We start from the raw sequence: 68,178 nt of genomic DNA, 5'->3' as shown, positions 1-68,178 counted from the left end.
TTTAAGCTCCCCGCCCGGCACTCGTCTGCTGAGTCATCCTCAATTACAGAACGCGATTTAGAAGCCGATAGAGCCCTAATTGATCTTTAAATTAATGAATTAAGAAAACAAAAGCAATTAGTTCAACCAAGATACGGAAAAGCCCCTACTGCCCCTCCTGAGCCAATTCAACCAGAGTCACCTACTCGCACAGATTTTAAAGGTTCCACCTTTGATGTTTGTGATGCCCAGTTAAGAGTAATTAGTAAACCATTTAAAATTCATTGGTCTAAATTAGATGTCCATTTCCAAGCCCCTGAAAATGCCGAAAGAAAAGCCAAGTATCATGATTCCTTCCCCAGAACTCAAAGAAAAGAAATTTTCAATGAGTGGAAAGAATATCTAAAGGCAACTAGGTCTGAGTCACCTTATCTTGATTACGTAGAAAGTAAGTACATGAGTCAAAAGTTAGTTACTTTAACCCAGGAAAAGTGGGAAAAAGCCGACAGCACCAAAGTCATTAGCAGTCACCTCCCGGTTGAAACAATAGTAATTAGTCACAAAAATGCCAAAGTTGTAGCCAGTCCTTACAAAGTTGCTGAGTCAAAAGATGAACAGGTTAAGAAAGTCATAGAACAGAATAATTATGCCAACACAAGCCTAATAGTTATAGGTAAACAGTTAGATAAAATAGAAACAAAGGTTGATAAGTTAACCTCTGGTGAAGTTACTATTAAGCCTAAGAAAGAAAAACCTTTAGTTAAATTTCAAGAGTTAAAACCAGAGTCTTCCCTCAAGGTCAGTCCAACAATGAAAAAGATAGAAGAAATGTTTAGGGACTTAACTCCAGTTAAACCCAAGCCAAATAAAGATAAAGACAAAGGAAAAGAAGAAGAAATCTCAGTCAAAGTTTTACAATTTGAAGTTAATTCTGATAGTGAGTCAATCATGTCTTTAGTTCAGTCTCTAGTCCAGAGTCAGAAACTAGTAATATTTCTCAGATTGAGGAAGCCTTTAATAATCTCCAAGTTAACCGAGATGCCCAGAGTCTTAAAGTTAGTCGTTTAACAGGAAAAGTTAACCCCACAAGCCTTACCAAAAATTGGTATCCTAAACCTACGCCCCCAGATGTCCAGTTTGAGGAAAGAACCCAGAGTCAGTTCTCTGTATCTTCTGACAAGTTATACGAATGGAATATCGATGGCCTGTCCGAACAGGAGATACTTAACAAGTTACAGCACATGTCTATGGTCGCCAATAGTTATGCCACTAATCACCAGTTAAGACAATCAGAAATAGTTTCTCTTTTAGAAACAGGCTTCACAGGAACACTTCGCTTCTGGTGGGATAAACATCTCACAGAAGATGCAAAGTTAAGAATAATCCATGCCTTTAAGACAAATGAGGAAGGTTACCCTATTTTAGATGAAAGAGTAGGAACAAGTATAGAAGATGGAGTCAATGTTCTTTTATATACTATAATTGAGCATTTTATAGGTACGCCCAGTAGTACAACAGCTAGAATTCATGACCAGTTAAGTAATTTACGATGCCCTAAGCTAAGTGATTTTAGATGGTATAAAGATGTTTTCATTTCTAGAGTCATGTTAAGAGATGATAGTAATCAAGCCTTTTGGAAAGAAAAGTTCATAAATGGTCTCCCTAATTTATTTGCCCATAAGATTAGAACAGTCTTAAGCAATGAGTCAGGTCAAATTAATTACGATGAGTTAACTTATGGTAATATAATCAGTACGATTAATCAAGTTGGTATGAAAATGTGTGTAGATTTAAAAATAGGAAAATCAATTCAAGCCGATAGTAAAAATGCCAAATATGAGTTAGGCAATTTCTGCGAACAGTATGGTCTAGTCCCGGCCCCACTGTCTAGACAAATCAAAAGAAGCCATGATAGACGCTTTAGTAAAAGACGCCATTATTCCCATAGGAGAGATTCCTTCAAAGATGATAATGAATTTTATAGAAAAAGAAAGTTTACCCCTAGGAAAAACAAATGGTCAAAAGGTTATTCAAAAGGTTTTAAGAAAAGCCCCCGACAAGGTAAAAAGAGTTACTTTAAGAAAAGCACAGATAAGAGCAAAGTCAGGTGTTACAAATGCAAAAAGCAAGGTCATTATGCTAATGAGTGCAAAGTTAAAGACACAGTTAAACAATTAAAGTTAGCATCCGAGGATGAAGCCAAATTAATTAAAGTTCTTGAGTTAGCCAATACTGAGTCAGAACCTATGCCCTCAGATAGTTCAGTCAACTATAGTTCAGACAGTTCCCAGTCCAGTTCACCAAAAATCCAGTTTGGTTGTAAAGATAAATGTTACAAAGTTTTGAGTAAAGTAATCTGTGTCCTTACTAAGCAAGAAGAACAAGAAGAGTTACTAATAGATTTAATAAGTAGAGTCCAGGATCCCGAGTTAAAAGCTGAGTATTTAAGAAAACTTAGAAAAGTCATAAGCCAGGAAGAATCTAGTTCTCCCACGCCTCCTAAGATAAGTTTTAATGCCACCTTAGAAAGGTTTAATAAAAAGAAAGAAGTTACCCTTCAGGATCTCCAGTTAGAAGTTAAATTAGTTAAAAAGGAAATTTTAGAATTAAAACAAATAAGCCAAAAGTTACAAACTGAGAATTATGGAATTAGGCAAGATATAATTAAACTTCTAGAGTCTAGAGCAGAGTCTAGTAATCCCTTCGGTAAGTCCAGCTCTGAGTCTGTTTGTGCCTGATAAATCACGGCCATAAGCTGGTCGAAGGAGCCCCTTCTCTCGGCCCTGGCACTTGTTCGTAAAATCTGAAACGCAACGTTTCGCCAGGGTACTTCGCCTTCCTAAAGATAAAAGAAGAAATGCTAAGGCATTATCATCTCGGCCTCAAGCGCAGGCCGAGGCCGAGGCCGAACAAAATCACGGTCAAGGCATTAAAGGCAAATCATCACGTGACAGCAGGGTCCCAGGCTTCATTTAATGAAGTAGTGCCTGTTTAATGCAGCAAACCCATTGGTCACAAAGAAGCATTTAATGCATGAGGGAAGGTGGGAAGTGACTGAAGTCAGGATTTGGTGATGGAGATCAGAGTGATTAGACGTGGACATTCTCACAAGAATTCTGACAGCCTGAGATATTGGTTCACCAGCTATCTAGGCCATAAATGCGTTGTTGTGTAGATACAGCTGCACCAAAATGGATTCAGTTGCATCCTCAACTTGTGATACTCGCAAGTGCACGAACCGTTGGTAGTATAGCATATGTAAGTGCGAGGTCGATTCCACAGGGATTGGTGATTGAATGATCCAATTTAGTTTCCCTACACAAAATAGAAACAAAAACAAAGAACATAAAACAAGGAAGAAAGAAATAAGTAACTCAAGCAAATAAGTTCCCAAGTTCAATTTAGATTAATGGATTGATTCTAGCTAAAGTATGATTAAGCCATGGTGTGTGGTCATAACCTTGTGTTCCTAATTCCCTAATTTGATCATTTGTTGTCTAACCTAAAATTAAGCATTAGGAACCCATTAAGCATAGAAGAACATTTTAAACAACCAAGCATGTATCTAATCCCTGTTGTCGAATGTCCATACATACTCTTCCTATTCATAGTTCAATTCGAATTAAAGCATGGTGTCTACTCTTAATTCAAACCAAGATAGCTAACATGCAAGCCTAAATGGTGATCAATCATTCAAACTAGCATATTAACTTATAAGCATAATGAATAAGAACAAAAACCATAATTGAAACTTGGAAACTAATTAAACTTGAATACTTAAGAAAGAATGTACATTACAAGAAAAATAAATTACAACTAAGAAAACATTAAAGAAAGCTAGAATTGAGAACTAGAAAGGAAAACTAAGAGAATTTGAGGGAGAGAAGGGAAGGGAGCTCTAGAGAAGTGTTTGAGAGCTCCCCCCCTTGGGGTGTGTTTACAAGCTTAGAGAACCTCCCTATTTATAGGCCTAGGGGAAGTGAAAATCTGAATTCAATATGGCTAATGCATACAACACTTGTTTTATAAAATCTGAAATGGTTGATGCACTTGTATTAGAAAATCTAAATTGGGTGATGCACTTGTATTAGAAAATCTTGAATTGGTTGATGCACTTCACCAATAGATCCCACCAGCAGCCCTAGCTCATCTTCATGTCACCATGACCAAGCTTCCAACCAGAAATGATAGCTCATACCTAGCTCACCATGACCAAGCATCCAACCAGCACATGCTGAGGTCAGCATGACCAGCAACTTCAAGGGCTTACAACTTGGGCTTCTCTTAATAAAATTAGGACTTTAAGCACTCGAAATTGAAGTTCAGAATGTCTTCTTTCCAGCCATATTTTATTTGGGCCAATCCAAGGTCGGAGGAAGAAGTTAAGGCCGAAACAAATTGCTAACTCATTTTCCGCGCTGATAAGATCCATCCTGAGCATGGTTCTGTGTTTGCTAGGTAACGGACTCCAGATTTATCCAATGGGGCTGCATTTTGGATATGTTATAGTACACACCCATTGGAACAACTTTCATGAAGAATGCTGCCTCATCCGAGCTGTTTAGGTTGCTGAAACAAAGCTTGTAATATGACCTACGGAACTGGACTGGCAGGGGGCTGTAGCCAAAATGAGTTTGTCTTTTAAGCTCTTCATCTATTCATCCAAATTAGGCCTTAACATGCTTGAATTGCATGAATTATGCTCTCTTGCTCTATTTGCCTACAAAACACACAAAGGAAGGCAAATAACTTAGAAGTCTAGGAAACTAAGCAAAAGAAGTAAGTAAATAGGGCATGTATATGTATGAAATTATGAGCTTAACATGCGTCTCCACGGCCAGAGGCTTAGAACCCACGATCAAGAGCGGCGGTCGAGATTCACCGGGATTTCTGGGGTCTCACCACCATACTTCACGATCCCAAATGTCGATTGGACTGCCCACTTGCGCTAATCAGACTCCACTATGCGTAAATTCAGCCTCGATTACTCATCCAGGGACTCTTCCTATAAATACAAGACTCGAGCTACATTCAAAGGGTTCAACACCAAAACAAAGCCTCCCACGGAGCAACTTATTTTTTCCTGTAATGCACTTTCAATATCTTTACTTGCTTTCCTAGGAGTAGTGGTAGATTGTAAGGAAAATCCATTCATCAATATATCATACGACCCTTGATTTTCAAGGCGCCGGAGCACCATCCTTGTTGTTCGTTCACTCACCCCATATATCACACGACCGTCGCTCCCTGAGCAGCGCGCCGGAGCACCGCCCAAAACCCACCACCAACACCATCACTCAATGGCCTTGTAGTTCAGGCCGTGAACCTAACAGCCGAGACCAGTTCCTCTCTCGGCTACAATCGTTTGATTAGGAAGACATATCAAACAGGCGCACCACTTATCCATCCAACACTCATCAACACATCGACGCACTGTAGACCGTGCTGGCACGCCCGCACACAACCGCACCGCACCCAAAAGCAGGAAACCACGTGTTAACGCACATCCCCTCGGCCCGGAACTCCAGGTCGTGAGATTTGCGCGGCAGACAGAGTCAGAACCCGAGTCATCTGATAAAGAAGATAAAGTAATCAAATTAATTAAGCAAATTAATTTTAGAAAATGGTACTCTAAAGTTAGTAATTTTATTGGTGAATTTGAGTTAAACACAGTAGCCTTATTTGATTCAGGAGCAGATTTAAATTGTATTCAAGAAGGTCTAGTTCCAACCCAGTTTTACAAAAAGTCAAAAGAAGTCTTGGGTACAGCGTCAGGTAAAGCCCTGAAGTTAAAATACGAGTTACCTAACGCCCATGTATGCTAAAATAAAATATGCTTTAAAACGTCTTTTGTGTTGATCCAGGATATTACTGATGAAGTAATTTTAGGTTTACCATTTATCTCATTACTTTACCCCTTTCAGGTAGAATACGACGGAGTTACCTCAAGCCAATTAGGAGAAACGGTTAAATTTGAGTTTTTAACTAAGCCGGAGTTACACAGTCTTAAGTTACTACAAAAGTCAGCAGTTTCTAAGTCAGTCAAGTTAATCTAGAGTAAAACAAAACAAGTTAATTTTCTTTAAAAAGAAATTAAGTTTAAAAGAGTAGAACAACAGTTAGCTGACAAGTCATTACAGTCACAAATTAGTAAATTTGAAGAAAAGTTAAAAAATGAAGTTTGTTCTGATTTACCCAATGCCTTTTGGCACCGAAAGCAACATGTAGTTACTTTACCTTATGTCAAGTCATTTAGTGAAAAGAATATTCCAACCAAAGCTCGTCCAATTCAAATGAGCCAAGAATTAATGGAATTATGCAAAGCCGAAGTCACGGATCTAGTCAACAAAGGAATAGTTAGAAAAAGTAAGTCACCCTGGTCTTGTCCAGCTTTTTATGTCCAGAAAAATGCTGAGTTAGAAAGAGGAGCCCCGCGCCTAGTTATCAATTATAAACCCCTTAATTCAGTTTTAGAATGGATTAGATACCCAATTCCTAACAAAAGAGATTTAGTTAATAGGTTAGAAAAGGCAGTAATCTTTAGTAAATTTGATATGAAAAGTGGTTTTTGGCAAATCCAAGTTAAGGAGTCAGATAGATACAAGACTACATTTGTAACCCCTTTCGGTCATTACGAATGGAATGTTATGCCTTTTGGTTTAAAAAATGCGCCTAGTGAATTCCAGAACATAATGAACGAAATTTTTAATGATTACAGTCATTTTTCCATAGTTTATATAGATGATGTGCTAATCTTCTCTGAGTCAATTGAGCAACACTGGAAGCATTTACATAAGCTTTTACAGATAGTCAAAACTAATGGTTTAGTTATTTCAGCTAAGAAGATCAAGTTATTCCAGGTCAATGTCAGGTTTTTAGGTTTCAATATAAGTCAAAGTCAAATAAGCCCAATCAATCGAGTTATCCAATTTGCAGATAAGTTTCCTGATCAAATTCTAGAAAAAAGCCAGCTTCAGAGATTTTTAGGATCTTTGAATTATGTTTCTGATTTCTATCAAAATCTGAGAAAATTATGTAAGCCCCTGTTTGATCGTCTCCAGAGCAATCCTCCTACCTGGACTCCGAGTCATACAGAAATAGTTAAACAAATCAAAGTTCATGTCAAGTCACTTCCATGCCTAGGTATTCCTTCAGCTAATGCTTTTAAAATTGTTGAAACAGATGCCTCTGAAATAGGTTATGGTGGTATTCTAAAGCAGAAAATTAAGCCCGATTCCCCTGAGCAAATTGTTCGTTTTCATTCCGGAGTTTGGAGCCAATCTCAAATTAATTATAGTACTATTAAAAATGAAATTTTATCTATTGTATTATGCATAAGCAAATTTCAAGATGATTTATTAAATCAAAAATTTTTAGTCAGAGTTGATTGCAAGTCAGCAAAATATGTTTTAGAAAAAGATGTTAAAAATATAGATAGTAAGCAGATTTTTGCACGTTGGCAGGCCATTCTGAGTGTTTTTGATTTTGAGATAGAATTTTTGAGAGGTAGTGAAAACAGTATTCCTGATTTTCTTACAAGAGAGTTCCTGCAGGACAAACAAGCATAGCCATGTCAAGCAAAGAAAAAGAAAAAGAAAAGCAAAAAATGCAGTATACTCGTCCAAGCCAACCAAGTCCAAGTCAAGCCAGAGTCCTCCCAGCTACCTTGATGCCTATGCCAATTAAGCAAGAGTCATCTTCCCAACTTGTGCCCTTCCCCGGTTATTCTCCAATTCCAGTTAATAATAGGTTTAATCCCTTGAGCCAGTCTTCTTTACACCCTAATTATCAGTCAGTTTTAGTTTCCCAGTATGATCCTTTCACAGTTAACCCCTCTGTTTCAACTCCTTCTCAGAATCCAAGCCCAATTAAAAGGATAAATTATGCCGCCAGAAGCCATAGTCATCTTTTTGTTGTAGAGTCTTACCTTGAAGAATTAGTTGACACAGTTAGAATTGCCAGAAAGTTCTTTCCTCCAAATCTTCATTATTTTCCAAGCCATCCTTCAAAGTCAATTAAGTTTTACCGAGATATCCTCTATGAAACCCAGTCAATAGAAATTAGGCCAATCAAGGATAAGGAAACAGATGCCACTATTTATCATTCTCTTTACATACGCAATATTCTTACGCCTGAACAGTGGAGCAAAAACCCTTATGATCAGTTACCCCTCCAGACAGATCCCCAATTAGGCCTTACTTACAATTATGGTGATTATATTGATGCCTGGTATACTATTTTTTATCATCAGCACCCAGACTTCAGTCATTCATGGTTCCTCAATTTTGATGCCAAATTTAAGCCTCAATTCCCTTACTGGTTTCTCCAATGGTGGAATATTCATGGCCCTATTTGGGAAATCTTCCCAGTTGAGCTCCAACAGTCATTCAATTATTTTAGTCAGAAGTACAAGTTAACAAAGTCAGAAAAGTTCTTCCCTATGCTCCTTCATTTTGTTGCCAAGTACAAAGTTCCTTGGATCATGAGGTGGAATTACCAAGTTAATTGGGAAACAAGAGTTCTAAGCCGCCATTTTGCAGTTAAATGGTGGGGAAAAGTCAGGACTGATAACATAATATGCCAAGTTAATGCACAGTTCCCTCCTCTCCATGTACCAGCTAAGCCAGTCAATGATGCCTCCCCAAGCAGTTCTAATGCCTCTCTCAAAGGAAAGTCTAAAAAAGAGTTAACAGAATTAGCAGAACAGCTCCTTGCCCAAGTTTCTCAAATGCAGGATGAAGATGATAAAGATGCCAGTCCAAAGTCGGAGTCTTCTTCGAGCCAGATTCCTAGTCAACCCTTCAGTCAAAAGCCGAAGCCTAGATGGTCAAACTATGTGCCCGACAGTCAAGACCCTTATGATCTGAACGAAGACTAAGCCTTTCAGTTAAAGTAGCCGAAAGCAAGATTTAAAGCCAGTTAAAGCAAAAGTTGCCTCAAGAGTAAAAAGTTGCCCCGACATCTGAAAGTTAAAGTCTCTTCACCCAAAGACAAAACAAGTTTCACCTAAGTTAAAGTAGAAGTTAATCCAAAAGTTATGTTGTCCTCTTTTGTATGCCAAGTCTTTAAATAGAAGCCCCGAGTCATTTGTATCTTCAAGCTTTGTTTAGTAAACATTGTATTTTCTTTCAGTTTTCAAAGTTCTCTCAGAGTTATAGACCTGAGGCAACTACAATAGTTGTGAGTGAGAGTGGAGTGTGAGTGTCTGTTCGGTTCATTTTTACACATGATTTTTCATGTTATTCACCCACTATTTTGAGTTAGTTCTTGACATTTTATAGCTTTTTACTTCTTTTTTGTGTTTTAATAGGTTTTACCTTGGTTTGTATGAAAATGAGCTAAAAGTGCATTATTTGATATAAATTCTGTTTTTGTTCATTTTCGTAGGTCAACTTCGTGGCCTTGGATCAGCATGTTCCGGTCCTTGGATGAGGTGATGATCTTCATAAGACTTGTTCCAATGGATGTTAACTACAACATATCCAAATTTGAGCTCCATTGGACAAGTATTGCCTATCCAACCAATCCAGCATGTTACCACAGCTCTGGAAATCCGGATTTGGCCAGCTTTTACCTCCTTTGTGTCATCTTAATTTCTTGTTACCATAACTCTTGGTAACAAGGAATTACCTTTGCAAATGAGATATTTTCTGAAGCTTTTGGCATCTTTGTGAAGTCAAGGCTTCATCATGGCAAAGGGGACAAGGGCAAAGGCTTTAACTAAAGTATGAGTTTTATATTATATTTGTGAGCTGGAAATTGATGGGCAATGGAAAGTTAATTGCAATCTGAAGTGGGAGAGGTTTTGAACGTGGGTAGCCAATTCATTCCACATGCTACACAACTTGAGAGCAGCTTTTGGGGAGCTAAGAGCAAGGAAGGAGAAGGAGGTGCAGCCAAGGAAGAAAGGAGAAGACTTCCACCATTGAAGACTTCAAGCTTTCATCATTTCCAAATCTGTAAACTCTTTCTAATTTCATTTTGAATTTGTGTTTGAAATGATTATGAGCAACTAAACTCCATAGCTAGGGCTTAGGTTGAAGCCCTAAACATGATTACCTTTTTGTTTTGATGCTTGAGTGTATGAATTTCTAGATATTGTTGATGAATTCCAATTCACCAAATTAATCTATCCTTGATGTATGTTCTTCTTTGATTGATCACCTTTGAAAGCATGCTTCTTGAGATTGTTGGGATTATGTGTATCCTCATGTTATCCTAAGCAATAAATGGATGAAGTAAGAATCATCCATGTGAATTGGTTTCTTGAATACCTAATGTAAACACCATGCTATTAGGATTCTTGTGATGTTCATATTCTCTTTGAACTTAATGGGTTCTCCTTGTAATTGAATCGAAGTACGAACCATACCTAGGTTCGGTTATGAGGAGGGCACAAGTATTGTAGCACGAACCATGCACTTTACGTATATTAGAGAGAATCAATGCGTCTTGAGCCACGACCCATGGTCTTGATTGCGAACATCTTCATCAACACGTTTAGAGTTCATTACTTGAGTATTCATGAACTTGGGTAGAATTGTTTAGGGTGGATTCCGAAACCCTAGTGTTTGTTACATTTTAATTTCACAATTCGATAATTCATCTCTGCCTTTCTCATTTAAATTCAAAGTCCATTTACTTTCATGCAATAGAAATAGATCACTTGAAACAAATCAAAACCCCCCCCCCCAATGTGTGTGTGAGTTGTGAGTTCGACACGTGGTGTGTATTTGATACTGAATTTTATTTGTTTCCGTAATTGTTTTGGACTTTTGGTCCGCGTTGTGTTCTTGAATTTTCTGTTCTGAATCCAACCGTATAAAGAACGTGAATTTTCGACGTACGGTTGGAAAGTTATAGGCAAAACACTGGACAGAGGTCGAAACTGAAAAACAGAGAAACGAATCTGCCCAAAAACGACCGGTCGTTACTGTTCACGACCGGTCGCTCATCACACGTTTATTGAAATTTCGACTCTGCCGAAAAACGACCGGTCGTCACTGTTCACGAGACCGGTCGTCACTGTTCACTGTTCACGGCACTGTTCATGTCACTGTTCACTGTTCACGGCACTGTTCACAGGTGATAAACAGGTGATAAAATGGCGATAGAAAATGCTGTTTGTGTTTTTCTTTAGTTTTCTTGTGTTGTTTCAATTCTTTTGCACTTCTTTACTTATTTTTAGTTTCCATTTTGCATTTGCGTATTTGTGGTGTGTCAATTAAGTGTTCTTTACGTACTCAAATTAGAACTTATAGGGAGCCGACAAGTTCTTCGTGGGATCGACCCTGTACTTGTATAATCTATACTTCAATAGACTCGTGCACTTGCGGGTATTTTTAATTGGTTGTTTGCACATTAATTTGTGTCCTCTTAGGAATGCAACAATTTTTGGCGCCGTTGCCGGGGAACTGGCACGGTTGCTTATATGTTTTGTTTGAGTATATTTAGAGTACTTAATTTTATTTTCATTTTTTTTCTTTGTTTGTCATTTCATTTTATTTGAGTTTGTTTTTGTTTTCTTCTTATTGCAGGAACATTTTGCTTATGTCCCTTCTGAATTTGGATATTTCATTAGATTGCACTGTAGAAGATATCCAAGCTCAAGCTTTGAGAGAAAGGAACATCCAACTAGCTGTGTCTACTCCATTGCCTTTTTCACTCTCGCCATTTTCATCATCACCAAGCTCACCAAAAGTCGAGTCACCTCCACCTTCACCAATGGCGGCAGCAGCTGCAAATGCGGAACTTACTATGCAAGAATACTCTTCACCGCCAACAACTGGACAACCATCTTGCATAGTATATCCCGCAAGCACTTTGGAAAACTTTGAGTTGAGATCGGGCATGATACACATATTGCCTAAGTTCTTGGGAAATCCTGGAGAAAATCCTAATGCACATATCCTAGACTTCGAGGAAGTGTGTTCCACAATAAAGATCGAAGGCATGAGTAGTGATGAGATAAGAATGAGACTTTTCTCATTTAGTTTAAAGGATACAGCAAAGGAATGGCTTCACTATCTACCTCCAAATTCCATCACAACATGGACGGATCTTGCTTCAAAGTTCTTGCAACATTTTTTCCCAGCACAAAGGACAAATGAACTCCGAAGTCAGATTACAGGAATTCTGCAAAGGCCGGGAGAAAGCTTCCAGGATTATTGGGACCGTTTCAAGAAGCTTCTAATCACTTGTCCGCATCATAACATACAAGCTTGGCTTCTAATGCAACACTTCTATGAAGGACTTTTTGAAGCGGACCAAAATAATGTGAATGCAGCTGCAGGAGGGACTATAATGACCAAGACTCCAACAGAAGTGCGAGCAATATTTGATCTTGTTGCTGCAAATGCTCGCCAATATAATTCAAGGCAAAGACCAGTCAGAAAAGGGGAATCCCATGATGTAAGTACCCTTTCTAGTATGGAAGCTCAGATTGCAAACCTAACCAACATGGTGAAGAAATTGGCACCGGGATCATCCAAGGTTTGTGCATTTTGCTCCACAATTGGTCATGACACTGAGGATTGTCCCTTGGCACATGAGGAAGCAAATGCAGTGGGCTCATTTCAAAGAAATCAGTGGCCTAAGAATGATCCTTTCTCACAAACATACAATCCGGGGTGGAGAAATCATCCAAATTTCAGGTGGAGTGACAATTCTAATGTTCAACAAGGGCCAACTCAACCACCTCAAGGGCCAACTCACCCACCTCAAGGTCAACAACATACTCGCCCACCTCATGGTCAAATGCACTACTACAATCCACCACAACCACCACCTCAACCACAATCTACAGGAAAATCTTTGGAAGAACTTGTTGCTTCCATGGCTAGAAACACAGATAGTTTCATCACTGAGACAAAAAGCTACATGCAGAGGAATGACACCCACATGCAGAAAACGGATAAGGCCATTTCCAATCTAGAAAATCAAGTGGGGCAAATTGCTCAAGCTTTGAGTCAAAGGGAACCTGGTATGATGCCTAGCCAACCAGAGATTAATCCAACTGGGCGTGAGCATGTTCAAGCAGTTACCTTGAGAACTGGTAAGGTAATTGGTGAAATTGATGGTTCTAAAGATTTAATTCACAATGTTGATGACATGCAGGTTGAACAAGTGGCTGAGCCTAAAGAAAAGGATGAAAGCAACAAAGAGAGAGATAAGCAAGCAGCTTCTTCATCCGAGTGGATCCCAAAGCATGAACTTGCAAGAAGGGCAAGAAAGGAGAAGGTAAGTCGTGAACCTACTGACGAAGAAATCTTACGTGCTCCTTTTCCTCACAGGCTTATGAGTTCCAAAAAAATTCAACAAGCCAAGGAAATATTGGAAACCTTCAGAAAAGTGCAAGTCAATATTCCTCTCTTGGATGCAATCAAGCAAATTCCGAGTTATGCAAAGTTTTTGAAGGACCTTTGTACCACCAAGAGGAGATTCCAAGATCATGAAACGGTTGCACTAACGGAAAAAGCTTCTGCTGTTTTGCAAAGGAAGCTCCCTCCCAAATTGAAAGATCCAGGAAGTTTTACAATTCCTTGCATAATTGGAGATAAATTGTTTGACAAAGCTTTACTTGATTTAGGTGCTTCAATTAATCTGATGCCTTATTCTGTTTTTGAAGCCCTTAACTTAGGTGATCTTAAACCAACTTCTGTTAGCATTCAATTGGCGGACCGATCAGTGAGATATCCAAGAGGAATTTTGGAAGATGTACTTGTGAAAGTAAATGATCTCATCTTACCAGCTGACTTTTTGGTGCTAGAGATGGAAGAAGCTCCTATTCCGGGTGCGGATCTTCCATTGATTCTTGGCCGCCCTTTCATGGCCACTGCAGATACTGTGATCAATGTTCGACAAGGAACATTGACAATGACAGTTCAAGGGGAAACAATAAAGTTCAAAGTTTATGATGCCTTCAAACTCCCCAATGATGAACATGAATGTTTTCGTATTGATACATTGTGTCATATTGTGCAAAATACATTTAATAGTACTCATGGTACAGATTCATTAGAAAAGGTGTTGACACAAAATCCTCAAGTTGCTGAAATTGTTGATAATGAGTTACTTGAGGCTGTGAAATTCCTTGATGCATGTCCAGCCATACCACGTAAGTACACTCCAAATGTTATACCTTTGCCAGTCAATACTGAAAAGCTTGTTCCTTCTCTTGACAGGGCACCCGAGTTAGAGCTCAAACCATTGCCATCCCACTTGAAGTATGTTTATTTAGGTAAAACAGAGACATTGCCCGTGATTATTGCTAGCAATCTCAATGTGGAAAATGAACAGAAGTTGATGCAAGTGTTAAGAGAACACAAGGGAGCAATTGGTTGGAGTATTGCGGACATCAAGGGAATAAGCCCAACAAGATGCATGCATAGAATTTTACTGGAAATTGATTCCAAACCCACAAAGGATGCTCAACGCAGGTTAAACCCAATCATGACAGAGGTAGTCCGAAAAGAAATTCTGAAGCTATTGGATGTGGGTATAATTTATCCTATTTCCGATAGCAAGTGGGTAAGCCCGGTCCAAGTGGTTCCTAAAAAGTCAGGAATAACTGTTGTAAGAAATGAGGGAAATGAACTTATTCCTTCTCGTGTCAAAACGGGATGGCGTGTTTGTATTGATTATAGAAAATTAAATACCGCCACCCGAAAAGATCATTTTCCATTACCATTTATTGACCAAATGCTTGAACGTCTTGCAGGTCACAGTTACTACTGCTTCTTGGATGGCTATTCAGGATACAATCAAATTGCCATCGCTCCTGAAGACCAACACAAGACGACATTCACATGTCCTTATGGTACCTTCGCCTACCGGCGTATGCCATTTGGATTGTGTAATGCCCCGGCCACCTTCCAACGATGCATGATGAGTATTTTCTCCGATATGGTAGAAAAATTTATTGAAGTATTCATGGATGATTTTAGTGTGTTTGGTCATTCATTTGATTCATGCCTTAACAACTTGTCTTTAGTTTTGCAAAGATGCCGGGAATGCAACTTAATTCTCAATTGGGAAAAGTGTCATTTCATGGTACAACAGGGAATCGTTTTAGGTCATGTGATTTCCAGTCAAGGCATTGAGGTTGACAGAGCCAAAGTAGATGTGATAAGCGGGTTGTCACCTCCCACATCAGTGAAAGAGATCCGATCCTTCTTAGGACATGCCGGGTTCTATAGAAGATTCATAAAAGATTTTTCTAAGATCTCTCGACCATTGTGTAGCTTGCTTGCCAAAGATGCAAATTTTGATCTTAATGATGAATGTTTGGCAGCTTTTCAAAGGCTCAAAACTCTTCTCACAACTGCACCTATCATTATGCCTCCAAATTGGAATTTACCTTTTGAATTAATGTGTGATGCATCTGATTTTGCAGTTGGAGCTGTATTAGGACAAAGAGTTGAGAAGAGATTGCATGCAATATATTATGCAAGCCGTACCCTTAATGATGCTCAGTTGAACTATTCAACTACTGAGAAAGAGCTGTTAGCTGTAATTTTTGCTTTAGAGAAATTTCGTTCGTACTTGATAGGCTCTAAAGTAATTGTTTTCACTGATCATGCAGCTTTGAAATATCTCTTGGCAAAGAAGGAAGCAAAACCAAGATTGATACGATGGGTTTTGTTGCTCCAAGAGTTTGATATTGAAATCAGAGATAAGAAGGGATCGGAGAATGTGGTAGCTGACCACCTTAGCCGATTGATCACTAACTCCAATACCGAAGAAGACACTCTTCCTCTTCGTGAATCCTTTCCTGATGAGCAACTTTTTGCATTACAAATTTCTGACCCATGGTATGCTGACATTATCAACTTTCTCGCTACAGGAAATATACCAAGGGATTTGTCAAGAGGTCAAAAGGACAAATTGCTGAAAACCACCAAGTCCTATGTGTGGGATGACCCATATTTGTGGAAGTATTGTTCGGACTCCGTGATTAGGCGATGTGTTCCCGAGACCGAATCTCAGTCCATACTCACATTCTGTCATTCGAACGCATGTGGTGGCCACTTTGGAGCCAAGAAGACAGCTTTAAAAGTTTTGCAAAGTGGATTCTATTGGCCAAGCTTGTTCAAAGATGCATCACAATTCTGTCTATCTTGTGATAGGTGTCAACGAATGGGTAACATTTCATCTCGAAATCAAATGCCTTTAAACCCAATTCTAATTGTCGAAATATTTGATGTTTGGGGAATAGATTTCATGGGTCCATTTCCTTCATCTTTTGGAAATCTATTTATTCTACTTGCGGTTGATTATGTTTCAAAATGGGTGGAAGCAATTCCAACCAAGACTAATGATGCGAAAGTTGTTCTTAGCTTTCTTCGAGCCAATATCTTTTGTAGGTTTGGAACACCGAGGGCCATCATTAGTGATGGGGGATCCCATTTTTGCAACCGATCATTTGAGACCCTACTCAAGAAGTATGGCATAACTCACAAGGTGTCCACCCCCTATCACCCTCAGACTAGTGGACAAGTGGAGATTTCTAACAGAGAGGTGAAGCATATATTAGAGAAGACTGTTGGTCCTACTCGAAAGGATTGGTCTTTGCGCCTTAACGATGCTCTCTGGGCCTACCGAACTGCTTACAAAACTCCAATCGGTATGTCTCCATTTCGCTTAATCTTTGGTAAACCTTGTCATCTACCTGTTGAGCTTGAACACAGGGCCCTTTGGGCAATTAAGAAGTACAACTTCGACATGAAGGAAGCAGGAGATATCAGAAGGTTACAACTGAGCGAACTGGATGAGCTTCGCAATGATGCTTATGAGAACGCAAAAATTTACAAAGAAAAAACAAAGGCGTTTCATGATAAGCATATCATTAGAAGGTCGTTTGAAGTAGGGCAAAGAGTATTACTCTTTAACTCTAGGTTCAAACTCTTTCCAGGTAAGCTTCGTTCCCACTGGACTGGCCCATTTGTTGTTACTAATGTCTTTTCCTATGGTGCAGTTGAAATCCGACCAATAGGCATAGGAAAGGAATTCAAAGTTAATGGGCATAGGTTGAAAATCTACCACGAAAATACTTTGCATCAAGAAGATGAAGTGCTTCACTTCATTGATATACATTCGGGGATGCAAAACTGAGTTGGGAAGGTAAGTCCTTAATAAAGTTTTCAACCCAAAAAAAAAAAAAAAAAAAAAAAAAAAAAAAAAAAGAAGAGAGAGAGAGAACGACCGGTCGTACATGCCTCGCGACCGGTCGCTCGTTTGAAGTTTCAGAAAAAAATTGAATCTGCTTCGAAACGACCGGTCGCTTTTCACTCGCGACCGGTCGCTCGTTGTTTTTCTTAAAATTGACTCTGCTTCGAAACGACCGGTCGCTTTTCACTCGCGACCGGTCGCTCGTTGTTTTTCTTAAAATTGACTCTGCTTCGAAACGACCGGTCGCTTTTCACTGGCGACCGGTCGCTCGTTTTTTTTTTCTTAAAATTGAATCTGCTTCAAAGCGACCGGTCGCTCTTCACTCGCGACCGGTCGCTCGTCGCAATTTTTTTTAAAAACCGTCTTTTTCTTTCCTTTCTCTCTTCTCTCTCCTCACTTCCTCTTCTTCCCAGCGACAGACCCACCCCCCCCCTTCGACTTCTCTCTTCTCCCTCCCTCTACCTCCCTCACAACCCACCCTAATCCTAACCCAAATCACACTTTTCTCACTTAATTTTTCGAGTAGAATCCGTTTTTGGCATCTATTCCTTGAAATTTCAAGTGTTTTCTTCAATTTGAGGTGATTTTCAGTTAGGGTTACTGTAGCACCAAGGTAATTTTCGAATTTTTCTTGGTGTTTTCTCTTTGATTTTCTTACTCTAATGCATTCCTATAGTTGTTTTGTTTCTAATTTGTTGTTTCTCTTGTTTTTGTTTTGGGTTTGGCTTGTGTTTATCATTTGGTGTGATTTTCCTCAATTGGGTATGTTTTTCTCACTCTCAATCTCTTATTTGATTATTGTTGTTGTTATTTGTGTTTATTATTGGAATTTTGTCATTTTGGTTGAATGTTGGGAATGTTGTTTACATTTTGGAATTTTGGCTTAATTGTGCATTATGATTAATATTGTGGCATTGTGGTATTTTTACATTGTGATTAAATTGTTGACTCGTTCGAATTGGTGTATATTTGTATTGTGGCAAATTTTGGCTTTGTGCATGCATTTTGGTTTTGATATTGGTATAATTGTGGCGTATTGCATGTTTGGGAATTGTGGCATGAATTTTGTTGTTGATTTGTTTTGTGCATATTTTTTTTTTTTTTTTTTTTTTTTTTTTTTTTTTTTTTTTTTTTTTTTTTTTTTTCTCCTTAGATGTCTAGAGCTAGACAGGGTACCAGAGGGGGTGCATCTTCTTCACGAAGTGCACCTCAACCGGAAGAGGCAATGCTCACTGCCACTGTGGTTACTGAGCGTAACTTAGATCTTAGTCCCTCCATCCAAACCGCTGGACTTATTCAAGTTCGGCACCTTATTAGGGACCGAAACCTCCTACCCTTAGCTCACATCTATGCAAAATATAATGAATCAATTGTGCGTGAGTTTTATGCCGCTTTCCCTAGGGAAGAACTTAGACGTAATGCAGAGGTACCCCTTAAGGTTCGGGGCAAAAATATTGTACTATCCACCTCCATTATCTCTGAGGTTCTTCAAATAAGTGACAGAGAGAATACTGTTAATTGGAGACAATTTTTGGGTGAGGATTTTGACATGCAAAGGGCAGCTGAAACACTTTTTTATGCTGACCCTGCTGCCTTTGCATCTCAAACTAAAAAGACTGTCCTCATTCAGGGTAAGTTGACACCCTACTTTGCCATCCTGTGGAGCTTTGTGCGCCACAACATTTATCCATCCGGCCAACGGTCGGAAATTCCATCAGTAGGGGTCAAGCTCCTGCAAATTTTGCATGAGGGAACTTTTATCCTACCAGTTGTTGACATCATTTTTGAACGCCTGAAGGCTTGTGCACGTAAGAAAAGCATAATTTATTATCCTTGCCTTGTTAGCATGATTTGTGACCGCTCAGGTGTTCGGGCTCGCCCCACTGATATATATGTTGAGCCCATGGGTCCCATTTCGGACACTTCTGTGTCCAAGAGTATCTCTCAGAGGCGCCATGCACATGCACCTGCACCCGCACCTGCTCCAGTGCCGCCTCATATGCCACCACCACCACACGGGCCGGCCTCATTCCAGCCATTCCCGCCTGCTCCCACTGTCGACACTTCTGCTTGGGAGCCCTCTCTCCAAGCCATTTGGGACTTGCAGATGCTCCAGTATCAGCAGATGCAACATATGAGCACTTCCATTGACGCCATTTGGACGCACCTCCAGATGCCAGGTCATCCCGGGACCTCTGCACATGTTGATGGTGATGATGTTGATGGTGATGATGATGATGAGACTGATGATGATCAGTAGTACTTTGAGCTTTGTACCCTTTTGAACTTTTAATTTATTTTGTTTTTGGGTTTTATTTTGAGACGGTTATTAGTTTGTTTGTTTCAACTTTTACTGTTAGTTCAACTTTTAATTGTTTACTATTTCTTTTATTTTGTGATTATCCATCCCAATTTTTCTATATGGCATTGTTTAGTATTAAATCTCCATCATTTATAAACATTGTTTCATATAAGTTTGGGAAGTAGGTTGTTTATGTTTATGCACTCAGAATTTTGGCTCAAATGCTTATTTCATTCCAAAACATGTGATTCTACACACAAATTTCTAAAAAAAAAAAAAAAAAAAAAAAAAAAAAAAAACAATAAATTTTTGAATCACTTGTTTCTCTTGCATTTTGAGCTAGCTGAGGCTTCTGCTAATTGCCTCTGTCTGTTCTTGCTTGTAGAATCTGCAGCAGCTCTACATGATCTTCGTTCCTTTTCTGCAGCATCTCTACATGCTGGTTGGCGCTGTAGAGCCGCTTCTGCAGGTCCGCCACCAGAGCTTTCAGGACCGCCACCTCCTCACTCAGTGCCCCGCACTCTCGTGTTCTCGCCAGTAGGCGCATGCCCAAATTTGTGGCCGAGACCGCGTTGAGCACGGTTAGATTGTGGGACTCGTCCACTGCCATCTGGTCAGACCTCTGCGCCACATGCAGGTGATCTGCAACTGTCAGTCTGCTGACAGTCATGCCCTCCGGCATTACTGCCCTTCGCGGCACCACCTCAGAGAAGTTTGAGGCCGAGCCATGGTGGTATGAGGAGTTTGGGAAGATAGGGTTTGGAGGAGCCCTTATCTGGGAATTTGGTGGTGCTAGTGACAGCTCAAGGTTGAGATCATCAAGGTGAGTACATGTGGATGCCATTGTTTTGTCTTTGGATGTTTTTGATGTTTTTCCTTGAGTTTGCAGAAAGAATTGCAGGGTACTCTTCCGCTTGCAGAGGCGTGGCTTAAATAGACATATGCAGATGAGAGGGAGAGCCAACGCCATTTCGGATTTCCCGGGCATGCTCGACCTAATCGCTTCAAGGGGGAGCACATTAACTTTCACTTTACTTTTCTTTTTTCCGTGTTTTTCTAGTGTTTTGTGTTTTTGCCTTTCCCTTTCGGCTATCACCTTTGTCTTATTTTAGTTAGGGAAGTGTGTTTTCCCTTTCGGCTGTCGTCTTTGTTTTGTTTGGGAAGTGTGCTTCTTTTTCTTTTCCAACTTCATTTCTTTTATTTCTGACAATAAAAAAAAAAAACAACAAACAAATACACGGAAAGGGCAAAGACAACCAGGCACACCACTAATACATTAGAAATTATTCTTTCACAGTGCTCGGTGTCTCGGCCATTGGACCTTTGAGTTTAGCCCTATGGCTATCCTCTTCCGGGGCTTCACGCACAGCCTCTTGGGGCTCATCACTCGAGCTCCCAAAGATCGCACTCTTAGCTTGAGCATACCTACTCTCGCGATCGGTTTTCTTGCGTTTTCCCGGTTGGTCCAGGTCCTCCAGCTGCTTTCTCATGTCATGGGCGTAAACACTTACCATCTTTGAGAGATTTTGGTTCTCTTCCCGCAACGCCTCTAGCTGGTGTCGATTCACCTCCACTATCCTTGCCCTTTCCCTTTTTAAACTTTTAATAATACTCTGGCACTCTTCCACCATACTTCGCTCCGCCGCCAACTGACCTCTTAGCACCTCCACTTCATGGGACTTCGCAAGTAGGCGATGACCCACACTTGCGACTGTTGCGGTGCTTTGCACGCTTAGTGCCAGAGCATCGCTCACGACCCGGTTGTCATCCCTTGATCCCAGCACCCGTATATCCTTGGGAGTTACTAGATTTCTAGCAACTCCAAGGGCAACATCGTTGTCCAGCAGTATCGAGTCATTCACTGTCACGTGCCCCCGTGCAGAGGCAAAGTAGGGCATCCACACTGGTGCCACTGCTTGGCCCCGAGTCTGAGTCGGTGGAGCTAGGTTGAGATCCAACGAGAATGGGTAGGAAGACGCCATTTCAACTCTTACTTTCTTTTGTCTTTCTTTTCTCTTTTGTGTGTTTCTGAGTTTGTGTGTTCTTCCCCAACTCTTTCTCTTCTTCTTTTATAGAGTTAGTTTTTACGTAACCCTAACCACTGCGCTTCTGCGTTTTGCACGGCCCTTACGGCCTATCCCCTTAGGTCACCTCACTTGGTCCCCAACCCCTTTAATTACAGTTCCGCCTTTCAGCGCTTTTGAGAAACAAAAGTCGTCACACCTTCCTATGAAGCCAATAATTCTGGCTTGGGACCGAGAGAGAGACCGCTGCTTGTCGACACGTCTCTCACTTTGTTTCCCGTGACTCACAGGTGCCGAGACTTCAGGGCCCACTTTTTTCTATTTTACTGAGTCCTCGCTCTTTGTGCTTCTGACTTGGTTTCTCTGTTTTTTATTTTTTTATTTTTTTTTTTATTTACTTTCTTCGCTTTTGGGCTTTCGTTTGGGTTGGGCTTTCATTTGGTTTGTGCATTTCATTGGGCTGGATTTCTGCATGTGTAAGATTGTTGTTAGGGCTTACTGTTTGGTTTTGTTTGGTGTTGTTTTGTTTTGTTTTGTTTTGCAACCGTGTTGTAGTTGTTTTTCTTTTTTTTGTTTTTGTATTTACTTGCTCTTTCCCTTTATTTCTTGTTATAACGTTGTTAATGCCTGAATTCTTTAACATTGAGGACAATGTTTATTTCTAAGTTTGGGAAGGGATAGCAAGTCTTTTTCGTTTCGCTTAAATTCTTGCTTTAATTTGTTCTGTTTTCTTTTCAGTTTTGAGTTTTTTTTTTGTTTTCAAGTCACTTTCCGGACATATATGATGAGATTGTGATGAATGTTTAAATGACTTGATTGAAAATGCTAAAAAAAAAAAAATAATAATAATTTGTTATTCACTAAATGGCATCGTTCTAGCATGATATGTTTGAAACCCTATACGCACTTGCCATTTGTTTCATAATTCTCTAGTTGAGGGACTTGCATGATCCAAAGAATTGTATCAAGCATGAATTAGACTTGTATAACCATATAATGTGAGCTTTGAGCCTTGTGCTTCAATTCATGAGTGTTATACACATATTCTTACTTTTCTTGTCATCTGAGTTGTTGTCTGATCTCATTATTCATTGATTTGGTTGAGCACTTAAAAGTTACTCATTCTTGTGCAATTTGATTACATGACATTTGAGAAATGATATTAAGGCCCTCTTTGGACCGTTTGTGCCTTTCAAGCTAACCTTATGCATGCTTAAGCATGATTTTCCATTGTAACCACTTTGAGCCTAGATGTATGCCTTTTCTTTCAAGTAACCAATTATTACTTCTAGCCTTAGCCTGAAAAACAAGAATTTACCTTTCTAAGGAACTCGTGAGCTTTAATTTAGATGTGTTTTTCATGCTAAGTTTGGGAAGGGTTATTACACCTAATCTAAAAAAATAAAAAATAAAAATAAAAAGAGTACTTCACTCAAAGGGTGAAAGAAGAGAGAAAAGTTGTGGTTATTTGGCAATGGATTCAAATTTAAATTCCATGTCTCTTGGTTGGCCTCAAAATAAATAAATTGATGGTTGTTCAAATGGAAGGAAGGAGTGTGAATCGTAATTAGTGGAGGTATAAGGCTTTGTGGTCTATTTGATCACCAAAAAAAAAAAAAATGAGTGAAAATCTCAAGCGTGATGTTTCAAAGTCTTTTAGTCAACGATTATATGCTCTTACATTGTGAGTTCCTTGGACTTTGTTGTATCCATATCCTTCATTTCTTACTCACCTTACACCCTTAGCCCCATTACAACCTATAATAAAGACCTAAATTGATCCTAAATGTCATGTGGTTGATTTGCACACATTTTTCAGCTTTTAAGTGTTTAGCATCCTTCTTGAGATCATACTCATGCATGTTTTTCATCTTGCTAATTTTGAGTTAAGTCCCGTATGGTTTAACTCTATTCTCATATTTATTATTGAGTGATGCATTGTAACCCTCTTCCGAGTGATTCATTTGTGAGAGGACAACTTTGGTGAGATTTGAAGTTACATTTGTGCTTGGTATGATTTTTGAAGTTGTGTGAAAACTGAAATTGGAGAATGAGTTCCATTTGGCCATCACACTACTACACTTGAGCATGTTGTGTTATGAATTTTGCCGCCTTGTGAATAATGTGTAAACTGAGTTTTTCTTGTGAAAACTTTTGAGTCGTTTGCATGAGTTGCTCTCTCCTTAGAAAGTGTTCGGAAAGTTTTGTTTCGAGTCTTGTTTTAATTTCTGTTTTGCTCGAGGACTAGCAAAAGATAAGTTTGGGAAGTTTGTTCGGTTCATTTTTACACATGATTTTTCATGTTATTCACCCACTATTTTGAGTTAGTTCTTGACATTTTATAGCTTTTTACTTCTTTTTTGTGTTTTAATAGGTTTTACCTTGGTTTGTATGAAAATGAGCTAAAAGTGCATTATTTGATATAAATTCTGTTTTTGTTCATTTTCGTAGGTCAACTTCGTGGCCTTGGATCAGCATGTTCCGGTCCTTGGATGAGGTGATGATCTTCATAAGACTTGTTCCAATGGATGTTAACTACAACATATCCAAATTTGAGCTCCATTGGACAAGTATTGCCTATCCAACCAATCCAGCATGTTACCACAGCTCTGGAAATCCGGATTTGGCCAGCTTTTACCTCCTTTGTGTCATCTTAATTTCTTGTTACCATAACTCTTGGTAACAAGGAATTACCTTTGCAAATGAGATATTTTCTGAAGCTTTTGGCATCTTTGTGAAGTCAAGGCTTCATCATGGCAAAGGGGACAAGGGCAAAGGCTTTAACTAAAGTATGAGTTTTATATTATATTTGTGAGCTGGAAATTGATGGGCAATGGAAAGTTAATTGCAATCTGAAGTGGGAGAGGTTTTGAACGTGGGTAGCCAATTCATTCCACATGCTACACAACTTGAGAGCAGCTTTTGGGGAGCTAAGAGCAAGGAAGGAGAAGGAGGTGCAGCCAAGGAAGAAAGGAGAAGACTTCCACCATTGAAGACTTCAAGCTTTCATCATTTCCAAATCTGTAAACTCTTTCTAATTTCATTTTGAATTTGTGTTTGAAATGATTATGAGCAACTAAACTCCATAGCTAGGGCTTAGGTTGAAGCCCTAAACATGATTACCTTTTTGTTTTGATGCTTGAGTGTATGAATTTCTAGATATTGTTGATGAATTCCAATTCACCAAATTAATCTATCCTTGATGTATGTTCTTCTTTGATTGATCACCTTTGAAAGCATGCTTCTTGAGATTGTTGGGATTATGTGTATCCTCATGTTATCCTAAGCAATAAATGGATGAAGTAAGAATCATCCATGTGAATTGGTTTCTTGAATACCTAATGTAAACACCATGCTATTAGGATTCTTGTGATGTTCATATTCTCTTTGAACTTAATGGGTTCTCCTTGTAATTGAATCGAAGTACGAACCATACCTAGGTTCGGTTATGAGGAGGGCACAAGTATTGTAGCACGAACCATGCACTTTACGTATATTAGAGAGAATCAATGCGTCTTGAGCCACGACCCATGGTCTTGATTGCGAACATCTTCATCAACACGTTTAGAGTTCATTACTTGAGTATTCATGAACTTGGGTAGAATTGTTTAGGGTGGATTCCGAAACCCTAGTGTTTGTTACATTTTAATTTCACAATTCGATAATTCATCTCTGCCTTTCTCATTTAAATTCAAAGTCCATTTACTTTCATGCAATAGAAATAGATCACTTGAAACAAATCAAAACCCCCCCCCCCAATGTGTGTGTGAGTTGTGAGTTCGACACGTGGTGTGTATTTGATACTGAATTTTATTTGTTTCCGTAATTGTTTTGGACTTTTGGTCCGCGTTGTGTTCTTGAATTTTCTGTTCTGAATCCAACCGTATAAAGAACGTGAATTTTCGACGTACGGTTGGAAAGTTATAGGCAAAACACTGGACAGAGGTCGAAACTGAAAAACAGAGAAACGAATCTGCCCAAAAACGACCGGTCGTTACTGTTCACGACCGGTCGCTCATCACACGTTTATTGAAATTTCGACTCTGCCGAAAAACGACCGGTCGTCACTGTTCACGAGACCGGTCGTCACTGTTCACTGTTCACGGCACTGTTCATGTCACTGTTCACTGTTCACGGCACTGTTCACAGGTGATAAACAGGTGATAAAATGGCGATAGAAAATGCTGTTTGTGTTTTTCTTTAGTTTTCTTGTGTTGTTTCAATTCTTTTGCACTTCTTTACTTATTTTTAGTTTCCATTTTGCATTTGCGTATTTGTGGTGTGTCAATTAAGTGTTCTTTACGTACTCAAATTAGAACTTATAGGGAGCCGACAAGTTCTTCGTGGGATCGACCCTGTACTTGTATAATCTATACTTCAATAGACTCGTGCACTTGCGGGTATTTTTAATTGGTTGTTTGCACATTAATTTGTGTCCTCTTAGGAATGCAACAGTGTCCTGCGTGGCATTGCTTGCTTTCACTGAACTAAGATTTCTGTAAGTTTTTACTTTGTTTGTCAAAGCTTCCTCAGTTAATAATATTTCCAATTAATATTATTTTATGAGTTATTTTTATATTATTTTCTGAGTTGTCTTAATAATCCTTCAAATTCTAATTTATGAGTATACAATTATTCTCAATAATTTGTATTTTCAATTTGATTCAATCCAGTTATCTCATAGTTTTTCATTTATACAGTTTATTCTCTTATGTTCATTTTCTAATTAATTTATGATAGGTTTATATATTTATATTTTAATAGTGTGCATTTACTCCATTCTAAGTTTTTATTATCACTTGCTCCGATTCTTCAAAGCCTTCTTCTTCCTCCAAATTGATTATCTAAGTCATCACCTCCATTAGACAAAGTCTCCTTGCCCTAAATTCTTCAAGTCCTTAAATACATAAGCCAAATGAAAGTCAAGTCTTCCGCCCATAACTAGTTAAAAATCCTTTTTAATCTAGTTCTTCTAGATTATAGGTCCTAGTCCCCTTCTGGTATCAGAGCCAAAAGAATTGAAAGAGTTGAAAGAGTTGAGTCTAAGTCTGCTACTCATATCGCCCAAGTGGCTGATTTAAGTTTTCTGAGTTAGCAAGTCTCCCAAATTTCTTCAGAGTTAGTAAGTCTCCCAAGTTGCTTTCTGAGTCTTCTCCGAGTTATCTAGTTCCTTAGGTTCATCTCTCTCAAGAGTCGGTAAGGTGAGACCTTTTACCAAACAGTAAGTCTCAGATAGAGGCATGAGCGGTTAGGCACGAGAAGGTGAGAGAGAGAGAAAACCCATAGGTTCTTAGGTCTCTAAGTATATATGTATATATATATATATATATATATATATATATATATATATATATATATATGTTATGTATTAAATATGTTTCCATCACACCCTAAAATGTATTTTAATTATAAAATAAATAAAGTATTCCATTAAAAATAAATAGGACAAACTACATAAAACCCCCCAACCTATAGGGTCATTTACAAGTTCATACCCAATTTTAGGGACATTTACCAGTACATAATCAACGTCACGGAAACCGCACAATTTGCCCTCTTCATTAGCCAAACCATTAATGAGTCTGTTAAATGCTGATGTGGCATTTGTGGGACCCATTTTTTAATTGACATGGGATTCCACGTGGACAAAAAATAATAAAAAATTTATTTTAAAAAATTAAACATATTAAATTAAAAATCCTACCCAAATTCTCTCTCTCTCTCTCTCTCCCAAATTCTTCCCCCTTCCTCCCAATTTCTTCCCCCCCATCCAAATTTCTTCAACCCCAAATTTCTTCCCCTCCACCCTGAAAGTCAAAATTAAATCGAATCCCTCACCGCCCAAAGAACCACCCAGCCACCGCCCAAAAGAATCCAATGCCAATGCAGATGATGAAGACGAATTGGGGAAGCTGAATTTGGGTCGTGGAGACCACCCAAGGATGAAATTGAGAAAGGTGAGTTCATTCCAGATAGATCGCAGAAAGGGGAAGTGGCCAGAGATGACTACGGTCACAGTAAAATGCGTAGGTATGATATGGGTAAGGACAAAGGCTGGAAATTTGAGCGTGAGAGGACGCCACCTTTTGGGAAGTATTCAAACGATGATGCTTTTAGAAGGAAAGAATTTAATAGAAGTGGAAGTTAGCATAGCAAGAGTACTGCCAGGTGGGAGACTGGTTCAGAGAGGAATATAAGGATCAATTCAAAAATTGTTGACGAGGACGGAGTGAACAAAAATGAGTACAGCAATGGTAAGTACTACCCTAGGGAGTACCCTCCTAATCGGTTAAAAAGGTGTGGTACCGATTCAAGTATTAGTGAGCGTAAGCACTATGGAGACTATGGGGATTATCCATGTGCAAAAAGTCGCAGGCTTTCTGATTACAGCAATCGCTCTGCCCACCCTGAGCATTATTCACGCCATTCTGTGGAGAGGTCTTATCGGAATCCTCCTTCGTCAAGAGTTGCAGCAGACAAGTACCCCTCCAGAGACCCGTATTTCAGATCTGGTTCCTGAGTTGCAGCGACGCTGGGTTCGTGGATTGTGGGGTGGCTGGGGTTGCGACGGGCTGGGTTCGTGAGTTGTGACGATGATGGCCGGAGATGGGGGTGGGGTTATACCTGCAACGAGAAAATAATGAGAGAAAGTTATGGTTATGGGTTCTCAAAGAGAGAGAGAGAGAGAGAGAGAGAGAGAGAGATTTTTTAAAATAATTTTAAAATAATTTAAATAGTAAAATAATTTTTTATTAATTTTTGGTCCACGTGGAAGTCCACATCATCAAAAAAATGGGTCCCACTTTTGACACGTCAGCATTTAACAGACTCATTAACGATTTGGCTAACGGAGGGGGCAAATTGTAGGGTTTCCATGACGTTGATTATGTATTGGTAAATGTCCCTAAAATTGGGTATGAACTTGTAAATGACCCTATAGGTTGGGGGGTTTTATGTAGTTTGTCCAAATAAATATTTTGTCAATAATATGATCATAACAAAAATTAAGTTAGTCATAAACAAACAATCATACACATTTCAAAGTAGATGAACTCATTAAACTTGCGGCTATATAATTTCTCAATGCCTCCATTTCTTGTGTTACAGGACCATCTTCTTGTTGTGCATCAACCTCTCTCTCAATTTCTTCACCTTGAATACCATTTAGGTCATCTTCACTTTCATCAGAACGACAATCACGTTTGGCATGTCTTCTTATATAGTTATGAAGTGTCATGTTTGCAATAGTTATTTTTACTTGTTTTGCAAAAGGATAACTAGGCACACTGGTGAACCCAGGAATTTTTCGGCAGAGGTGCAATTTTGAAAGGCTAAAAGTTTTAAAAAAATTTGACAACCAAATAACCTTATAATTTAAACAATACCAATTTCATTCATATGCCGAAAACGAAACTGGCGCAACGGTTGATGAAGGAAAAAAAAACCGCAGCATGTTTCATCATTTTTTTTTCTTCTAGATTAACCATGAATTACATTCGAACGTACTTTGAAAGCTTGATCGATACAATATTTTCTTTCTTTGCACAAGACTTAATCGGTCAATCAGTTTTTATAAAAGAAAACCAACAATAATGGTTTTGATATTGCCCAAGGACTGAATAAAAAAATAATAATAAACTTGTCATTTTTGGAAAGAAAAAAAAAAGAAAAGAGGAAAGGAACCTGACCTAAAATTGCTGAAATTCAAATTTTAAAGCAAAAGCAAGGACTCCATCTCCGTTGAAATTCATATTAGGATTTGGGATGGGTATCTTGCATGATTAAAAACAAATTGGGATTTGCTGCATGTCAATGATATCACCTTGCACGGCTTCTTCAAATTGGATTGGGAGGCTTCTGTTCCGTGTCGGCAGTTTGTAGGTTACTTTTTAAATTGTTTTTTTTCCTGGGCCAAAACGATGCGTTTTGGGCAGGACTTTTAAAAAAAGATAAGGCGCTGCGTGCAACCCAGCAGCGCAACAACATTAGCCAGCGAAAGAAGAATATTGTTCAGGCATTTGCTCGAGCAGTTGGTGGGTACCAGAGCAGAGGGGCAACTCCGGCACCTTCAAAGCTTTTTCCGACGAGTGAAGGTGCGGTTGCACCTCCTTGCGCCTCTGTGGGTCTGCCTCTGACTAGGCATGTCTCGTAAAATACTCCATTTCTTTTTCCATACTCCAAAAGTGTGCTCAATTATATTTTTAAGGGAAGAGTGTGCATAATTGAATACCTCTTTATGACCCATCGGTTGAACACCCCTATGAAAATCAGGAAGATGATATCTTTTACCTTTATATGGTCCTAAGTAGCCTCTCATTTGTGGGTATCTCGTATCTACTAGACAATATTTTCCTAAAAAGAAAATTTTTCATTATTCACAATGTAAAAAACTTAAATATAAATTATCTGAATTTTTTTCTTTAGATAGAAATAGTAACATTTGGAGGTTTAAGAAAATTCAAACTTTGATCATGTAAAGCCGATAGAATTATCCTTGTGTCATGGGCCATGTCTTCCTGTAACACCTCGTCTCAAAAATCACTTAAAAATCACTGTACCATTGATTATTTATTGTGAAATTACATTTTTATTCTTAGGTGTAGGGGCACATTAGTCACTTTTTGTTCGGAAAGGAATTTGGGTAGTTAAGCAGCATTGTTGCATAGAGCTCGCCGATACGAGTTCGTAGACAGGCGGCATGTTAAATTCGGAGTTAAAACGAAGAAGTTATGATCTACAAAAGTGTAGTGGCACAACCGTAATTTTTGCGATGTCAGATTTTAAAAAGCTGGACAGCTTCTCTCTCTCTCTCTCTCTCTCTCTCTCTCTCTCTCTCTCTCTCTCCTCCTTCGTGAAAACAGATTGGCCACTTTGGCTTGCGTTTTCTCCTCCGTCCGGCAACGCCATGACCCACAAAACGTTTGTCTCTTCCTCCTCTTCACATCTATACCCATTTCCACCTTCGAAACTCAAAGATTGGTCGTGATTTCGAACTAGAACTGAGCAAAACCCTCGTTTGTCACCCGGCGAAGTTCGTGAGATTTCCGGCGATTCCGGCTGCAAAATTCGTCGAGTGAGGTATGAAACTTCATCCCCTCATCATACTCTACCTGTTTATGTACTTAGTTTGGATCGATTTTGACGTTTGACAGATCGATTCTTAACCCCATTTTTTGGCCGACGGTTCCGGCTTCATTTCGGCTAGTTCCGGTCAATTTTTGACCATGGTCCAAGAACCAAAAATGCTCCCCTAGGTGTGCTTGATCTATTGGTATAAGTATTGTAGGGTGTTTCGAGAAATTAAGAAGAATAAGGAGCCAAAAGTAGAGGCTTAATGTGACAAGCAAGGGAAACTACATGCATGCATACTAACTCAAAGTGGAATCGATTGGTATAAGACTTATCATATGATTATTTTATTAGCAAATTTGTCTTACCCCCTTCAAATTCAATTTGACTTACCTACAACCCTTCACTTTTTGCTTCTATAAATAATACCCTGTTTTTATGAACCAAAACCCATGACTAGGATCCAATTCATCAAATTACCTTATTAAGCTACATATCTGATTTATTATGATTTTTAAGTTCCCAAAATACCCCTATTTACAATTCAACGTGTAAGAGGCTGATGCTTGAATTTTTGGTCCCCCAATTTATTGTAGTGATACTCTCCAAAATTTGTGTCTGCAATTAATTATCCATTTTGATTATGGGGTTGATTTTCTTAGTCAGACGTTTTGATTATGGTTTTAGTTTGGAGATTGGTGTTTTGATTAGGGTTCCTAAAGGTGGGTTTTTGGTTGAGGGGTTTCTTTTGTTGCAGTTCAAGAAATTCCATTTGAAAATTCCGGAGCATTCGACACCGACTAGCAAGAGTGAGTGGTATGCCGCCAAATAGTAGTTAAAAAAGTCTCTCTCTTGCATGTACATGGAGCCCTATCGATTGTTAGTCCTAACCAAAGCAAAATTGGTTATCTGGGTATTAGTTTACCTACACGAAATAGATGGGTACCCATGGAGTCAAATAGATGGGTTTGATTTTTGGTTTTTTAAAACCTGATTTTGTACCTACAACATGCAGGTACCCAATTACTTTTGAAGTGGATGGTTATCTGCCGTCAAATAGATAGGTTTGATTTTTGGTTTTTTAAAACCTGGTTTTGTACCTACAACATACAGGTACCCAGTTACTTTTGAAGCGAAATCGAAAAAGGGATTAAAGAATAGTGTCTAACAGGTTATATACCTACAAGTATATTTAGTGTATTCTACAATCAAACATGAATTCTACCTAAAATGTATGTACTTGTGTATCTTTGTATGTATATGCACATATAGAGTTATACGTAGCAACATTATAACTTATACCAGCTGTGGTTTATACTATTGAAAAATTTAGGTATTTTTTTACCTGCCACAGGTCAAAGTTTACTAGATGAGGTATCTATTTACTCACCAATGTTGCTCTTGCTCTTTCTATGCTTCTTTATGCTTTCTTTAAATACTACCAATTGGTTAAGAGCTTTCATAAAATTGGTTTTAAAGACAAGCATGTGTTGTTTATGTATTTTAGCTTTAATAAGTTTTCATATTCTTTCGATAAGGAATTTATTGAACTTGCGTATACATAATGAGAAGGGAGGGATATTATGCATGATTGATGGTCTTTTCACTTGCTTTGTGCTCAGTCTGTCTTCCCCATAACTTTACATAATTAACTTGGAACATGTTTTCTTGCTTATCTGGACTCATTTTTTAATTCATACGTCTACCGAGATGAATTTTCACGTGCCTGCACTGCCTTGCACTGCAGTTAAGGTAGTTTCTCGAAGGTGGCTTGTTGATCTTTTTTACTGTTTAGGGTTCTTTCTTTGTTTAGTTTCTATACCTTTGTATGGTTATCCTAAAACCACACCCAAAATTACACACCCACGACGCCAAAATCGTTCCCACTACCCAACCATTTCTTCTTCCCCACTCCCTGCAAAGCAGTCAACACTAACACTCAAAAACCTTCCACATTTATCTTTGAAAATCGACGCCCAGCCTAGACTTATGATGATCAGACTAGACACCAAAACTCATTTGCACTCTGTTATCATAGGTAACATCAATTTGACTTCCTTTCTTACGAAAAAAAAGGCATTACATTGTGGAACTTTAAATTCATTTCATAGCCCAGAGCATGCCCCACTTGGGGCTACCAGGGAGCAGAAGGACCAATCTGTCCTTAATGAAATGAGAGGGAATTAAATTGGCGAAAGCCGACCCATTTATTTATATCGTTTCACTATTTGCAATATGTAATGTTTCGTGACTAGTATTGGATTGGATAATTCACCAAATTTAAGCTATGTTGGAAGAGGAAATGTAGGTAGATGTTAAGGATTTTTCATTTTGAGGGGATTAGAAGGGATAACTTATAAAGTGTTGTTATCCTATTATTTGAGTGGATTGCATGGGATAAGATTCCTTCATGAGTGATCCCTCTTCTACCTTCAACTTGGACAACATCTCTTCATTTCCTCACTCAACATGTCTTAAATATATAGTAAGTTATCCAATCCAATCCTAGTCACCAAACATGGATCATGGCATAACAACAGTAATATGATTCGAGAGTGTAGTGATCCAAACTGAACTGCACCTATTGTAAGACCCGTGTCTTGGGGAAACAAGAATGGTGAGCAATCCCACGTCGCTCGGGGAGGGAAAGGTGGAGTGCTTTAAATGTGTGGACACTTCTCTTCCTAGCACGAGGCCTTTTGGGAGCTCACTGGCTTTGGAGTCGTGGGAACTCCGAAGTTAAGCGAGTTGGGGGCTAGAGCAATCCCAGGATGGGTGACCCACTGGGAAATTGCTCGTGAGTACCCAGAAACAAAACCGTGAGGGCAGAGAGGAGGGCCCAAAGCGGACAATATCGTGCTAGGGGAGTCGGGTCGTGACACCTATACTTAAAGTTAATTGACAAATTTAGTAAACAAATGGACCATTTTGGTATTTACCACAATTTATATTGTACAGAGCCATGGTCTTAGGGTTCGTCATTGCGCCTAGACTAAAATTTTTGGGTTTGGGTCGAGCTTTACGGGTTTTTTTATTTTTTATTTTTCAAGTCGGGTGAGGTTTCATAGGGCTTGGCCTGGGCTCACCCATTGAGCCGTGCCTAGACATGCCTAATGGGCCTAACGGGTGCCGCCATGGGCCTAAATGGATCGGGCAAATTTTTTTTTTCTAAGTCTTTTAAATTTTTTTTTTTACACAATTTTTTGTCAAAATTGATGGATACATAGTCTTCTCTTAAACAATAGTAAAGGTTACTCAACCTAGACCAAGCAATAGCCAATATATTTTTAAAAAAATTATACCTAAAAATGAATCTTATGAAAATGTGTTACTTCTATCCCAAACTAGGATTGAAATCATGAAAATTAAAGCAATTTGTGCCATTAGAATTAATAAAACCAAAATAAGCTTTCAAATTCTTTATTGAACCATTAAAGTTGAACTTGACAAAAAAGGGGCACTAAAAGATATAGTGTATATATTGCTTATTTGTTACAAAATTTTAGACAACATTGAAAAATTAACTTAATTTATAACATGTGTAAACAAAATAAGAAGTTTATTAGTTTATTATACATATTATATTATCTATATATATAAAGCAAAAGGCAAAGAATGGCGAAACACTGAAAATACCAAAAAATGCCCTTGGTTAATGCAAACATTAAGAATTGAAATTATTAATTAAATAAGAGTGCTGCTATTTCCACCCCCCAGTCCTATTTCCCCACCCACCTTATCTTCCCACCCACTATGTAAATTTGAAAAAACATAATCCTATTTTTACACCCACCATTATTCCTAAAATACCCTTTAATTATTAATTCAAGCAAATTCTCCTTACTTCCATTCAAAGCATGCTTCAAACCTTCAACCCCTGTCAATCAAAACATGTGGGATCCTCTGTAAAGTATTATTAAAAATTAAAAAAAATTAAAAAAATCACTCTCAATGTTCATCTTCTCTCCATCGATCGAAAACAATAACGGAGCAAATGGAACAGAAAGCCTGTGCCCTTGGATTCATAAATTGAGGAGAAATCTGATGGAATTGGATTGGACCCAACTGGAAATTTTGAAGCTTTATTAGTTTATTATACATATTATATTATCTATATATATAAAGCAAAAGGCAAAGAATGGCGAAACACTGAAAATACCAAAAAATGCCCTTGGTTAATGCAAACATTAAGAATTGAAATTATTAATTAAATAAGAGTGCTGCTATTTCCACCCCCCAGTCCTATTTCCCCACCCACCTTATCTTCCCACCCACTATGTAAATTTGAAAAAACATAATCCTATTTTTACACCCACCATTATTCCTAAAATACCCTTTAATTATTAATTCAAGCAAATTCTCCTTACTTCCATTCAAAGCATGCTTCAAACCTTCAACCCCTGTCAATCAAAACATGTGGGATCCTCTGTAAAGTATTATTAAAAATTAAAAAAAATTAAAAAAATCACTCTCAATGTTCATCTTCTCTCCATCGATCGAAAACAATAACGGAGCAAATGGAACAGAAAGCCTGTGCCCTTGGATTCATAAATTGAGGAGAAATCTGATGGAATTGGATTGGACCCAACTGGAAATTTTGAAGCTTTATTAGAATTTTGATTTGGTTTTGATCGGGATGAGGGAGAGAGGGAGGGGTTGGGGTTTGACAAGGATGAAGGAGAATAAGTGTTTTTTTTTTAAATCTAAAGTCCTTAAAAGTCATTTTACAAATGAATAAATTTGTTTTTAAATTTTGAAGATAAGGTGGGTGGGGAAATAGGACAGGTGGGTGGAAATAGCAGCACTCTTAAATAAGGATAATATGGTAAATTCATACTTTTTCATATTAAAAAATTTTAAAATTAAAAGAAAAATCAGATAATGGATCATCTTTTTATGGAACACAACTACCCATTATCTTTTTTAATCCTAAAATAATTTATTTTTATTTTTAAAAAAGGCCTCTCTCATGCGCGAAAGCGCATGCGGAGAGGCTAGTTTTAATTAAGGGTAAAGGGTCTAAAACCCCCCTGGACTATTTGGCTTGTCGAAATGTCCACCCTGAAAAAAAACTTCAGCCAATTTATCCTTCGTATTAAATTTAATCGCCAATTTCACCCCTGCCGTTAGGTTTTCCCCAATTCCATCCAAATGCCCGTCAAAAAAGAATAAAATAATCTTTTTAAAACACAAGTTGAATAAAATATTAATAAAAATAAAAAAACCAACAAAAACTTTTCTTTTTCTCTCTCTAGAACCTCTGTTTCCCTTCTTCCCGATCAAACCCAATCCCCTCCTCTCTCTTCCATAACCACCATTACCAGCCACACTCACCATCATCACAGCACAAACGATGTATATATGGAGCACCGCATCATCCCCAGACCCAGCGGCGACTCCACAACCTCACCACAATCTCTCTCGGGATCATGTTCTCATGCTCCTCCCTGATGCCCACTACCACCCCAGCCAGATCCCATCCGCCCTCTTTCTCTCTCTCTAACCGGATACAACATTAGGCACAAAGAGAAAATTCCTGTGCTGGATTGAATTCATTCTTTGTTTTCAAATTTTTTTTTTTTGTTTTTGAATTTGCAGACATAGAAGCAGATAATTTATTTTTTGAAATAGGCGGGTTCGAGTTGATGGGGTGTTGGGAAGGATGGGGCGAATTCAATTTTGTAGTTGTTGGGCTATCGGCGATGAAGCTGGTAGGATGGGGATGAGAGAGGCCAGAAGTAAATGGTCGAGATTTTTCTGTGCATTTGAAGAGAGAGAGAGGGGTTGAGTTCCCGATCTGAGTTTTTGATTGGAGGGTCTGATTGAGATTTGGATCGGGTGCAGAGAGAGAAAGAGAGATGAACGGGGTTGGGAGACAAGGGCAGAGATCTAGTGCGGCAGGGGTGCACCACCAACGACAGTACTCCGATAACTTCTTGGAGACTTCGTCCAATGGCAGGTGGCTTCAGTCAACTGGTCTTCAACACCTTCAGTCTTCCAACTCCTCTGGTGCATTCAAAGCATCTCTCTTTCACTTTCAGCCTTTTTTGAAAAAGTGATCGAACCCTAAGAAAAAAGATTTGGGAATTGACCGTACGAAGGAAGCCAAAGGGGGCTGAGAAAAAGAAAAGTTTTTGTTGGTTTTTTTATTTTTATTAATATTTTATTCAACTTGTGTTTTAAAAAGATCATTTTATTCTTTTTTGACGGACATTTGGATGGAATTGGGGAAAACCTAACGGTGGGGGTGAAATTGGCGATTAAATTTAATACGAAGGCTAAATTGGCTGAAAAAAAATTTCAGGGTAGACATTTCGACAAGCCAAATAGTCCAGGGGGGTTTTCAACCCTTTACCCTTTAATTAAGTATAAAATGAGGTTTGAGAATGCATCAATTAAAACTTAAAAAAAAAGAAAAAAGAAGGGCATAGGTGGCTGGGCCAAGAGTTTCAAATTCTAAGCTCAAATCCAACCCAAGTTTAAAATGGGTCGAGGCAGACTCTGACCCATCAAGCTTTGGGCTACCCACTTTGACTTGAGTGCACGGCGGGCCAAATGATGATCCCTCCTTAAAAATAAAAAAATAAAAAAATAAAGAAGAAGAAGAAAGCAATGGTCATTTTTAGGAAGCGCACCAAACTAGGACCACCATTCACAGACAGAGACTTTTTGCTTCTGCTCTTTTCTTTTTGTTTCCCCCAGTTGTCATAGGACCATTCAACAAACGAGTAACAGAGGTAGAATTGGGGGAATTAGGGTTTTTGCTTAATGCAATCATTCGAAATTAAAAGTCCCATTTCTCTAAATCTAAACCCTTGAGCAATTTCACTGTTTGGTTCACTCCCTCGTAATTCAATGGTGGATCACTCAGACGCTTCGCCTCTCATCGCTCCGGCGCCGGTCGCCGAGCCCAGTGAGATCGACCTGGAAGCGGGCCCTGGTGAACAAATCCAATGCCGAATTTGCCTTGAAAGTGATGGTATGTCTCATCCAATTTACTTCTGTTTTATTACGTTTTGACAATTCGCTCAATTGGGTGTTTGGTGTCTGATAAAAAGATTATGGAGGAGTGTAGAATTTGTAAATTTGAGTTCATGTATTTCTGTTGGCTTGGATTTTGGAAAATTGTCATTTCTCTTTTCAAGTCAACTAACCAATTAGTCTTGCAAATGACAATGTTACAGAACTCTTTTCAGAGTGATGGTTCATTTACATAGTTAAAATTTATTGTTAATTTTAGGGTAAAAGTGTAAAGTTGTACTTTTTTTGTTCCTTTTAAATGCTAAGTGTTGAGTAAAGTAATGTAGCTTATCAGTGGGTTTTTTGCTTTCTATTTTTCACTCAGGTAGGGACTTCATTGCTCCTTGCAAATGCAAAGGGACTTCAAAGTATGTTCACCGGGAATGTTTGGATCATTGGAGAGCTGTAAAGGTTTGGTTGCCATCTATATTTTTGCTTCTTTTTCTTTTCCAAAATTAGTAATGTAACCCCATATTATACTATTATAGTTTGGCATGCAAGCTTAGTGATCCCATCCATCTACTATATCGTTTCTGATTGCTTCTTGCTATTATTACTAAACAAAGCCATGGTGTATGAGGATGTTCTGGAATTCACTAAAACCCACTTTTAGCTGTCATCTAACTATCCCTTTTGATTCTGGGACACTGTCCTTGTCTTTGAACTTCTAGTATTGGTGTAATTTGAATTTATTGAGAGAGAGAGAGTGATTCTGAGATCCTGTGTTCGCTGTCATCTAACTATCCCTTTGATTCTAAGGTGCTGTCCTTATGTTTGAACTTATAGCATGGGTGTAATTTGAATTTATTGAGAGAGACAGAGAGAGAATCGTGTCTGTGCATTTGTTTCTTTTACAAAAAAAAAAAAAAAAAAAAAAAAAAAAATCTTTATAAATTATAAAAAAAATCAGAATGCACATAGTTGCTATTTGGAATCTAGAATGATGTGTCATTTATGCACATTAAAATGTGCTTGTTGCAGTTAAAATATGAAATGAAGTTTATTGAAGTGCAGTTCCTTCAACACCAATGTCTCTAGCATAATGAAATGGAATCGACATATTGATGGGTTGCAATGTCATGATTCGTTTATCTCCTGTTGTGTTAAGAGGATATTTACAACAGTGTGTCTCGCAGGTGTAGGAACAGGTAGCAAATTAGTTTTTCTTTCCTTGTTACACGACTATTCACTAAGTTTTAGACTTTTAGTGTATTGCAGTAAGATCATCTGTGGAGAACTCAGAAGTGGGCTTTTAATAGTCTTTGAATAAGGTGTAGGATTTAGCTGATTAAGACAAACTAACAGCATATATACACATGTTCAGGTTTTGCTGCTCGTTAGTGGTTTCCCATCTGTATCTGACTATCTTGCTTTAATTTTTTCAGGAAGGGTTTGCATTTGCTCATTGCACAACCTGCAAGGCTCCTTACCATTTGAGAGTTCATGTTATTGCTGATAGAAAATGGCGAACCTTGAAATTCCGATTCTTTGTCACTAGAGACATTATTTTTATATTTCTGGCCGTTCAGCTTGTAGGTCATTAGTAATTTACTTTAGTTGCTTTCTTCACTTTGATAGCTGGCATTGGATGTGCATTTTGAAACATTTCTATTCATTTATGCAGGTGATTGCTTCATTGGCATATTTGGTGTATCTAATAGATGGTTTCCAGCAATTCTGGCTTCGTCTTGCATGGGGTTTTGACAGTGAGCTTAGTTTCTACTATATATCTGGTAAAATCTCAAGTTCTTATGTGAATGCTTGTACTAGAAAAATAAATAGTATGCAATGTTGTTATACGTGTATGTGTCTTGTTGCCCATGTTGGTTACTATATATTTGTTGTGGTATTATATGCATGGCATCTTAGTCCGAATTCCCTCTGTTTGGTGATCGATGTCTGCTCAGAACTTTATCACTGTGATTGTGATAAAGGTTTTTGAGATTCTTATGTTCGTCAGATTGTCCAGCAAAAGAAAAACGAGGAAGATCACACTTCTAAGATACTGTTAGATATTTAGATTTGATTTGATTGCATTAATACACTTATTTTACACTTTTAAAACATCTTTGGTTCATTTTCATGTCTTTATTTAATTAAAAATTAAATTGAAAATGACATAGTCAAAAATAAAAAATATGAAGATTTAGTAACATGCTATTGAATCAGCATGTGAATGAGAATATGCATCCAAACACAGTAAAAGAGAAAAGGGGAAAAAAAAAAAACCCAGTAAGCAAGTAAGCTAGTTAGAAAAGAGAAAGAATAAGAAGAATAAAGAATATATATTGGTCTGTATATGCATGTATGCATCCTTACATCATGTTTTCAGGAGGGTAAAAATGTATCAAATGTTTTTTTTTCTTCAACTCTATCCTTAATTGCCATGGCAGGGACCTCTGTATTGCTACCACTTAGTGGTCCTGGGTTCTAACATACCTGTTAGCGAGGTCGTGGTTCAGTTTTTATAAGAACTTTTGGACCTCATGGCCCACTACAGTATTGCTACCAATATTAGACCAGTGAGGGCCATAGAATCAGTGGGTCCTGTTTGGGTATTTAAACACTGATCAAGGCCTGGTCATATTAGATAAGTTTGGAAATAAGATCACTACATTTTAAGATGTCCAATTGATCAGTAAAATAGAGGTGGAAAAAATGGAGACTGGATATGGCTTTTAAAAATTGACCAGCTGGATTCTTTGGAACTTATTGTTTTTATGTGTTGAAGGATGCTGATTGAAAGAATTGCCATTTATGTGCGGAAGTGGTGAATATTTTTAGTTCCCAAGCGAGCACATGGGTTTGTTCACTCGCTTTCATGTTTTCAGAATTCTGATAAGGTGGTTTCGCCAAAGTCATGATCTTTTCATGGTCAACTGTTTATGAAATAAGTTTGTGTTTGTCACCTTTCTGAAATTAAAGAATCAGTTTAAGACGGTCAAAGTTTAGGAAATATATAATAAGGATGTGGAAATACAGTCTAGTAATACTTTCTGTAGCCATGTTGAAACCAGATAATTCTTTACCCCTAAGAATAAAACGGTAAAAAATCAGAGAGGGAGGTGACCTGCATGGTGTACTGAGTGGAGGAAGGCGCAAACTGAAGGGAAAGTAGATTTATTCATTAGTGTGACTGGGTTACAGATTTGTTATGGAAGATCATGATGAAAACCATGCTGTTAGATAATCACATTGGCACTTTATTATTTTGCACAAAAAAACAACATTTTGAAGATAGTTACAATTATGTATAATTAGATAAATTTTTCTTTAATGATTTTTATTTATCTCTTACAACTTGCTGTTTGCGTTATGTATATTATTTCTACATTTTACTCTGTTTCTCCAATCCTTGTGGAAACTCTTGTCTTCGTGTAGTGGAAGTTTCTTTGGGTGGAGTGTCATTGCTTTAAGTGGTTGCTGGTGGAGATTTTTTTATTTCTTATGGTTGAAAATCAAGAAAATTTATGTTTCCTTTGAAAATGATGAAATCTTGGTTGTGGCTGCTTGTTATAAATTTACAGTTTTTTTCCGTGGGAATTAGTTGATTAAAACTTTGTAATATAAATTTACTCTAATGTTAGGGCACATGCTTGCTCCTTTGTTCTCTGCAGTAATACCTCTTTGCTTTTTCGGTTTTGGAAATTGACGTACTTCTATTGTTGAATACAGGAGCTCTGTTGTTTTTCGCTTTGCTTGGGTTGTCTGGGTGCTTCATTACTTGTTATGACCGAAGAGTGCGCAATGATTTGGCTCAGCCTTGTCGAGAATTATGCCTTTGTTGCTGTCAGCCTGGGTATAAGTCTACATTTGGAAATCTTTCACCCAGTTGCACACATGGCTACACATGATTTGATTCTTCTGACTGTTTACCTGATCATCATTATCATCATATTATCACCTCTAAATGGAATGGATTAATTAATCCTGTATATTTACAAGGGAGTGTTTCTATGATATAGATCTATAGATTGATAGCACCGAATTAAAACCAAAGGCACTCTTGGAAGAAATTTTTTCAACAACCTTTATCTTTGAGAGGCCAAAACAATTTTGATAGGTTCTGATTTGCATGAATGTCCATTCAGCACTGTGTTATTTTGTGGCATTTTTTGTTATCTATTTCTGTCAAGCTTATTAAATTTTATTTGGACAATTTTCACACCATAGAACCCTGTTCAATATGTGGCAAGGGTCGGAGAAGGGCAATCACTCATTCTTAAAACCAGCATTCTTAAGACCAAACGCATACCCGTTACCTTTTATCATTTAACTGCTTCGTTGGCAGATCAGGACAAGTGTTTCCTGACATATTCAACAGTATACTAATATGGTTATTTTGCATATTTTTCAACAAAAATCATGGTACTACCACTTTTTGTTGGCGCTATTTACTGCAGATAGGGTTCGTGCATATTATCATAGACCACACTTTCTACTTGTAATTATCATGATTCAAATGATGTATTAGGTATTCACTTTTTTAATTAATTACGTTTTCCAACTTTCTTCCTTTGTGCTCAAAATCTTATTGTGGAGGTGAGTTTGGTTCATGCACAACATGATGCATTAAATATTTAATTACTGCTCAATACTATATTATTATTAATATGAACTCTCTGGAAGTTTGGAAATGTGAGTTGACACCTGATGACATGAACTTAAGTCTTGTGTTTGTTTCTTTGTTTTGTTTTTTTGGTTAACTGCCTGAAGAGTTGGATGTTGTATTATCTACCACAACCTAAATACTTAATAGTTTGTGTGATGCAGGACGCATAGGACCTAAATTTATTAGTTTCCTAATGTATTTGTTAGTTTCCTAGATTCTCTAGTTTTCCCAATTCTAGTAGGATTTCTACTTTTCCAGATTTCCAGATTTCTAGTTTTAAGTTTCCTATTTTATTTGGGCTAGGATTTCTGTTTAAGCAAGGGATTTTTATCCTATTATGTCTAGGTTTAAGTTTTCTATAAGGGTATACTAGTGATTTGCCCCCTGAACTTGTACCTAATTTTCAATTAGCCCCTTATCCTTTTTTTTTAGAAAATTAATGAACCGAACTATTTTTTTTCGCCAATGTGCCCCTTGATGTCAAAATCTGGCACTTCCCATCCATTCTATTCTACCGTGAAGTTGGAGGTTAATTTTGTAATTTCGTGTCTCCATTGAGCTGAAGGGGATCTAGGGTTTAGGAGAAAACCCAATATTACGATATGAGTCCTTACCTGGCAGAGGTCATGGAGGTCATGGGTCACAGAGGTGGAATTCACAATTATTCCATTATATGACAAAAGTAACCTCCATCTTGACGGCAGAATGGATGGAAAGTGCCAGATTCTGATGTTGAGGGGCACATTGGCGAAAAAAATAGATTGGGTCCTTAATTTTCGAAAAAAAAAAGGATAGGGGGCTAATTGAAACTGAGGTACAAGTTCAAGGGGAAAATCACTAGTATACCCTTTCTATAAATAACCCCATGTAGTTCTTTAAAATTCAGATTTGAATGTTGAGTAAACCTTTTCCTAGAACTCTCTGATTTCGTCCCTTCGATCTATATTTCTTCTCCTCGATCTCCGATATTCTTCTTTGTTCTACTGTTTCTGCCCTTTATCTCGTCTTTTCGATCTATATTTCTTCTCCTCGGTCTCTTATATTCTTCTATGTTCTATTGTTTAAGTGCTTCATCTAATACCTACGGGCTGTACTACATCATTGTGCTACATCTATCCGCTCGATTTATCTGCTTAGCAGGAGAAAATTTCCATTCATTGGTTCGTATGACAATTAGGGTGTATTAATTGAAATCCATGTTTACAAGGTCATTCATTTTTACACAATTCCTGCAGTGTATGCGCAGACTGTCATTTACCAGGCACGCTTTGTATGTGGACTGACTGTACCACGTGCTGGGGTAGCTGTGCAAGTATGGCAGGTGAATGTGGTTGCTTGGGAGGTGCTGGTGAAGCAGGGCTGCCAATACTATTTATAATGGCTCTGATTGTGCTGGGACTTTTTACAGTGATTGGCATATTCTACAGTGTGCTGGTAGCTACAATGGTTGGACAACGGATTTGGCAGCGGCATTACCATATACTTGCAAAAAGGATGCTGACAAAAGTGAGTTAGGGACATCTTCCATCATTTTGTTTCTTTTTTTTATTATTAAATATTTTTTTGCCATGCTTTTATATTGTCTGCACACTGCAACACTATAAATTACCATTTTATCGAGCACTAAGTCAACAAGTGAAGCTCAACAACTGAACAAAGTTTTGTCCTAATTACTAGGGCCTAAATTGTAGCCGAATTCAGTAGAGGGACACCTCTTGCAGACTAAAGCATACATGATCAAACATGTGATTGATGAGAAATAGTTTAGTTAAAGATATATTCTCTAAGGCGAAAGATGATTAAACTTTGAATCTACCTGCTTTTATAAGGTTGTCCTTTCGTTACCAACTGACATGCATTTTTTTTCTTTTTCATTTTTTGAAAAAGAAACACAATTTTACTGCTTATAACAATAAAACACAGTGGTGGCCAAGATGGCCACAAAAAGAAAACATTTTGTCTTCTTGTTCCCTCCATTGGATTAAGATGCGTTTCCAAGGCCCCTCCATTGTATTATAACATGTTAATCATGTCTTCTTGTCCCATTTACGGAACAAGAAACATTTAACTTCGGGATCTTATGTCCTCTACTTAGCTTGATCTGCGAGTTGTTTTCAACGAATTAGTGGGTTTACTTAAGTCCGTACTGAATGGCTAAACAGATTTTTGCATACACTAGATCAACAATTTATCATTTCTGGATGTTTTAACGCTTCTGGATCTTGTCATTACTGCATATGTTACCAGATATTTATTTGAAAATTTATTTACTCTCGTAGGAATATGTTGTCGAGGATGTTGATGGTGAGATGACCGGATCTGATTGGTCTCCACCGCCTCTCCCAACTGAGCATATTCAGCAGCTGAAAACACTTGGCCTGCTATAGATTTGAAGGGGTATTTTTACTATTCAAAATAACATGATATTGAGATGGACTGTCTTTCTATTTGGTGGGGTCAGTCTTTGCTATGGGCTTCTGAGTCTCATTCGCTTTAATCTAAAATGAGTATATGGTTTCTGGAAATATCCCAAAGTCATTTCTTCCTGGTTGAGTTATATTTGTAAAATTTTGTACGAGAATTTGTGAAAAGTGTTGCCTCTCTCGCTTGCCCTCTCTATCAGTGTAAGAAATCAAGAATAGGATATATCAAATAACTAACATGTATATCAATGATGCTTTCAATCCATAAATTGCTACTAGAGAACTCTTTTGCATTTCTTAGTTTTGGGGAATGACTGAATTTTCCCTTGGTAGTAAACATAACACCGTTTCTGCTATCTTTGTATTTGGTTTTGTTTTGTTTTTTTTTTTTGGGGCAGCAACATCAATAAGAAATCTGATGTGTATAGCTATTGTGATGAAGCAGAGCCTTCCCTAGATTGTTAAGGTTAGTTAAATACTCAACCAAGTATGATTTCTCCAACCAAACAATGAGGGGTCCGAGATAAGGTTGATCTTTATATGTGCTTCAATATAATCTTTTTTATTCATTTAATTATTATCAGGATTTAGCCTAACAGATGGTATATGGTGTGCATAACAGTCTGTTCAAGAGAGAAAAAAAGGGTTAACTACATTAAACACCTGGGGTGATTTTAAATTGGTACTCGGTCTTCGAAACCCTACGAACCCTTACCGAAACTCACGAAAAACTCACAAACCCCTTTGTCACCAACCGTGCAATGCAAGACTTAATTTGAGCACTATATGAGCTAATATTTGAAGTCGAAGACCAAAATACAACTCCGAGCCTGTTGCTATAATTAAGCCTTCCAAATAATATGCACACATTTGAGTACTAAAGACGCATCGCCTAAATAACTTAACAGCCTAACACAGATAACTTACCGTAACCATTCCAAAGACCGACAAAGGAAGGTTCGAGGTGTGGTTTCCTTAACCTATGGTTTTAGGCTTGTTTTATCTTTCAGTGGGTTGGGCTAGATTCTTAGCACATCCATATTATTTCTCAATCGATGCCTTTTAAATCCACCGAATATTCGGTGCAATGGATTTAATCTGTCTCAAATGGTCAATAAATCCACTTTCAAAATCAACTAGGTTTTGTCTTCTTCAAATATGACATCAATAATATATATATTTGTGATGCGTTTGATACTTCTCAAAAATAATTTAATTGTAACGAAGTCGGTGGTAGATCATTTGAATTAAATTAATATTTAAGACAGGTGTTGGCACTCCAGAGGTGAGAGTGGAGGAGGCTTCCACTTTCAGCTTTGATTTCAACAGGCGCTCTACCATTAAACAATCAAAACAAAGGTACCTGTGGGAACCCAATAGCAAGCGGGTCATGCTAGGGAGATCAACTTAGGATACCAACTTGTGTACCAAATCTCTAATAGAGATGGCGCCCACCAATACGATGAATCCCACGCTCTATTAGAGAGTTGGTACATAAGTTGGTATCCCAAGTTGGTCTCCCTATCATTTTCCATAATAAAAATATTATATATAAAAAATCCACAGGAAACCAAACCAGGGAAGCCATGTTCAAAACCACCAAACCAACAACACCACCCACATTATAAAAATAAAATAACATAAAATAAAATAAAGGTGTCAGAATATTAGCCCACTTACCTCTAATCCTTATCCACTTCTTCATCTGTTTAACTGCCACTTCTGCATCTCATCTCCCTATAAATATTTGTCCCAACATGATCACCTTCTCCATCAAATTCAGTCTGTGCAAAACCATTTTGAAAGCAAACCACTTTGAAAGCAAACCATTTTGAAAGCAAGTTACAGGAGAGAGAGAGAGAGAGAGAGAGAGAGAGAGAGAGAGAGAGAGAGAGAGAGAGAGATGGCAGATATTGCAATTTTGGTAGCTGAAGAGTATGAGAGGAGGGTGAAGAATGCAAGGAAGGCTGGGACTGCTGAAGGAGATCATCAGCTGGAGACTGACTTGTTTTCCTGCGTTTCGGTTATGGCTCACTCCCTCCACAAGAAAATTGGACAAGAAAAGATGGAGTTTGTCAAGTGGGTTATGGAGCCCAAGAGCCAGATTGGTCTTGAGGCCTCCAATGGCTTCTTCTCTGCTTGAATTTTCTTTGCTTTTTTCTTTTTTGGGATCTTTTTATTTATTTTCTTGCTGTACATGTAACATGTAACTTGATATGCAGCTTTAATTTCGTTTTCATTTTATCTTTTTTATAATTCAGATCATCTGTACATATTATTTAAAATGTTGTGAATGAATATGATTTTTTATTTATCGCAATTTTTTTTTTTTGTAAATAGGCTTATTATCATAAAACGTCCCTGACGTTTGCGAAATTATCACATTGCATCCCTAATGTTTTTTTGTATCATTAATGGTCCCTAACGTTAATACATGTACTCTTAAATAGTCTTTCTGTAAAAAAAACCGTTAAATCTAGGGGTATAATTGTCAAATCAATCCAAAATTATAATTTTTTTTCTTCTTCCCTTCTCTCTCTCTGTTTCTCCTTTTTTTTTCCTCCACTCTTTCCTCCTCTTTTCTTCTTCTTTTCCTTCGTTGTTTCTTCTTTTCTCTCCCTTTTTTTTTTCTTCTTTCCTTCTTTGTTCCTCATTTTTCTTCTTCCCTTCTTTCTCTTTTTTTTCTTTTTTCTTTTTTCTCTTTTTTCTTCCTCTTTCCTTCTCTCGGGATGGTGATTTGGGTGGCTAGAGTGCTGGGTTGGTGGGCTGTGGAATGGGGCAGGGAGAGAGTTGCAGAGAAAGTACATAGAGGGGGGGTGGTTACGGAGGTCGAGGTGGTGGTTTGGGTGGCTAGAGTGGATGGGTTGGTGGGCTGTGGGAGGGGGCAGGGAGAGAGTTGCAGACAGAGTGGTGGCTTTGGTGGTCGGGGTGGTGGTTTGGGTGGCTAGAGGAGACAAAAAGAGAGAGAGAGAGAGAGAGAAGGGAAGAAAAAAAGAAAGAAAGAAGAAGAGTGAGCGGGGCCAGGCGGAGAGAAAGAAGAAAGAAGAAAGAAAAGAAGAGAGAAAGGAAGAATTTTTTATTTATTTATAGTTTTGGATTGATTTGACGATTATACCCTTGGATTTAACGATTTTTTTTACAGAGGGACTATTTAAGAGTACCTGTATTAACGTTAGGGACCATTAATGATATAAAAAAACATTAGGGATGCAATGTGATAATTTCGCAAACGTCAGGGATGTTTTGTGATAATAAGCCTTTGTAAATATCACGAGGTGTCTCCATACTCGAATGGTGAAATTAATCTATGTTCTGATTGTGATTCGGCTTACCTTGGCCACAAAGTGCTTCCAACAATGAAATAGATGCAAATGTCTTTACATGTGCGTGAGATTTAAACTCCAATATTGCTATTAAATCAGAGAAAAAAAAAACACAGGAAATGAAAATTGTGAATTTATAGAGTGGAATTTTGAAATCAATTACCTTGTGATTGGGATGGTTTGCCTCCTCTTTTGCTGCTGCCGACACTCGAAAAAGATGTAACTTAAATTGAAATATAAGGTATAGATGTGGTTTTTTAAACTATAGAGATGAAATTGAAAATGCAAACAAACTACATGAACTCAAAGCGTAATTTAGTCAGAAGATTATTATAATATTCAAAATTCCCAAAGCAGATGTAATTTGGACTTTTTTTTATTTATTTAAAATGTTTCTTCAATGTCGCATTGCTAGGCGTGAACAAATACGTCATACATCATGCGGAAAGTTTATCTTGTTGCTATTTGCATTTTTGAAAGAATTACGGTTCAGAAAATGTTTCTAAAGATACTTCCACGTCACAAAAGTTAACTCGTTCTTTTAATTGCTATTTTAGTTGCACAAAACAAAAGATCTAAAGTAAGAAATATCTTCCACCTCTATCCATGTGGTCATAGGTTCGAAATCCCAGGTACCCAATTAATGTTTATGTAAACCCTTTCCCCGATCGCTTGTACTTCAAAAAAAGAGAAAAAAATCTCGTTGCTTAGCAAACGTTACCAAAAATAAAAATAAAAAAAATCCTCCTTGTTCAATCTCATATCTCTCATTTTTTTGTTCTTCAAGAAAAAGAACTATGATATGTTTTTTGGTACAATAAAAAGGACTACATATGTTGACCTATGATCCTTTTCGGCCAACTTGGTCAATTTATTCGAATAGAATAATTGACTGGGCCGAGCGGAAGTGGTAACAAAGACGTTATTCTTGGTTCACGTGTGTGTGGCATGCCAGTACCACGGTCACGAGTGGTCGTGGGTACGAGCGATTGTGGTTGGGATAGGAACAAATTCTCGGCCACCAGGTTCTAGGCCTCAACCACAAGGCCTTTAGAATGAGCGTATGGTTGGATAGTGTCATTGAGCTCGTTAGCTTGGTGGTGGCACTGAGCTCGGTAGCTCAACAATTTCAGATATCTTAAGAAATGCAAGTATCCTAAGAAATTTGGATGAATTAGATGGTGCTCAAGAAATAGCTTAAGAACTGCGGATATCTTGAGAACTTCTTGTTGATATATTGAATGAACGATCAAAATGAGGAATGCCCAAGAACACACAACAGTGGCTGAGTTTGGTTTAATGAGAGTTACACTAAATCCTAAGGAAAAGCATTAAAAATTATGAAAAAGGGCACACTTACAAAAAAGGTAAGGTCCAAAAACATAAAGGGGCAGTTTGTCCATCCACATAAGGTGTGCCTAACAAAAGCACCACAAAAAGGCCAAAGGCCCAAACAAGGCCTTCAAAAAGATTGAACACCACATTTAAGACACTTAACTTTTCCTCACCCAAATAATGTGGGATTGTGGCACCACTCCTCCCCTTGGAGACCCAATGTACCAGTTGGGAAGACCTAACTCTCTTAGTAGATATTGTCCATTTTGGGCCCCACCCACATAGATTTGTTCTAGGGCCTTCAAGCCCAAAAGCGTCGTACTAAGGGAGACAGACTCTGAACATATAATGCACTTAACTTTCCCTCACTCAAGCGATATGAGGCTGTGGCACCACTCCAAGTCATCACATAGGTTAAGGGGAGAAGCTCCAACCACATAGAAATATACAGCAGTAAAAAAAAATTCCACCAGTAAAACCAAAAATCCCTCATAACATAGATATACAAAAGCACAAATTCAACTACTCGAGATTGTCGTGATTTTCGTCACTATATTCAGTATATTTGCACAGCTACAATGAGGACAAAAAAACAGTGTGATTGCTAGTGAATGGACCTTATTATATATATTAGTCCCCTTCCATAAAGGGATCCCTCAAATAAAATTATTTGAGAGACACCTTTTGACCTTTTGGGGCCCAATTTGAATACTTTTCAACTATCCGAATGTCTATTTTTTAAATCTTCATTTATAGATCATTCTTGCAAAAAATTAGACAAATCGGTAGCCATTAAGACAACTCATTGTAACCAACAAAAGAGACGAACATGGTACTTCAAGAAAGCACTAAAATGACAACAATTAATTGAGTGGTCAAATGATTTCATAATCAAGTGATTTTTTTTTTGCATAGATGATATTTGAATAAATACCTAAAAGATAGACAGTTCGGATCATTGAAATTCATTATGGAATGGGCTCATAAGGGTGTCCCTCAAATCATTTGAGGGATCCCTTCCCTCAACTATATATATATATATATATATATATATATATATATATATATATATATATATATATATATATATATATATATATATATATATATAGATTCTCCTATGCAGACGTGAGGACGTTATTATCGTTCGCACGATAATAATGTGTGGACGTCCATATGAGAGAATAACTATATGTTTGCACGTTATTACCGCGTGCCATTGTAAATAGGGAGAAAGACAGGTAGGTGTAGTAAAAAATACATAACGTCCGAATGTCGGCATAGAATAGGAGAATTTATATATATATATATATATATATATATATACACAACAATGAATCCACCTACTATGTTTTAACTGGCCCACCATTATCTTTCGTGTTAATATATCATGAGTGTCCCTATGGACAACAAACAACAAGTTCATCTGCTAATAACTCAAGTGGAAATGGCAGTAATGGGTTTTACTAACTTTATCAGGAAGGATCCCTAAGCAGATTGCACAAGACAAGAGTATTTGTGAATACATGGTACAATTAATAATTTCAAATTTTAATCTTGCTAATAAACTGCGGTTGAAAAAAGCAATTTAATGCTCTTGCAAACTCCAATTAGCCAAACAGTGCAAATAGTAGGTTAACGTTATTGCATTAGGTGTAGAACTCCAATATTTACCTACCAAATATACCATCAAATTTACCTACCAATATTTTATATAATTATTTGAGGAACTATCATTGTAAACTTTAGTAAGTATATATAACTTCTGGTTTGGTCACTCCACTTTAGTTCACCAAATCATATCTACTTTGTTTGACCCTCCGGCATGCCAAAGCTTACCAGTTTATCTCCAACCAAACCCAAGTTCCTAAACTTTGGACATCCAAGCAGTGAATATGCAAGAAAATATCAAATGAAAGCAAGAAGTTATTGGCCCCAGCTTAACCCCACTTGAAATGCGTAAACAAATGCGTAGGGTCTATAGAAACACAAGGATTCAAGACAGTGTCACAATCGAAAGATCACTTTGGATAAGATATTCATCTCAGAAAATCTTGTACTCAAACTGCTTTTGGATAATTCAATGTGCTTTCTATATATAATTTTATGCAATAGATAAAAATAACTTGCACATTTAGTGCTTTTGGAGAAAGCACCTCTCTTAAGAAATGCTGTAATGTAAACATGTGCTTGAAGCACTTTTGTTCAATTTTTTTTTTCTAGGGAAGATAATGGAAATTCATTCATTGAAATAAAGGTTTACATCTTTCTCAAGTGTTGGGAGCAGCCAACTAGGAGGCAAGCAAACCTAATCACATGAGACAGAAGATTTAAATGCAATTATTCAGCTACCAAACTAATAGCTTTGTGGAATTTTTATATGTTTTTAACAACACTATTACGAACAAAAAATTTACAAAATGGTAACCCAAAATATACTCCGTAAAAGGCTACATAAAAAAATTATTGTATTTTTTGTTGTTGTAAAGAAATGATTTTATAGAACCAAAAAAACCCTACAAAAATCTGAAAAGAGCACATCCCGAATGATATCAAGTCCCGATACCAAACGGACTCAACATACAATTATAAAGCAAAACAAGCTAATCTACGGCAGTGAATAGAAGATAAAAAACAGGAAGGGACCAGTAAAATTCATGCTTTAATATTTTATGTACGTACATAGCTAGGGAAAAAAAAAGGAAAAAGAAAAAAGAAAAAAAAAAGAAGACATAATAATTCTTACACGAGAAACTCTGATTAGAAAAATCTATGTAAGCTGTTACCCTGTAACGAAGATAACAAGAAAATAAGCTCCTCGTCGCTGCCATCATATTGTACCTGATTTCTCAGCCGATGATAGCTAGCCACAACATCGTCCGACAAGACCTTAGTCCGGCAAAGAGGACACGTGGCCCAATACTGTTGGAGCCACCTGTCAAGGCAGTCCTGGTGGAATGTGTGCTTACATTTGAGCTGCCTAATCTTGTCACCTTCCTCAAACTCTGATAAGCAAACTGAGCATTCTGTTGCCTCTGGCCTCACTCTCCTCAATTTTTGTGTGTAACAAGTCGTTGGATTTTTTTGCTCTATGAGCTTGAGGTATTGTGTGGTAGTGATCACACGTTTGCTCGAATTTGGATTGAGACCGGCAATCGAACGGACGAGAATTATGATTTCGAGGATGAGGAGAGTGAAGAAGATTAGGGTTATGGTGTAGAGGTGGGAGAAGAATTGAGAGAGAGCTCCCATGGCTGCCGAAGACTAATGAAATGAAGACAGAGGGTGAGGTCAAGTTAATACAATGAGACTTTTTGCCTTTTTGGATATAACAGCGAATGTGGGCAAGTGCAGTGCCCTTGTGTGGTCACATCTTTAAATATCTCATAGAATTTTTAGGATCTTCATGTTTTGGATTCGAGGGTTATGGGATTTTGGTACAACCATAGTCAAATTGTGACATGTGGATAGAAAAGAAAAAGAGAATGTAATATCACTATAAAAGCGTTAATTTTTGGCTTAATTATAACAATACCCTCTAAAATGCATGACATGTATTATGTTTTTGCACATGTGGCGTCACGTGTCATGCTTATAAGAAAAACAATGAGTCTTTCACAAACCACACTAGTCAGTAATCTACATGGAAATTTGACTGATTTGATGATGAACAAAGTGAATACTAAAAGGCAATCAACAAGGACTAGTTCAAATGATTAAGAGCATTTGTCTGTGCATCCGAGGTCTTTGGTTTGATTCTTTCCTCCCACAATATCACTCGTATAAATAAAAAAACCAAACAATCATGATTTAATATAAAAAGAACCATGTGCTTCTAATTAAAAAAGAAGAAGAAGAAGAAGAAGAAGAAGTAACCAAACCTTGCCAACGAAGTTTAGTTTGGTGGAAAAGGGCATTGGTTTGCAGACTAGTGGTCTTAAGTTTGAACACTTATGACATTTTTATGGAGTCTAGAGTGTGTATGTGAGAAACCTTGCTCCCCCTTCCTAACTTTGGCCTTAAAAAAAAAAAACGTTGATGATTGTAATTTGATGGGAAATAATTTCCCATGTCTTTCCCAAGAGATGAGAAATGAACGATTTCTTTCTCATATTTGGTAATGTTGGGCAAGTAACCATGAAATACCACTTTATTTCCTTTCACATGTTTGGTTTGCATAGAAATGTAAAACAAAGTTTGTTTAATTTTCTAATTATACCCATATGAAATCAAATAAAAAAAGAATGTATTAAATGTAATATTGTAATTCTAAATTATTAATGGGGACAAAATGGTCATAAAAAATGTGCATTTAATGTTGACTTATTTTCCCAAACTTTTCCATGAGGAGGGAAAACAAAACGGGGCCAAGGGGAGAGGAGGGCTTCACTTTTCTCCCTACTTTCCAATGTGCCAGACAACCATTTCTCATGTATGGACTCATCAAACATGGGAAAACAATTGATTTCCCATCTCCAAACCTCCTTTTACATGAACCAAACGGGGTCTAAGTGCATACTCATTGATTCTATATCCTAAGATATAAAATAGTAACCTCGTACGTTTTATAATTTAAATGAACAAAGTGGTAACACCACCATCATCACACCATTATTATTATGATTTGGTTAAGTTTAGGGTGATGTAATTCAAAACATTGCATTGGTGGAAAGGGAAATGAACGTGAAGGGCAGGTAAGATTAGGACATGTCGTTGCGTTTGTCATGTAATGGGTATGGCGTTCATATGGTGGGCCGGCACAGCTGCCTCCTCTTGTTGCTTTCACTGTTTTTTTTCTTTTTAATCTTTGCACAAAGAAATTGAAAGAAGCCAAATGATTGTCAATTTGATTGGCAATTTTAGCCAATGCTCTCTCTCTCTCTCTCTCTCACCATATTCAAACATGGAAACCATTTTTAAACGGAGCTGTCTTACTGCTTTGCACGTCTTGGAAAAAATAAAAAATGAAAAAAATTTCAACGCGTTCACTTGTTACAATGAAAGAGGTTCGAACTTTTTTTTATATAATCTAATTTCAAACTATTATTTCCACTTTTTCAAAAGTGTAAGAATGGTTGGAAAGGGTTTGCAACTCAAGTGGTTAAGAGCATTTATTCATGTACCCGATGTTTTAGGTTTGGTTCCTTCCTCCCTAATATCATGACTCCACATGCTATGCTTTTCTTCTTCTAATCCATCTTCAACCTTTTCTTTTCACTATTATTCTTCACTCGGTTCTCAAGTTCTCTGTTTTCTTCTCCCCATGAAAGAAAAATAAATCATACCTTTCCTTAAACCAAAAAGAAGAGTTCTTCCAATATAGACCCTTACAACTATTATATCCTAGTCATATATACCCACCTACTTTTAAATCTTTATTGAAAACCCAAATTTAAAATAGGTTGTCATGTGAGATAGATTTGTCCTAATATTATTATTAACTACATTATATGCCACCTACCTTCATATTTAATGAGTGCTGCTATTTTCACCCCCTCATCTTATTTCTCCACCCACCTTATCTTCCCACCTACCATGTAAATTTGAAAAAACACAATTCTATATTTTCACCCATAATTATTCCTAAACTACCCTTTAATCCATTTTGAAGAAAACACAAATACACACAACCTATCAATTAACTTTCGCCAATGTCCCACAAAGTCAAGCCATTCGCATAAGCTTCAAAACAAGCTCAGAACTTCAAAATAAAGCTAAAATACAATTTTCCAACTCCTTGAATCTCAAATACAACTTCACCAAACGAAATATATGTACTTCTGCTAAATACGTCAAACCATTCCAAAGCTTCAAGGGATACCCAAAAACTCCAAAACCAATCTCAAAACAACCTTAGTTTTGTTCCAATTAGCTTCAGAAACCAGCAAAAGTTCCAAGCTCAGATTCCTGTAATACCAAAACCACAAATCTGAAATCTCTCTGTAGCTTTAACCCCAAAACAAAACAAAAAAAAAAAAAAAAAAAAACACAAAAACACAAAAACAAATCAAGCAAACAAGCCAAAAAATTTACTAAAATTGAACCACAAGCATCCCACGAAAAAAAAACCCCTCAATTTTAGAAACTCCAAACCAACCTACAAATTTTAGTTTTTTTATTTTTAAATTTTGGGTAAAGAAGAAAACCCACCTAGAAAATTCTTCGAATGGTTCACAAGACAAAGAGTAAACGCAAAGAAACATAGAAAAGTAAGATGAGAGGAATTACACTTTGACTTGAGGAAGTGATATGCCACAAAAGAGTCAACCTGTATCTTTTGCCCTTTTGAGCTTCTATCCGCAGAGAAACAAGACAAGCAAAAGGTGTAAATTTGTCCTTAGAAGTCATTTCATAAATGGGTAAATTTGTCTTTAAAAGTTTAAAGATAAAATGGGTGGGAAAATAGGACAAGTGGGTGGAAATAGCAGCACTCTATTTAATTTATAATTTATTTTCAAGCATGTCATTAACTACCTTAATTATAATTCATACTCCCTATTAATAGTATATCAATCACCCCATTTATTTTGGTTGGCATTCCCTCTGCACATCGCCAATCCCTAAAATAAACAAACAAACAAAATCCCTAAATTACATATCCAATAAATAATGTACCTATAAAAAAAATTATAAATATCTATATAATATAGGTACTTTATTATTAAAAAAAAGGATTCGTTACTTTGTAATTAAAATTTCTATAAATGTTTTTATAAATTAAAAATAGGTACATTATTTACAAAAAAAAAAAAAACGTTTTTTTTTTTGTCAGAAAATAAGTATGTTGTGTAATTGAAATTTCTGCACATTTTTCATAAATTAAAAATAGGTATGTTATTTATAGGTACACAAAATAGGTATATTTACAAAAGATATGTAAAAAATAGGTATATTATTCATAAAAAAAAAGGGTGGAAAAAATAGGTACAAATAATAGGTACATTATTTTAGAGTGCAGCTAATTGAACCCTAAAATTAATTGAGTACATCCTATGATCTAAGTACACCATCCTATTTTACTCAAAATATAAAATTAACTAAATACACCCTAAGTGACTACCAAAAATACCCTTGGTACACCCTAATACACTCTATCACACAAAATAAAGAAACAAAATCGAAAGCCCTTGGAAAGAAAAAAGAGAAACGTATCCCACCAATAGTTGGTTCCTCCCGCAACCACAAAGTGAAAGAAACCAAATGCCAAAGTGTTTCATTTAGCCAATAGCTTGTATAGTCTTACCTGCACAAAAACCACAAAATTAATTGAACCAAAAAAATATCACCACAATTGCAACCACAACCACGTCCCTAGAAAATCATCTTCATGTTTCTTGTACAACATCATTAGTATCCTTGTCTTTATTTTCAATATGTTTCCAACCATAATCTACAATAAGAAATCGCGGAGGCAAGACAATAATTCAAGTTTAGCAGATAAATAGAACAGAGGAATAGTGTTGCTTCGATTCAGCTGCACCAAAATGGATTCAGCTGCATCCTCAACTTGTGATACTCGCAAGTGCACGAGCCGTTTGGTAGTATAGCATATGTAAGTGCGAGATCGATCCCACGAGGATTGGTGATTGAATGATCCAATTCATTTTCCCTACACAAAACAGAAATGAAAAAGAAAATAAATAAAACAAGAAAAAAGAAATAACTCAAGCAAATAAGTTCCCAAGTTCAATTAGATTAACGGATTGATTCTAGCTAAAGTATGATTAAGCCATGGTGTTTGGTCATAACCTTGTGTTCCTAATTCCCTAATTTGATCATTTGTTGTCTAACCTAAAACTAAGCATTAGGAACCCATTAAGCATAGAAGAACAATTTAAACAACCAAGCATGTATCTAATCCCTGTTGTCGAATGTCCATACATACTCTTCTTATCCATAGTTCAATTCGAATTAAAGCATGGTGTCTACTCTTAATTCAAACCAAGATAGCTAACATGCAAGCCTAAATGGTGATCAATCATTCAAACTAGCATATTAACTTATAAGCATAATGAATAAGAACAAAAACCATAATTGAAACTTGGAAACTAATTAAACTTGAATACTTAAGAAAGAATGTACATTACAAATAAAAGTAAAGTGGAACTAAGAAAACTTGAAGGAAAATTTAGTAAACTCATTTTGTTACAACAATTTACAACTTGAAAGGAAACTAAGAGAATTTGAGGGAGAGAAGGGAAGGGAGCTCTAGAGAAGTGTTTGAGAGCTCCCCCCCTTGGGGTGTGTTTGGAAGCTTGAAGGCTTCTCTATTTATAGGGCTAAGAGGGAGGAACAACATGATGAAATCCAACACCACCATTCCTCTTTTAATACAACCCATAACTCACACTTCATCTTGTCTATGTTAGTGTGGTTGGAATCAATCTCATCCCATACTTCTTTTGCTGCACCTCAAGCTTTCTTCACATGGGATCAAAGGTGATCAGTTGTGGCTGCCTTTTGCTGCCAACCCATGTGGTTGCCTTTTGGTTGCTGAAAAACGAGTTTTCTGAACCAGTCTTGGTGTAGGAAGGCCAGAGGTTTCAAAACGTATCTAATGGTGCTCAAATTTGGATATGTTATAATAGACATCCATTGGAACAACTTCTATGAAGAAAGTATTCCCATCAGAGCAGTAGAAGTGTACGTTTTGGGCCTTACAAGTTGGCAGCCGAACAGAGACTGGAATTGACTTCATTTCATTTCTTTGCTTTACATGCATGCACATGCTTTCTCTATAATAACTCCAGCATGTACCAACTTGCTCCTTTAGAATTTCATAGCTGGAATGCCTCCCCACTTCACTCATTATGTTGGATCCAAAGTCAGTTGCAGCATGGGTGAGGCACATGGCTTAAAGGAGGAGACAAGGCTCAAAGCTGGCAGCTGCAAATCCTGCTGAGCAAGGTTGGGTGTTGGACGGGCTGAGCACTCCACAAATATCCAATTGGGCTGAAATTTGGATATGTTGTAGTAGACACCCATTGGAACAAGTTTCATGAAGATCTTCACCTCATTCGAGCCCCATAGCATGCTGATCCAAGGCCAAGAAGTTGACCTACGAAATTGGGCTGGAAAGGGGTTGTAGCCAAAATGTGTTTGTCTTTAAGCTCATATTCCTCATATGCCAATCAGCCCTTAACATGCATGGATTGCATCAAATGTTATCTCTTGCTATCTTAACCTACAAAACACACAAACATAGGTAAGTGACTCAAAATAAAGAGAAACTAAGCAAAATCACTAAGTAAAGAAGGCATGCAAGTGTATGAAATTATGGACTTATCAAAATAGAAAATGAATTAAAAGCACAAGTTTAACTCAATAACATAACCAAATCATAAGCTAGAAGGGTACAAAATGATATACAATTATGAACCGATCAAATAGCCTCTTACAAATTTCAAGGCAAGACAATAATTCAATGCAAGAATCAATTCAAGTTCAACGCAGGACCTTCGAACATTCAACGACACCTCTTTGCCCCTCCGCCAATGCTAGCTATTTGATTATGGTTGAATATGTGGCAAGTAGGGTGTACTTATTAAAATTATATTTGTTTCACAATTCAATATATTTTTTTTGGTCATTTTATATTAGGGTAAATTAGTAATTCAATAAAAAGTTTGGTAGAAGGGTGTACTCAATTAATTTTAGGGTTTGTTTAGCAGCACTCTAATTTTATGCTTAAACGTGATAGGTATATTAATGTTTCTTCATAAATTCAATAGGCCCTAAATGTGACTTTTTTAGATACTGAATATTATTTTTTTTTAAAAGAAAAAAAAACTTACCCTAAAAATTCCTAAATTTAAGCCACTTTAAAACACCATTTTCCTATTTAAAAAAGAAACACCATTTGAATATTAATGACATTGAATTGCAGCAAATATGTTCAAAGTGTATTCAACACAATCAATGGAGAAAACAACAATTGCAAATACGTAGGGGTATTTTGGGAAATCAAAAAATTACAATAAATCAAATCTTGAGCTTGATAAGGTAACTTGATGAGGTGGATCCTAGTCATGGGTTTTTACTTATAAGAAATGGGTTTTAATCTAGGAGCAAAAAGTGATGGATTGCAGTTAAGGAAAATTCAATTTGGACAGGGTAAGCCAATAGAGAATAGGATAGCTTTTCAAAATCAGCAGCACAGAGCAGGACTTCTATAAGCTCTATATGCGATTTTGCTAGTTTCACCCATCTCTCTCTTTAATTTCTCTGTTTTTGAGTGTTAGTGTATGCCCCCACCTCTGGTCTCTGGTGCTAGTTGTTTGGGACTCAAGTATGGGGTACTCAGTATGACAGGCTAGAGAAAACGGCAAACCGAGAAGGCCGGCTAAAAAGAGAAAATTGATGCAGCAGTCTGAACAAAGTAAATCCTTCAACCAGAGATTATCAACTGTGATGAGGAAAGCAGCTCATCTTGCTAAGCTCTGCAAAGCTCAAGTGTGTGTGGTTGCTTATAATGGGCTAAATGCCAAAGTTAAGGTCTAGCCAGAAGATCAGGACATGGCCAAAGCCATAATCTGCTAGTACAAAGAAGCAGTTCTCAAGTACAAAGGTATGCCCAAAATTCGAAAGGTTAACCTCTGTGGGTTGGTGGAAAGGAAGATAAAGGGGCTCGAACAAAAGATGGGGGCTGATGACAAGGAATTGGACAAGTTATCTGGGGAATCACTGATGCGTTTATTGACTTTCTTGGAGAGCAAGTTACAAAAATTGGATGATACAAAGAAAACCTATTGCTGATATACTCTATGATGGAGAGAAGAATGTTGGGCAGAGCATAAATAATTGTGATTACTTGCTTCACAAGGAACTACACCAGCCATTAATCCCTCATGTGTTCAATGTAAGCTACTCAAACAATGGAACTTGGCCATGGAAAAATTATGAACTTCGTGATAATAGTTTTCAACTTGGCTTTGCAAATTGCTCCAACAATGGCACCATGACAGGTTTAGCTGACCAAATTGTGTCAGCTGGGACAAGTGATTATTCTAGTTCAACTGGTGAATGGGGGATGCAGTCTCAGGTTTTCGTACAGAAGAACATGTTGCTTCGATGGGATTGGAGAAGTGGAGAAGCAATTTGGACCAACATAACTCAATGGCATTGAGAAAAGCAGAAAGCTTTGGACATGGTGACACAAAAACAGAGTGAATTATAATGTTCCTCAGCAGTTTATGGAGGCTGGTCAACCATCCTTACTTGATGAGGCGTTGCCAATTTCATTCTGATCAAATCCTCCGCAATTTTACACGAATTAGTTTTTTCACAGGCTCAGGAATTTATAGAGTTTAGTCACAACCGAACCAATTGCCACAAACTAAATCTTTATAGTTTAGTCATTTAGTTCGGTTTCAATAAGGGTATATATCTGTACAGTCCCCTCTCTCTCTCTCTCTCTCTCTCTCTCTCTCTCTCTCTCTATATATATATATATATATATATATATATATATATATATATATATTTGTATGTATTTGTTCTATTCGTTTTTCCCTTGTGGAGTTGGCTAGAAGCAAGAGGAAGCCTCTTTCCAAAGTGCCTTACTAAAAACAGCCCCAAAATAAGCAAGAACAACCATAAATCTGATATCAAAGAAACACCAAGGAAGCTTACAAGTAAGCTCTTTCTCTGAGTCAATTATTTATACATTCACATACATGATTAAGAAAATAGTGATATAAGCATACAAAATATTTATAATATGTATAAAAAATAGGCTCTGATATACCAGGGGCCCATATGATTAGTAGAGAGCACCCTAGCTATCCTCTGGAAAATGACATCTGACCCACAGAAGCATAGGAGTAGTGAAGCATTTGCATTGCATAGATGGCACTTTGCAAGAAATATATGGCTCGGATGACAAAGTGAACCTTTGGGCGGTGCCATATTCTTAAAGCTTTTACTTTGCCTTGAAGGTAAAGCTTAGCAGGGCTTATAGCTCTGCATTCGGGGTTTTGGTTTGGTTGGTGCATATATTAAAAAAATGTACCTTTCAAATATGAGGTTTCTGAAATCTTCTCCTTTGCCCATTCTAAAAACATGAGGTTTCTGAAATCTTGTCCTTGGTTTAGCAATCCCAGCCTTTAAGTCAGTCAAAGGCAATGCGAAGTCCTTATCAGTATTTTGCTTACAAGGTTTCATGTACAACCCCTTCACAATTCCTACCTAATTAATGAGCCACACAACTCCTTGAAGAAACTAAAAAGAAATGCGCATATTTGCCTCTACACATTCATATAAATATTTGGCATCTTCGTCTTCGTGCCTCATTGCCTCATTGCCTCATCACATAAGCACACCGCAAGTGAAATTGTGAGCACTAGAGAGAAAAAAATGGCTAGCAGTGTCCGGAACAGACTCTTCGCTGGGTTGCTGTTTCTTTGCTTTGGGTTTCTGGGCTTTATCACTTCTCCAGCAGAAGCTGCCATAAAGAAATACCAATTTGATGTGAGTTGTTTCAAATGCTTCAATATCATTTACATGCACACACAGCCTTGAAACAACAAATTGAAAAATGAAAAAGGAAGAAGAAAAAAGAAAGAAAAAATTTGTACTTCGTGCATGGATTCCAGTTAATAACATCCTCTGTGTTCTCACAGGTCCAAGTGAAGAATGTGAGTAGATTGTGCCATGCAAAACCCATTGTCACTATAAATGGAAGGTTTCCGGGGCCTACAATCTATGTCAGGGAGGGAGACAGAGTTCTCATCAATGTTACCAACCATGCTCAATACAACATGTCAATTCACTGGTAAGAGTTGAACTAAATTAACCAAACAAACAAGTGATCAAATCAAAATTAGGTAAATATAGCAAAATGTCATAACTTATAGCTGATTGAGTTATATATGTTCTTACAGGCATGGACTGAAGCAATATCGAAATGGTTGGGCAGACGGACCAGCTTATGTAACACAATGTCCAATTCAGACTGGAAGTAGCTACACTTATGACTTCAATGTAACAGGCCAAAGAGGAACTCTATGGTGGCATGCACACATTCTTTGGCTGAGGGCTACTGTCTATGGTGCAATTGTCATCCTGCCTAAACAAGGCACCCCGTTTCCCTTCCCACAACCATACAGGGAAGCTGAAATTATACTCGGAGAATGGTGGAATGGCAATGTGGAAGAGTTTGTCAACAAAGCAAACAACTTGGGATTGCCACCAAACTCCTCGGATGCACACACAATCAATGGGAAGCCAGGGCCATTGTTTCCTTGCTCTGAGAAACGTAAGCACAACATAATCACAGAAAATACAAGTATATGACATTTTGGGATTAAGTCCAAACCCGGAAGGTGGTTGCCATGCAATTTTCATAAAGTTCTAATTTCAATTTTGTTCTGTTTTTCTTGTTTTAGATACTTTTGCTATGGAGGTTGAGCAAGGGAAGACCTATCTCCTGAGAATTATCAATGCTGCTCTCAACGATGAACTTTTCTTCGGCATTGCCGGTCACAACTTGACAGTGGTGGAGGTTGATGCAGTGTACACAAAACCATTCACTACTGAAGCCATACTAATTGCACCTGGCCAGACCACAAATGTTTTGGTCCAAGCCAATCAAGCTTCAGGCAGATACTTCATGGCTGCTAGGCCTTTCATGGATGCTCCAGTTGCCATAGACAACAAGACAGCCACAGGAATATTCCAATACAGAGGCATCCCCAACACAGTTCTACCAAGCCTTCCTCAACTGCCTGCCTCTAATGACACAGCCTTTGCTCTAAGCTACAACAAGAAACTCAAGAGCTTAAACACTCCAAATTTTCCAGCAAATGTTCCTCTCAAAGTTGACAGAAAGCTCTTTTACACCATTGGTTTTGGAAAAGAATCATGCCCAACTTGCCTTAGTGGAACAAGATTTGTTGCTTCCTTGAACAATATCTCTTTTGAGATGCCTCGGGTTGGGCTTCTACAAGCCCATTACTTCAATCTCAAAGGGGTGTTTAAAACTGACTTCCCTGATAGGCCACAAACTCCTTTCAATTACACTGGTGCACCACTTACAGCAAGTCTTGGGACTTCCACAGGGACTAGGCTGAGCAAGATTGCCTTCAACTCTACAGTTGAGCTGGTGTTGCAGGACACTAATCTTCTAACGGTTGAGTCACATCCCTTCCATCTCCATGGATACAACTTCTTTGTTGTTGGAACCGGGATTGGGAATTTTGATCCTGCCAAGGACCCTGCTAAATACAACTTGGTTGATCCTGTTGAGAGAAACACAGTTGGAGTTCCCACAGGTGGTTGGACCGCCATTCGTTTTAGAGCTGATAATCCAGGTATGATAATAATTGCAATATTCATTTCGAGTAACTTACAGGTACCACATTTACTGATGATAGTCGAAAAAAAAAACTATCATATCTATCATAGAGGTAGAAGTTAGAATTCACTCATATATAATAATGAGAGGCTTGTGGGTTATTCATAAGCTTTGCTTCCTTGTTTGAATGTCTAGGCGTTTGGTTCATGCACTGTCATTTGGAGCTTCATACCGGGTGGGGATTGAAGACAGCGTTCGTCGTAGAAGATGGACCAGGATCAGATCACTCTGTTCTGCCTCCGCCTAAGGATCTGCCGCCATGCTAATGACACGTGGACTGTGTTCGTATCAATCTGCTTACTTACACTTCTTGCAAAAGTTGCAGAAGCTAGGTTTCTTGAGGGTTACAAACAATTATCAAAGGGAAAAAGAATCAATTTGTGTGAGACTGAAAATGTAATAAATTAAACCATACTATGTAACAATTGTTTTCTTTCATCATAATTCTTCTGATTAATACTGGAAATAATTATATAACCACATCCTGTGCATTTCCACTTTTTTGAAAGCTGATCATAACCTGAAAACAGTTGAAGCTTTACAAAAATCTGGAGATGTAGACATAAGAACTCTCCGTGAGGGGGCGTGTTGAAGAATATAAGTCCCACATTGGAAACTTGACTAAATAAAATACAATATATAATGAATGGTTCCACTACTAATATCACCGAGGCCTTTTGTGATAAAACCCCACACCTACTGGGTTTTGTAGGTGGTTAAGTTGGGGACGATATCGATGTTGTTAGTAGTGGGCCGCTGGCCTGTCTATCTGAAATTTGGCATGGTATCAGAGCAGTGATCTTGGAATTATTGATTCTAGTTTCAAACCCCCGCCGCTGCTATCAGGGTTGATGATTTTTTCCACCCTCATAGAGGTAGCACCACCGACTCCTTCTCTCCTTCTCAACCAACCATAGCCGAGTTGAGTGCCCAGGTGGCTCAGCTCCTACAGATGCCGACTCCGACTCTGACTCCGACCCCGACTTAGGCTTAGATCTCGATCTAGATTCCTACTAAACCTGCATCATTTGCATCTTCCGCTGTACAGATTATGACTTCTCGACTAACGATCCTGACACATGGACGAGATTGCACATATTGTGGTGATCCAAGACACACTCGTGAGACTTGTTTTAAATTGTATGGCTACCCCGAATGGTAGGCTACTCTCAAAGATCGAACACAATGCGATACGACCAATAATGGTACTGGTTATGGATTCCATACTTCGGATAAGAGTGATTGATCGGTGCAAAATTACATATCATTTTGTACCCTTCTAGCTTATGATTTGGTTATATTTTTGCGTTAACTTGAGCTTTTAATCTATTTTGTTTTGTTTCAGTGTATTAAGCATTGAGACTCATTTAATGCATTTTGGAGTCAAGTTAGTTCAAAATTATGTCTACAGATTAGTCAACTTCACGGATTGGACTGTACGTGCACAGGAAGAACCAGATAATGAACATACCTCATTGGAAATATGTGGAAATCTAGTTTATGCAGCATTTTACGATTCATGATTCCGAGTCTTCTAAAGGAAGTTATACAAGTTTTGGCAGCTTAAGGTCAAATTCATCAGCATCTGCGTTACTGAGCCAAAAATGATATTTGAAGACCTTTCTGATTTTTCCTTGTATATATGGTTGGAAAGATAAGACCAAGAGCTTCAAGATCCATATTTTTCCAGATTTTTCAGAATGGAGGAACAAGCCCAAAACGAGCCCACAAGAAGACTGCAATGCATTGTTATGCATGACATATGCATGAGCTAATTATTTTTGGTGGGGAAGTTAGGTAAAGTTGGTGAAGTGAGTGTTGTATGTAGAATCAATACTCAATTCAGATTTTTACTTCCCTTAGGCCTATAAATAGTGAGGTTCCCCAAGTCTTCAAACACACCCCCCTTCTCTTCTCCAAAGTTCTCAAACATCTTTCCTTTCTCTTCTCCTCAAATTCTTCAAGTTCTCAAACACTTTTCCCTTCTTTTCCAAAATTCTCCATGTTCTCAAACACCTTTCCCTTCTCTTCTCCAAAGTTCTCAAACACCTCTCTCTTCTCTTCCTCAAATTTTCTAAGTTCTACTAATCAAACTAATAGAGAATCACATATATGGAAATTCATAAAATAAAATTAAAAATACACCAACACAGGTTAACAATTGCAACAAAAGGATAAACAATTACATACTAAGCAAAAAAAAAAAATCACAAGGGATGAACAATTACATACTTGAAGTTAATCAATTTGCCGAATGAACAATTACATAATTACATTGTTTTAGGTGAGAGAGAAGTGACACATGTCATAAAGAAAAGAGCGAAGGTTCAAAGGAGAAGGTTAGAGAGAAGGTTGCTAGTTGTTGGGGTCTTTTTCTTTCGGAAGGCTCGTTCGGGCTTGTTGATTCTTGGGCCGTCAATCAAGCCTTCGTTTCTCCTCTTTCTGAGTTAGCGAGAATTAGGCCCAAAGCATCCTGAGGGAGAAGCAAGTCCTAGGGGAGTACTTTGTTATTCTTTCAGTGGCTGCGTGTTTTGTGCTGATGTTTCTAGTAGCTATCGAAGAGTTGGAGATGGTGCATTGATGTTGCACAGGCTTGGCATGAGAGTTGGCTTTGGTGAATCAAGATACTACTAGGCTTGGAATGAGAGGCTAGTGGCGTGGGAGCTAAGAGAAAATGAGCATAAAGAAAGGATTAAGGCTTGAGATTTTGGGTGTTTTCAACAACAAGACGAAGAGCTTGCGATGTCTGCATTTTCTTACCAAAAAGGTAGTGACTATGGTTTCAACTTAGCTTGAGAGGATGGGTGTTTCAGATTTAGGATGAAGCTTTTTAGGGTGGGGGGGGTGGGGAGGAGAGAGAGAGAGAGAGAGAGAGAGAGAGAGAGAGAGAGAGAGAGAGAGAGAGAGAGAGAGAGAGAGGATGGGTGGCTTCAGTAGATTTCCAGGCAGCTTGATGAATGCTTGGTCGTGCTTTTGCATGGTTGAAGATGACTTGATGATGTTGAACCGAGATTGTGCGAGCTTGGCATGAGAGCTTGGAGTGTGGGAGCTAAAGACCCGCAAGTTTAGTAAATGAGAATGCATGTGTCAGGCTTGGTGTGGATAGGCTTGAGTTTGGGTGTTGAGAACTTGTTGTTTGTGGCTATGGCTGTGGTGATTTAAGAGTTTCAAGAGAAGGATGATGGAAGGAAAAGCTTGGAGGCTTGAAGGCTATGGTGTTTATAGCTTGGAAGGGTATGAGGAGGAAGGAAAAGCTTGGAGTTATGCTTGGTGAGGCTTCATAGGGAAGATGGAGGATTTCAAGACTAAGAAAGTAGAAGAAATGGTTGTGATAGCTGAGGAATAGCTGGGATGACTGCTGGAATGCTTGCAGCAGACGAAAGGAGAAAGGAAGGTGGTCTGATGGTTGCTGGGGTGCTTGAGCAACCAAGAGGGGTTGGTCGATGGTTGCTAGGATACTTGCAGCTGCCAAAAGATGGAGATTGATGGCTCAAGAATGACTATGATGACTGCTGGAATATTTGCAGCAGCTGAAGAAAGGTGAGTTCTCATGATTGCTGAGAGACTTGCAGCAACCAAGAGGGGTTGGTTTTGCCTGGGCAATGCCTCCCAATTTATAGAAGGTGAAGACTCTCTTTGGTTTCCAATAGGTAAAAGGAAGTGTTGGAGCTAGTCTATTTCTAACGGGTAAAAGAAAGCATTAGGACATTCTTATTTCTAACAGGTAAAGCTACGCATTGGAAAATGACTATTTCCTATGGGTAAAAGGAAGTGTCGAAATTGACTTATTTTCAGTGGGTAATAGGGAGTGCTTGAAGAATATCTCATTTGCTCACCCATATTGAAGAACTCCAAGTAATGGGCTTGGACTTTGGTACTCCCAAGTAGCTAACCCAAAGTCTCCATTATCCAAAAGCTTTCGTGGGCTTTGTGGACCTCTGTAACCTTCCACACCACAATCCCTCGTGCATGTGAGCTTGATAGGTGATTGGCATAGGAAAAATGTATTATTGGTTTGACATGGCATGTACACTATTTTTATATTTATTTAATAAATTAATTCCCAATATACGATTTGGATTAACACATGACCAACATTATATGTTATATTGAGCTTTAAATATCTTCGGGCTTCCCGTGACTTTTTTGGACCTCAACACTCGCATTCCCCTAATTCTTTTTTGGCTGCAAGCCCACCACTTTCCGCATTTGGAGCTTCCTTACAGCAATGCATATAGTTATTTTTTAATTATTAATAAAATTTAAGTGGGGTATGAGACTGCACTGGTCCCAATTATTGATATTGTTCGATATTATATTATTTATATCCGTACAACTAAATGCTGAAAGAGGTACCCACTGACTCTTTGATCTCCTGGTATTTTCTCTTCAAAATATTAAAAGAGAATCCCCCAATTGCCGTACTAGTGTGATTTATTTTCAATATCATTATTTCGTAAGTTGAGAGCTACATAATTTGTTTAAATAATGCTGAATAGTCACTAACTAGCTATTTGTGCAATATTATTTCTCTCTCCTTGTTAAAATGGGGCATGAGCTCCCTTTGGG

At 37.8% G+C, this 68,178-nt stretch overlaps 4 protein-coding genes and 1 non-coding gene across 5 annotated transcripts; 2 read left to right on the top strand and 3 right to left on the bottom strand.

Annotated features, from left to right (window-relative positions):
• Positions 1-12,087: 12,087 nt before the first annotated feature.
• On the bottom strand, positions 12,088-12,194 carry LOC148293742 (small nucleolar RNA R71). The gene has a single exon (XR_015836911.1). It is a non-coding gene; the product is annotated as a small nucleolar RNA R71 (small nucleolar RNA).
• A 16,307-nt stretch (positions 12,195-28,501) lies between these two features.
• Positions 28,502-29,984, bottom strand: LOC148293741 (uncharacterized). Its single transcript, XM_088254587.1, has 3 exons — positions 29,913-29,984; positions 29,604-29,827; positions 28,502-28,751 (listed from the first exon to the last, which is right to left on the bottom strand). Exons 1-3 carry the CDS (start codon positions 29,982-29,984, stop codon positions 28,502-28,504), a joined length of 546 nt encoding a protein of 181 aa, XP_088110713.1.
• A 7,175-nt stretch (positions 29,985-37,159) lies between these two features.
• LOC110773612 (RING/FYVE/PHD zinc finger superfamily protein) lies at positions 37,160-44,881 on the top strand. The gene is made up of 7 exons (XM_021978141.2): positions 37,160-37,522; positions 37,889-37,974; positions 38,949-39,095; positions 39,188-39,296; positions 41,239-41,362; positions 43,411-43,681; positions 44,455-44,881. Exons 1-7 carry the CDS (start codon positions 37,399-37,401, stop codon positions 44,560-44,562), a joined length of 969 nt encoding a protein of 322 aa, XP_021833833.1. The 5' UTR covers positions 37,160-37,398; the 3' UTR covers positions 44,563-44,881.
• A 6,998-nt stretch (positions 44,882-51,879) lies between these two features.
• On the bottom strand, positions 51,880-52,610 carry LOC148293740 (putative E3 ubiquitin-protein ligase XERICO). The gene has a single exon (XM_088254401.1). It carries the CDS (start codon positions 52,506-52,508, stop codon positions 52,017-52,019), a length of 492 nt encoding a protein of 163 aa, XP_088110527.1. The 5' UTR covers positions 52,509-52,610; the 3' UTR covers positions 51,880-52,016.
• An 8,933-nt stretch (positions 52,611-61,543) lies between these two features.
• On the top strand, positions 61,544-64,078 carry LOC110773613 (laccase-11-like). The gene is made up of 5 exons (XM_021978143.2): positions 61,544-61,724; positions 61,877-62,028; positions 62,138-62,511; positions 62,642-63,565; positions 63,745-64,078. The coding sequence occupies exons 1-5, from the start codon at positions 61,611-61,613 to the stop codon at positions 63,873-63,875; spliced, it is 1,695 nt and encodes a 564-aa protein (XP_021833835.2). The 5' UTR covers positions 61,544-61,610; the 3' UTR covers positions 63,876-64,078.
• Positions 64,079-68,178: the final 4,100 nt, after the last annotated feature.

The sequence above is a fragment of the Prunus avium genome, chromosome 6, assembly GCF_965620075.1.
Source record: "Prunus avium chromosome 6, drPruAviu1.hap1.1, whole genome shotgun sequence".
In the NCBI taxonomy this organism is placed as follows: domain Eukaryota; kingdom Viridiplantae; phylum Streptophyta; class Magnoliopsida; order Rosales; family Rosaceae; genus Prunus; species Prunus avium.
The sequence above is the reverse complement of the archived record's forward strand: the minus strand, read 5'-3'. Positions and strand labels throughout refer to the sequence as shown.

Excerpts from the sequence above, each read along its gene's own strand:
- LOC148293741 (XM_088254587.1), bottom strand. The coding sequence starts at position 29,984 with ATGGCCCATGACACAAGGATAATTCTATCGGCTTTACATGATCAAAGT. Across the intron at positions 29,828-29,912 it reads ATTTTCTTAAACCTCCAAAT|GGAAAATATTGTCTAGTAGA; the intron begins GTTACTATTTCT and ends ATTTTCTTTTTA. Across the intron at positions 28,752-29,603 it reads CGAGACATGCCTAGTCAGAG|TTATCCTTTTGCAAAACAAG; the intron begins GCAGACCCACAG and ends CAGTGTGCCTAG.
- LOC148293740 (XM_088254401.1), bottom strand. The coding sequence starts at position 52,508 with ATGGGAGCTCTCTCTCAATTCTTCTCCCACCTCTACACCATAACCCTA.
- LOC110773612 (XM_021978141.2), top strand. The coding sequence starts at position 37,399 with ATGGTGGATCACTCAGACGCTTCGCCTCTCATCGCTCCGGCGCCGGTC. Across the intron at positions 39,297-41,238 it reads TAGTTTCTACTATATATCTG|GAGCTCTGTTGTTTTTCGCT; the intron begins GTAAAATCTCAA and ends TGTTGAATACAG. Across the intron at positions 43,682-44,454 it reads CAAAAAGGATGCTGACAAAA|GAATATGTTGTCGAGGATGT; the intron begins GTGAGTTAGGGA and ends TTACTCTCGTAG.
- LOC110773613 (XM_021978143.2), top strand. The coding sequence starts at position 61,611 with ATGGCTAGCAGTGTCCGGAACAGACTCTTCGCTGGGTTGCTGTTTCTT. Across the intron at positions 61,725-61,876 it reads TAAAGAAATACCAATTTGAT|GTCCAAGTGAAGAATGTGAG; the intron begins GTGAGTTGTTTC and ends GTGTTCTCACAG. Across the intron at positions 62,512-62,641 it reads GTTTCCTTGCTCTGAGAAAC|ATACTTTTGCTATGGAGGTT; the intron begins GTAAGCACAACA and ends TTCTTGTTTTAG.